Consider the following 72,089-nt stretch of genomic DNA (forward strand, 5'->3'; position numbering starts at 1 on the left):
TCTGCCACTGCTCCTGATTCACTGAGGCCGTTCGGTCTCGTGTTTAATACGTTCAACCACTAGCCACTTCTTCACGCCTCAGGCTCACACGTTACAACAGGAACACAAGCCCTGGGACCAAATATCAGCCTCCAGTTCCAGCTCTACCCTGACTAGCGGTGGACCCTCTCGCCTCGCTGTTCTCATCTGTAAAGTGGGGTGTAATGGTCCTGCCTCCTAGGTGGGTAGTGAGAACTGAGTTGATACAGGAACATCACTTTCAGAGAGGGCCTAACACAAAGCAGGCTCTCAGTTAATGACAGCTATTGCTAGGCAGCCCCCACTCACAAGGAAATGGAATCAGCTTCATTCCTATCTTCTGCGCATGATTTAATATCTCACTGGAAAGAGTGTAGAATGCACAGCAGTTAAAAGTTCCTATATAATTATTACTGGCTGCACGGGGTGGTGCCACATAGTTCTGCAGAAAGCAGAACAGCCCCGAGGATAAAATTGTAACGCGGTCATAGTAATAATAGTGATAGTAATAATAATAATAGTTCACATTTATTGGGCATTTAGGAAAGTAACACGCTAAGTGCCGTCATAACAGCAGCATCTGGACAGCGCTTTTGAGCTGACAATGCATTTTCCCGAGTATCTCACCTGCCCCTGCCATCGACCTGTAAGGGTGGCCCTCACATCCTCTCTAGTTTACAGATGTGGAAACCAAGGTGTCTTACACACATTGCCCTCTAGAAAGTGGCCAGGATGGACTCTAACCCAGGACATCAAGTTTCAGAGCCGGCTCCCTTCTTCCAACCACCACCTGGCACTCTGCCTGGCCCAGGACCGGGCTCCATCCCAGGGTTTCCTTTAAGCCTCTGCCCTTGGCTGCAGAGGCAGCATCTACTAGCATTGCTACTATTAACCCTCAATGCATTTTATCTCTCCCAGAAATAGGTCTGCTTTAAAAGACCATAGGGAGAGTCTTCCCTGGAAGTTCAGTGGTTGACTAGATGCTCTCATTGCAGGGGACATGGGTTCAATCCCTGGCCAGGGAACTAAGATCCTTCAGATGCATGGCACACCAAAAAGGAAAAAACAGACCATCAGGATCATCAACGCTTAACCTAAAAACATGCCCCCAGGATGTATGTCCTCCTGTGTCTGGACCACAGGCTGGGCGCCCCTCTGGATGCTAAAGGACCCTCCCCGAGTCTCCAGTGTTCAGCCAGCCTGCGGCCATCAGCTCCGTAGACTTCCATATGGGGCAAGTGGAATCCAAGTGAGGAACTTTAAAGGGGGAGAAGCTGAGCAACCCCTCCAGGCAACCTCCCCACAGTTCTAGAATGTTCTCATCATGTTGCTGTCTGGGGAAACCCCATTAAGGACAGGAGACAATTCCTGACTCTCTGAGTAGGTCCTCCCTGGGTTGCAGACATCTGTCCTTGTAACATCCCCTCAACTTGCCGAACCAGCCTGCTTTCCACTGCCCCAGGAACAACAGTGGCCATCTCCATCATCTCCGTCTCTGGGCATTTCTGCAGCCCCGAGTCCCTCAGCTGTCTGTCCCTGGTGTGTTTCCAGTGTCCTTCCTGAACCAGCTCAGTCTTCCCCACAGACAGCTGTCAGTCTCTGGGTTTGAAGGATGCAGAGCATCCTTGGCCACTTGCAGTCTCTGAGGGCTGACTCCCTTGCTTATAAAATGGGATTAATGATACACTGTGGCTGTTTCACTTAGAGGCAGCACCTGCAAGTGGTGTATAGACTATGGGGTGTCACTTGTCTAGGAGTGGAAGGTAAGGTTGGTTCAGTCGCAAAGCCGGGACCCATTAGACCAAGTACCAAGGCCAGTGGCCATGTCTTCATCCTGCGTCTGGGGGGCACACCTCATACATTGGGTGATACAGGTTTTGATTCAGTGAAATCACCATGTTGGATTTAGAAGTACAGCAAGCGATCTTTGTGGGAATACCATGACCCTCAGAATTGTGTTCAGTCTCCCGTTCCATCCTGGTCTCAGCTGTCAGGACTGGGCAGAAGTGGGTGCATTCCCACGGGACAGGGGGCACGGGAGATGAATGAGGAGGGCAGTGCCTGATGCTCACAGAGCCTCCTGTGGCCTCCACCCAAGCCAAGCATCCCTGAAACAACCCTCCTTTGGCCTTGCCACTCCCTCAATCTGGAGAACTCTGTCTCTTCCATCTTCGTGCCCCAGAGAAGCAACTATGGCTCTTCTCTGATGCTCTCCCTGGCTCTCCCAAGATCCCTCTGCACAGTTTTTCTACCCCTCCCGTGGTGTTTGGTGAACTGTGTCAGTTCACACTGTCCACTGGATTGTTATAACAATGATCAACAGCTACCATAGGTGAGCATTTAATGCACACCAGACACCTTGCGGGATAATTTCTACTCATCCTCTCCTGTCCTCCCTAAATCTTTGCAAGCTGGCCTTCTGGTCTGATCCGCAAAGAAGGGAACACAGTTTGGTGAATAGGCACAGTTCAGTTCAGTTTTTCAGTCATGTCCGACTCTTTCGGACCCCATGGACTGCAGCATGCCAGGCTTCCCTGTGCATCACCAACTCCCAGAGTCTACTCAAACTCACATCCATCAAGTTGGTGATGCCATCCAACCATCTCATCCTCTGTCATCTCCTTTCTCCTCCTGCCTTCAGTCTTTCCCAGCATCAGGGTCTTTTCCAATGAGTCAGTTCTTCACATCACGTGGCCAAAGTAGAGAAAAGCTGGGTCCCCAGGGACAGAGGGACTCTAGGAAGGCTTCTCAAAGGAGGCGTCCCTGCTCTTTGTCTTAATGGCCTGTAACTTTCTCACAGTTATGCCTAAGTTAGGGCACAGCTGGGCTTAGCTCTGAGGCCCTCAGCTCCATCCATAGTCTCAGTCTCCCCTCCATCCCCAGCCCCTAATGTGTCACCTGATACCCAGCCCAAGCCCAGCTGGCCTTTGTGAATGAACAAGCAGGGGAGGAAGTGAATAAATGAATGAATGAAACTCTCCAAACCTGGGTTTATCCTATCTTGGTATCTATCTATCTATCTATCATCTATCTTGGTAGAGCATGGGCGTGTGCTTCTAACCCAGAGAACCACAGCCATCTCAGGAGGATTGAGATTATCAGCTGTTGTTTCTTAATAACAGGGGCATCCCAGGTCCTTAGTTATTAGCAGGTCAGATGGCAGCTGGAGCCAGCCACTCCTGGTTCACAGCACCAGAGACAGCGCCCTCCACCTCCCCAGGGAAATGGTCTTACCTCCAATTGCATCATCTCTCTGTCCATCAGGGCTGTCCTGGATCTCATGACCGCAGCAAAGAGAGACACTTGGACCAACCCCAGCCTTTGGGTCTTCTCTCCCTCCTCCCTCCATCCATCCCTTCCTCCCATCTTTCCTTCCTTTGTTTCTTTCTTCCCCTTCCCTTTTTGCCTCCTCTCTCCCATCCTGGGACCCTTTCCTCCTCCTTCACCCATTAGCTCTCACCCACCCACCAGGCAGTAGCTGCTCTGCTGTGGGCTTGGTCCAGGGGTACATGATCAGAATTGGGAACCCACCCCTATTCTCAGAGTACAAAAGAGCCAGGTGGGCAGGTGACACCTAGCACATCACATGGGCTGAGAGAGGCTGCAGATACGTGCGCAGGGCTAGAGTAGGCAGAGGGGAGAAGAGCTGGGTCCCCCTGGGGACAGAGGAGCTCCAGGAAGGCTTCTCAGAGGAGATGTCTCTGCTTTTGGTCCTAAGAGCCTGCATTCAGAAGGGCTAACCAGGCAAAAAAAAGACAGAAGCCTGTTCTCACCCCTCCCTGCCCAGAGGTCCTCACACCCCTCCCGACACCCGAGTCCGTGTTGCTGCCACCAGGGCTCATCCTGGCCCTCTTGACTCAGAAAGCCAAGGTCAGCATGGACTCAACCCCCTGCTGTGCCCCCAGTGACCTATCAGGCATCTTCTCCCATTGCATCTCACTTGCTCAGGTCTGTCCCTTGGGCCTCGGCTCCTCTTCTTAAGGGCAGACCCCCATGATGCCCTGCCCAGCACCATCAAGGTCCCCGCCTCTGGCTTCCATGCCCTCCTCATCAAGCCCACCCTCCATGACACACAGTGGTGTGTGTGTCTTCCCAGTACTCCTGGGCTCTGGGCATCCCTAGACCCAGCCAAGGTGGACTCCCTCCCTTGGCCAAGCGGAGCTGTGACCCCCAGACCTGGATGTGATCACACACCCAGATCAGACACACGGGCCTCCATCCCTGTCTCCCCCACTCCTCCTCCGAGTGGCCCTGGGCAGCTCCACCACTGCACCTTTCCTGACACCGTACAGCAGCCTTGGCGGTAACAGCAGCAGCACAGAAGCAGCCGGGCACCTTGCACGGGTCCATCCAGCCAACCCCTAAAACCATCCAGCTGGGAAGCCATCATTAGACCTTTGCTACAGGGAAGGAAACTGAGGCTCAGAGTCACTCACTGGTAAAGGGGAGACTCAAGGCGCAAGTTCAGGGCTCTGTTTCCAAAGCCCAAGCTGGACCATCCACATACCCATTCTCAGCCCTGTGGCCATCTGCCTGACTCTTTCCAATCCTTGAAGAATTAGTCACCTCCTCCTGGAAGCTTTCCCTGACTCCTAGGCTGGAATGTATGGCTCTGCCTTGCACAGGCAGAGGAACTAGCATCCCCAAGAGTCAACCCTCACCAAGTCAGCCCCTCCACACCCTCCAAGACTACACATCCCTGCACTCACCACATCAAGCATGTTCTAGTTGCAGGAAATCCCACAGACCAAAGAAAAGGATAGAAGTGCCAACGGGCCGAGCAGAAGGTGAAGTCTGCTGCAAGAGACACACAAGAGTTTTGTGGAAGCCCCCTTTGAGCAGGGCTTCCTAAGTTTAGAAGGATTCAAACAGGACTTCAACAAGGACACCCAGCAGACAGACCTGCCTGATCAGTGGGGGTACCTGCAGCATGTTCCCTCTCAGCCTGGCTCATTTCCCTCAATCATAAACCCAGAGGTCAGAGACCAAAACCTCAGTTTTATTTGACCAGCACAGTGCTTCCAAAAAAATTTTAATCCATTGCCAACATTTAGTCAGTGTGAATTCTTTCTCAAAAAAATAAAATATTTGGACACACTGGACTCCCTGCCTGGTCACAGTCAGCTGATGCTCTGGACTGTTCAGCCGCAATCCCTGTGGGCCTGATTTCTCCACTTTTTACAGTCCCTGGCCTCTTTAATGGTCACTCGCCAAGGGGACCTTCCTTCACCAAGATCATTGCCTTAGCAACGCCTGTGTTGAATTGGCCAGCTCCATCAGTGGCACCTGTCTGGCCCTGAAAGCATTTGGATTCACCCAGCCCCAAACTTGACCTCTGATGGGAAGCCTCTATCAGCCTCACCCGGACTTTCTGCTGGCATGGAGGGCTTGACCTCAAATATGGCACATCTTTGTACACTCCTACCTCCTTTCTCCCCAGACACAGCCACAAACACCTTCTCTTGGAGGTAGACATTTGAAACTAACATGTATGGGATAAGATGGCTAGATAGCATCACCAACTCAGTGGACATGAGTCTGAGCAAACTCCAGAAGATAGTGAAGGACAGGGAAACCTGGCATACTGCAGTCCATGGGGTTGCAAAGAGTTGGATGAGACTTAGCGACTGAACAACAACAAAAAGCCTGTCTCACAGTTAACACCCCACCTCTGACATGAGTTTGCTGCAGGCAGAGCTTGTGACTCTCTTATCAGATCCACCTAGCAGGGCCACAGCCCTCAGGGGACTTTTTGCCTTTCAGCTCTTAGTCTCTTCTTTCTTCCCCAACCCCACCCACACCCACCCCGCTTTATTTCTCCCTCTCTCCCTCTTTCTCGTTCACTCTCATATGACTCCCAAATTCAGAAATATTTGATTGCATTGAAACTTGGCACCAGAGTCCTAAGCCTTAAGGCAAACATTTGTCCTAGAATTTGCTGGAAATCAACTGGCTTCTCTTAGCTGGACGATGGCAAAAACCAAACGGCAGTTTTCTTCCCTGCACCCTGCCACCTCCCCACGCCCACTGTGCAGTTTGGCTCATTGGAGGCTCTTGGAATTTCCCTGGGCTACACACCGGAGCCTCTCCAGTCACGAAACTCAGCAAACTCCTGGAAAGCTCCAGGGTCAGTGAGTCATTGGCCAGGGCTGTGGCCAGGCCGGCCGCGGACAACGGTGCCCACTCTTGTTATTCATTGCTTGGCTGGGCCACTGCTTGTCTGCAAAGCTTCCTTGAGTTTCCAGTGGATTTTGCCTGCTGTCGTTAGAAAGCTTTTCCATGATCAGTGGGCACTGACCGAGCCTGGTTCCAGAGGACCCTGACATGTGGCTGAGAAACTAATTAAAGAGACAAGTTTTCTATTCACTGGTGCACTCATCAATCCATTCATTTACTTCTTCTATTGCAGCTGAAATTATTTTACTTGTTTTCTCCACTCGCTCATTCACTTCGACTTATTCTGAAAGTGTTAGTCACTCAGTCGTGTCCAACTCTTTGTGAACCCATGGACTGTTGCCCACCAGGCTCTTCTGCCCATAGAATTCTCCAGGCAAGAGGACTGTTTCCTTCTCCAGGGGATCTCCCCGACCCAGGGATTGCACTTAGGTCTCCCGCATTGCAGGCAGACTTTACTGACTAAGCCACCAGGTAAGACCTTATATTATACTAATTTACCTAGAACTCTAGATACAGATGTGGATCTAGACCCCCTTGTTTCCTTATTTATTAATTCATCCACCATCCCTTCATCTGTTCATCTATTTTTCCAATCATTTATCATTTAGTTTCCCCATTTGTTTATATGCTGGCTGTTATTAATGCATTTACTAATTCTTTCATCCACTCATCTATCTATTCACTTAATCACTTCATTTATTCATTAACTCACACACACATTCACTCATAAGCAGCTCCCTTCCTATTGTACAAGGCTTTGTAGGGTAGGCTAAAACTAAGCGTCTTAATAAAAGAAAACAATAAAAATAGAGGTCTCAGTAAGACATGGACCCACCTTCTCATATTCCTGTCTCAAAGGGGAAATGATCCATGAACTCCAGTATGAGGGAGCAAAGGACCCCAGCTCAAGGGAGAAAGGAGAGGTGAGCTTCTCTAGGGCACTGAGCCCGAAGTCAGTTTGTGCCGGGCAACCAGTGCGCTCTCCCTGAATGGCAGTGTCTTGCAGGTGGGGACGACCTCACCTGCAGAGACAGGTTTGGGGAGACAGTCACTCAAAGTGCAGGTGGGCACCTGGGCCAGGGAGCTGAGTCCCCACCTCGGAGGGCAGTTGCCCAATTCACAAATAAAGATGGAAGAGGCTGGCAGTCCTGACTAAGGTCAGGGGATCTGGAGCAACAGGAACCCAGACTCAGCTCTAGACCTGCGTCTCAGGAGCGGTGGGAGCTTGACTTACCTGAAGAGATGAACCTCTCATACACATGGGGACAGGACCCTCTGCAGGGCCATTCAGGGGACTCCCCTGGGTCTTTGCAGAGCTGGGGCATGGAGCTTTGTACGCATCCCAGCCCCACAGGTCAGGAAGTCCCCTTTGAGGGACAGGACACAGAACTGGGCTGACCTGGTACCGGGGCCACCAGAGAAGATGTAGGGCCATATCCCACCTGGCCCTCTGTTTTTAACTGTTTACACTTTGGGCTTGTCTTTCAAAATTGCATTTGACAAGTGGGTTCCCCACCCTCCTCCAAAAAAAATTCTTGAAAAACGATGATTAAATTCTTTTAAAGATTAAAAAAAAAAAAACTAAAACCCAGGGAGAGGAAGTAAGGGCCCAAGATCACCCACCAAGTTGACGATGGGGCGAGAGGAGATCCCAGACCTCGAGACGTCCTGTCCAGGAGGCCCATGCACCATCACATCACAGGGTTCCACCCGAACACCCTCCAGGCCCTCCGGGGCTACCTGCCACCGTGTCCCCTCCTCCAGGACTCTGAGATTCCAAATGCAAGTGGCAAGAACAGTGAAAAGAAAGGAACTGAGCCAAATCCGGGGTGGGGAGGGCTCCCCAGGTATGTAGCGTGTCCTCAGGTGGAGAATCCAGCTGGAAATTCCAAGAGAGAACAGCTAACACCGTACGGCCAGGGTGTTGGGTTTTGAAACCTATCCATTTTTTTAAATCTATAATTATGTGGCACACACCTAATTAAAATGGACTATAATTGTTGAAATATTTTATTGAAGTCTTTTTTTTTTTTTCCAAACGACAGGTTTAACAGATGATAAAACTTGTCTTGTGGTTTACTTGGGCTGCCAAGAACCCCGGGCAGAGTACGGGGTGGGGCTGGCGGACTGCGGACAGTCAACCCCCTCTGAATGCCAGCATTCTTTGCTAAAGGCTCCTCTTGGGCTCCTCGCCAAGTGCTCAGGACGGAGACAAATAGCCTGGGTGGGTGTTTTGTGCACAAAGATGACTGAGGTTTGCTTTAGCTCAGTGGAGAAATCCTTTGAAATCGGGCTCCCGGGGAGTGAGAGCAGGGAAGAGCAGCGGGAACTGCTGATTCCAGGGCACTAGGAGAGGAGATTGATCCTTAAGCAACTCAGAAGCTGCAACCTCCTCCAAAATCCCCAATGACCACAGAGAAACAGACCCGGGCAGTGGAGGAGCCCCAGGGCAGGGCAGGGGGGCTGTGTCCTCGTTTTCTCCTGGAATACAGTAGATGTATCTCTAATTATGCCTCCCACCGCAGCTGCAAGTTACAGTCTCCTAGGCAGTCGGTGTTTTCTATGCTCTATTTCTAACCTTTCCTGACCACTTTAGAGCAAAGGAAACTGAGTCATAAACTAAGTCAGCGGTTCAGGTTTCCCAGCGTGTAAACTGGCCAGGATCTTCACCCCGGTTCTCACTCGGAAAGCAGTGCTTCTCCACTACTGTTCTGACTCAGACCCTGACTCAAAGCGAGCGTCTTCATTATTAAAAGACTGAATCAGTCTGGGGGAGGGAAGGGCAAGAAACCATGCTGCAGGATTTGAGGGTTCCTTCCCTCTTGGTGGTTTGGGGTGTCTCTCTGCCCAGCCACCCCACCCCGCCTGCCACGTGGAGGCCAGGTGTGATCTGAGATGGACCAGAACAAGGGTCAGGCTGGGAGACAGGGAGAAATTCATTTTGTTTCCTGGCCAACAACTGGGGTGGCCATCAGACCCCAGTTCTGATCTCAGAACGGGTGAGCAGAGCCAAGTGGGCCCCAGGGGTGAGCCTGATGTTGCTATTCTCTGGAAATGATCTGCTTTAGCTGGTGTGATTGTCCCAATCCAGCCAGGAGATGGCTCTTGTCACCCCCAGGTTACAGATGGCAAAGAGGTGGGTCTCAGGAGGTTAACTGGGTCTGATGTGACGTAGTTCAAACAAAGCTCCAAAGTCATGGGAGAAGAGTACTTTCTCAGAGTTTCTCCATTTTGTGTGTGTTTATTTTAATGTTTTCCTTCTTATTCCTCTCACAACCTTTGTCTGGTCCCCCGCAATCTCGTGCGTCATCTTTTTGCATCTCATTTTTATTGAGCACCTACTATGTAGGAGCCCCTAAGCCAGGTGAGGCCTTTTCATCCAGAACAGAGGCCGTGGAAGGACCAGGAATGGAGACTTCAAGGCCAGCTCAGCCCCAGGCAGCCATGGGGTTTGAGACATCTCTGCTCCCTGAGTTCAGTTTCTGCCTCTGCCTGCGGGGTTAAAAGCACCCATCTCAGGAGTACAGCCTACAAGCGGGGACCAGGTCTGTGTGGGGCCTGGAAGCCGGCCTCCACCAGCCACCCTCCCGCCTGTCCGTCTCTGGGCGGTTCCTACAGGACTCAGGCTGCCAGCTGTCAGGGAAGGGGGGTTATTTGTACAAAGCAGCCTGACTGTGTCTAAATCCCTCCCTGGGGCACTGGTTCCAAATGAAAATGTGGCAGGCTTGAGCCCTGCCACCCCTCACCCGCCCTGGTCAGCAGGACCCTCCCTCCCCTCCCCTCCCCTCCCCTCCCCCAACTCTGTCCTGCCCACTGGGAGCACCTCCACCTCACCCTCCTCCACCTGCAGCTCCCGCCCTTCCTCCTCCTCCGCATCCTCCCCGCCCCCTCGCTCCCACTCCACCTGTTGGATCCGTCCATTAGGCGTGGGGAGGAGAGGGCGGTGCCCTGAGGCCCTCAAGCCCAGGAGGGCGGCAAGGGGACAATCACGACGAGACAGTCTGATGTCTCGTCTCATCACCCTGAGAGGCTGAGGTCTCGGGGTGCTCATTGAAGAGATGAGGAAATGGAAGATCAGGTCCAGGAGGTTGCTGCTCCAGGTGACACAGGGCCCAGCTAGGGCTGGGACGGAATTCACTCTTGGAGCCTCTCATCTTATTCTCATGGGGAAGAGCTGCCATTTGCAATGTGTCTCCTGGCCTGTGAACACTGGGTACCGAAGTGTCGAGCTCAAAGTGCGTGGTAGGCACCGCTGGCCCACCTTACACACGGGAGCCTGATGTTAGGAGGGGCGAAAACGGGCCGGAGCCCCGGGCGAGGCTCTGGACTGAGAGAGGAGGCTGGGTGGCTCTGCAGCTCCCGCCTGTGACCCCCCAACCTTTGGAGACCAGGTGAGAAGGACAACCAGGCGGCCTTTGCTTTGTCATGATGAGCGGGCCCACGCACTCTCGGGTATTTAGCAGCATCCCCGGCCGATACTCATTAGGTGCAGGAGGTGAACCCTCTACCTCCTGACCAAAACTGTCTGTGTATGTGTCCTGCCGGGGGCAAGATCCCCACCCCCTGTTGAGGACCACTGACTTTCAGTTTTCTGTGTTCCTCAAAGAAAGACTGTGCTCTTTGTCTGCGGGGCATTCAGAAATTGAACATAGATAATGTCCCCAAAGTAAGCAACACAGAGGAGGTACAACAAACACAGGTCAGCTAAGATGGCATTATTGTCATTCTACTGCTGCTGTTGCCAGCGCCTTGCCTGTCACAGGAGCGATAAACCCCCGCGAGCTGCTGATGGAGCCCTAGACGGTGGGCACAGAGAGCTCACAGCCGAGTCCTGTGGCTGACTCACAGGACACTTTGAACACGTCTGACTGCCCTTGGGACCTCGGTGTTGCCATCTCTATGATGGGAAGTCTGAAGGGTGTCACCTTCAAGGTCCGTTTTAAATCTCGTGTTTCCGGATTTTCCAGATTCTGCCTCCGGTTCCGGAGCCAGTGTTGTCACAGACCTTGCATCTTGGAACCAGTACTGTCACACGGTACTGAAGTGCATGAGCTCTGGGCTCTAGTCATCTGGATTCAGGCCGCAGTCTGAGCGCGTAGCGGCTGGGTGACCTTAAGCAGGACCCTGAATCTTGCCCTATGTCTATCTCTTCGTCGGTAGAATTCTGGGGCCACATCTACCCCTTATGATGGTCACAGCATGAAATGAGATGATCCAAATAGTAGAACAGTGAAGACACTGATAACAGTCCCATAAGAATTAATTATTATCATAGGAAACACTCTGGCTATATTTAAAAACATACGATTCTCATTTCTGATCTCAGGCCCACTGAATCAGATCTTCTAAGGTGAAACTATGTAAGTGTATCTTTTTAAATCTCTCCCAAATGATGCAGAAGTAGTGAGCCCTTGACCTGGCATAAGTTGTGAGAAATTCTCTGACATTAGAAATATTTCTTTAATGTTGAAAGTGTTGCTGTGTGGGGCGCCCTGTGGGGCATGATGTTTCAAAAGATACTCTGGCCTCAAGAAGCCACCATCCCACTGGACAAGGCCAACTTATACGCCAACTACATAGTTCCAAGTGGGCCTCTGTGGCCAGGAACACAAAAAGTTTGGAACATGTGCTCAGACATGACAGAGGAGAGAAGGTGATCTTCAGGGTTGCCAAGTAAGGTTGTGCAGGTTGTTGACTGAACTAAAGAGTCCAAGAAAGGTGATTTTTTTTCTAATTCACCTAAAAGCATTGTAGGGCAAGTGAAGGCCTGGAGGTTGTTGTTCATCCAGGATGGCCTGGAAGTTGAAATTTATCCAACAGTGAGAGCTCTGCTGCTCTCTTCTCTGGGAAGCTTTCTCCAAGACGCCACAAAAGGAATCAACCATTGCACCATGTTCTATTAGTTTTGCCTTTCCCAGGTTTGGACTGCATGTTTGGCTCAATACCTCCTCCAAGAGTCTATGAGCCCTTTGAAGACACAAACTAGGTCTTTTTGTTGTTCAGTCATTCAGCCGTGTCTGACTCTTTGCCACCCCATGGACTGCAGCACGTCAGGCTTCCCTAACCTTCACCATCTCCTGGAGATTCTCAAACTCATGTCCATTGAGTCAGTACTGCTATCCAACCATCTCATCCTCTGTTGTCCTTTCCTCCTCCTACCATCAGTCTTTCCCAGCATCAGGGTCTTTTCTAACAAATCGGCTCTTCATATCAGGTAGCCAAAGTATTGGAACTTCAGCTTCAACATCAGTCCTCTAATGAATATTCAGGATTGATTTCTTTTAGGATTGACTGGTTTGATCTCCTTGCAGTCCAAGGGACTCTCCAACACCATAGCTCAAAAGCATCAAAATTAGGTCTTAATCATATTTTTTTTTTTATTCTTCTTTAATTGGATGTTTCTAGCATCAAATACAAGATCTGGTACAGCGTAGATGCTGAGCAGATACTCATTGGATGAATGACTGATTCGATTTTTTTTTAAAAAATGAATTCCAGCTAACTAAAAGGGTAGTGACCATCATTGGAAAGAAACTATTTCTCCCATCAAGAGATGGGGTGCCCGCTGCAATGGCTTCTTGGGGGAGGAAGAAATGAGCTTTGGAGGTTGGACATGATTTTGTTGGGCGGAGATGCAGTGCAGAGGAAGTGAAGGCAATCTCACGCACAGAAAATGAGATTTAAAAAGTGGAAGACACAAGGCCTCGTTAGTGAGGGCTTCAAGGAAAGCATGGTTTGATGGTTCCCGTGGCAGCATGCTCTTCAGTTGGTATGGAATCACAAAGCAAATATTTTCATAGACTCGACAGGAAAATAAGAAGTCACATATCACTGCATCTGGGGGAAGTCTGCACTCTGGGGGACCCCCATCATTGTGCCCACAGCTCCTCCTCAGAGTTGGGCAGATACCAGAGAGACAAATGCCTGAGAGACAGCAGAGCCTGGGTGCCAAAGGAACCCCAAAATGTACTGTCAGTGTGAGACACTGATGGTGTCCCTCCCCAGACTGACAGACCTGGACTCAGCCCACTCCTGGCTGTGCAGCGCGGCAAATGTTGGATTTGCCTCTGGGCCTCAGTTTCCTCATCCATATAATGGGAATACATAGGCCTACCTCTCAGGGCTAACAGTCAAACTAAATGCACTACAACACACCGATTTTATGGGCACTTAACCTGTGCTGGTTCTCTTTTCTCAAAAGATTTGGCTCGGCTGAATTGGAATCAGTCCCCTGACCTCAGAGATGACTATGTATCTTTAAAACTGATGGAATTTCCTTTGAACTAGTAAGTCCATCAAGGGGCACTGTCTTTTGATGATCCCAAAGGTGAAGATTTATGCCCCATGATTTCCACTGCGGTGCTGTTTCTTAGGGAAATATAAACTGTGTCAGCCATGGTGGGGTGCTCAAGAACACAGAGAAATCTCCATCATATAGACTATTCCTCAGAATGGAAACCTCTGAGGAGGCAAAGCGGTTTTTACTAAACAGGGAAATGATACTGTAGATGTATCTGGGAAGCTTCAAACACAATTCATAATCAGTTTTGCCTTTGGGGTTATTTTCTTTACTATGAAGATTTTTGTTTTGTTCTGTCTTGAGAGCATCAAAATAGAACCCCTTGGGACAAATTGCTCCATCAACCCCAGAGCAGATCCAGCTTCCAAGTGCCCTTTGACCACACTGCCAAGATAGCAGTCTTGGGAGGAGCCCCTAAAATGACATATGCTGCCCCTGACTGCAGCGGGCTACGGTGCACAAGGGCCAGTGCCGGGTCCATGGACCTGACAACCCGGAACAATTTCACACCCAGGCTCATGCAAGGAATAGCAGGGAAGCAGAGCCCACAGCTTTGCAGGAGCTCCCACTGCAGTGAGAAAACAGGGCATAATACAGAGAAGCCACCCGCTCTCACGAGGACCCCATCTCTGCGTCTTGCACCTCCCCTGCCTGTTTCTCAGTCTCATCCTATATTCTCAGGCTGAAGGTAGCTAAACGGTTAAAAGCACGGACGCTGCAACCAGGCCCCCTAAGAGGGAAGCCTCGCTCTGCCAGGGCCGGCTGTGTGAGCCTGGGCACGTGACACAACCTCTCTTTGCCTCGGTTTCCCCACAAGGAAAGGTCACAAGGTGACACCTCATAGGAGGTGTGGTGTTGCTGGGTGGGCAAAGCTCTTAGATCAGGCCATGACCCTTGGCAGTGCTCTGTGAGGACTTTCTATTAACACAAGTTAAGACAAAGCTGAGATAAATACTCTAGGGCTGCAAATTACACAGTCTTTGCACTCAACCCCACTTCCAGATGTCCACAAATAACCTAGAAATGAGACCCTCGGAAGGGTTGAAATAGAGAGTTGATCAGGACACAGAGATGCCTGGTCCCTGGTTGGGGCAGTGGGGAGACAAGGGAGAGGCGGGGTGCTAGAATTTGACCGCTGTGGGTTCAAATTCCACCTCCACCGCCCACTGACGATCTACCCCCCTGTTCAATTCCTCTGCAGCTTTGCACCTCGGTCTTTGCCTAAAAGATGGAGCTAGCACCCATCCGTTCCAGGAGAAGTTTCCATCAACAACAAGCATGCACCCGATGAAGCTCAGGAATTGTGTTCTTACCCCAGCACCGAGCCACCGGGAGGGGTGGAGGGGAAGGTCACATAAGAAAATACCCGTGTGGCTCCTGCCTTGCCCAGTGGGCACAGGCTGAGTCTCTCGCCTGTGAAGGACTCCAGGAGGAACAGGTTAAGACAGATCCCAGGGGGCGGGGGGCAGCAGGGGGTTTAGAGGGCATTGGGAGAGGACAGGGCTTCAGACAGGCGGGGGTGGGGGGCATGGAGTCCTTCCAAGCAGAAGGAGCAGCTTGGGCAATGACCCAGCATCTCAGAGCATCATCAAACGGGCAAGCACAACCGGAACACCTCGGACAGGTCTGGGGTGTAGCAGGTGGTAGAAGGAAAAAAAAAAGAGAGAGAGGGAGGGAGAGGGGAAGGAAAAGGGGAAGGAAGGAGTGATGGAGAAAGGGAAGGAGGAAAGGAGGGAGCAAGGTGGGGAGGATGAGTATGGGAAATACTTGAGCCCAGCTTTTGCCCCAAAGCCCCATCTGTGACCAGCCAGGGAGAGGCCGACACCACCCACCCCCCACGCCCCCCAGTGCCTGACCCCACACAGAAGGCCCTTGTTCTGCAGCCGGCCCGCACGGTCTCTGGGGAGTGTGATTACAAACCTCGACACTCCCATTCTGCCCTCTCGAAGCACACTCTACCCACTCAGGCGTCTGCCTCCCTGCTCCCCCACCCCGAGACATAATGGACCCTGCTTGCCCCTGGGAGATTTAGTGTCCTAGCCCCCCACCCCGAAAAGAAAAATGTAGCTTGAGATTTTGATTCCTATTCATGTCAGTTTACAATAGCTTCATTCATTCCTACTGGCTGTATGACTTTTTTTTTTCTTTTCTAATTTATGGAGTACATGTGTGATGTATGAATTAGAGAAAGGAAATGTTATTAGAAAGGTCCCAGGGAGCAAGCGGTTTCTTGGCGGAGGGCTGAAAAGTAAGGGAAAAGGAAAGAAGGGTGAAGCGTGGGGCGGACAGAGCTGCCTTCTGGCCAGAACTGGCCTCGGCAGGACTGTGTGACTTTGGACGAGGAACTCAACGTCTCTGAGCCATGTCATCTCTGTCTCGGGGTGGCGTCCCACTCTCATCAAATAGTGTCTCCATTAGCCATTATAGCAGCCCCCTCAGCTAGGGGTGGTCATTGTTGTGAGTCGTATGGAGAAGCCCCCTTTAGGGGCCCTGAGCGCAAGCCCCAGCCCATCTCATGGGCTCCAGCTGGGACCAGAATAAATCTGAGCCGCCCCCCACCCCACCCCCACCAGCCTGTGGTCCAGCGTCAGCTGCCAGGGTCTCTCACGGCCAGAAGCAGAAGCAAAGAAATCCTGTAAGCCTGGGGAGGCCAACGTGCTGGCCTCGTAAAGCCCTTTTCCTAAACAGCTGGTCACAGCTGCCCAGGACGAAGACTTGCGGTAAACTGGCCCAGAGCCCTGAAAGCTGAGGGGCCAGGGCACCGGGTGGGGTGGGGGGTGCGTGGGAAGGAACAAGAGATGCTTCTGGGAGGCTGAGAAGAGCCGGCTCATCCCGCCGCCCACTGGCTGTGCGTGCAAAACGTCCTCCCCCACACCACAGAGTGACGGCACTGTGCTTGTCAACCAAGGTCAAGGTCCTGTAGCGGGTCCCCTCCACAGGCCCTCCCCGAGTGCCCTTCCCAGCCTCTGCCGTGACCCCATGCCCCACCTCCCCGGCGCCAGGCCCCTAGAACGTGCACGCCTTTCCCGTCCTCCCAGGACCAAGGACCAAGGACCAAGTCCCGGTGCCTCCGCACGGGCTGTGTCTGACCGAAAGCCAGGCTACCAGCAGCTCAGTCCCCTGAGATGGCCACTCAGGGAGGGTAGGCAGGGCCGCTTTTCCTGATTTGCTGCAGGTGCGTTTTCTTTTTATGTCATTTACCAAAACCCCCCCCCAAGAGGTTGCAGCAGCAGAACAAGAACCAGGTGGCCGGTCTCCATGTGCTCCGAGGGCCAAGTCCCGGAGCAGAGACTGAGCATCCTTCCTGCCGACCGCAGAAAACTGTCCATTCCTGATGACTCAGGGCCGTCTGATCTACACTGGCTCCTTTGGAGAAGTCCCCAGTCTGATCAGAGATTTCCCCCTTTCCTTCTCTCCAGGAAAAGTGTGAAGAGTTAAGAGGTAGAGGAGCAGATCTTTCTGGCTCCAGGGAAGAAAGGACTCCGTCTACAACCATCCCCGGCACCCCTGACCTCAGGTTCCGTCTCTGCTCTTGCCACCAGGTTTCTGAGAGTGATGGCTGCCTTGGTCCCGGGCTCTCATTTACAAGGTCCTCCTGTCCTAAGTCCAGGCTCTCCTGGGTCCCAAGGCCCTCTGTCAGCAGCCCCCCACCTGTCAGGATCACTGGTCCTACCAGAAGCTTCCTGGACAGATGCCAGTGTGCAGGCGTGAGGGGCAGTGAGGCAAGGAGACCCCTGGCTCAGCTGCCCTCGCTGCCCTCAGCAGGACCTCATGCTCACCCTTCCCATTGTCCCAGGATTGCTCTAGCTGCTCCCACATTAAGCTGATGAGGGAGGCCCGGAGGGATCCTCTGGGTAGGCATCTACCCCGCTAAAAACCGGTTTCATAACACTAAACAAGAAGGAAGAAAATTGTGTCTGTCTTGGTGGCATCAGAAAGGAGAGGGTCTCTATTGGCTCCATTTCTCTAGAAGACAATCGAGACCCTGTGTGGGGGGACAACTGATCCAGGCTCACATCATCAGGAAATGGGGGAGTCAGTGAAAGTGAAAGTTGTTCAGTAGCATCCCACTCTTTGTAATCCCATGGACTATAGCCCACCAGGCTCCCCGGTCCCTGGGATTCTCCAGGCAAGAACACTGGAGTAGTGGGTTGCCATTCCCTTCTCCAGGGGATCTTCCCAACCAAGGGATCAAACCCTCATCTCTCATGTCTCCTGCATTGGCAGGTGGGTTCTTTACCATCTGAGCCACTAGGGAAGCCAGGCATCCCCTCAAATCCTGTACTTCCTGTGATGGCACAGGTCATTGCACCCCCATCCTGATGTCCCCAACACACCCCAAACCATCCCTATGTACTGGGTGGTCCCCCTCCACTACCAGGGCTTCCCAGGTGGTTCAAAGATAAAGAATCCACCTGTCAGGGCAGGAGATGCAGATTGGATCCCTGGGTCCGGAAGATTCCCTGGAAGAGGAAATAGCAACCCTCCCCAGTATTCTGACCTGGAGAATTCCATGGACCAAGGAGCCTGGCGGGCTACAGTCCGCAAAGAGTCAGACTCAGCTGAGCACAGAGCAGACTGACAGGCCTCCTCTGCCAACACAGGCCCCTGTGAACCCCCTATTACATCAGAGTTGGGGGAAAGTGACCCCCACATGGAACCGCAAACACCCTATGGGCAGAAAATCAGATGTAAAATCCTCTCAGTCCTTCTGACAGTTAAAGTAAAATTTTATGTGAGCAATATACTCTTGCTCTGATTACCATGCAGTATAATTTTATTCTGGTTTTTCTGGGCCTGCTGAACCCCCGGCTCTTTTAAGTGTTCAAATGCTCTGCTTGCCAAGATAAATGATTATAATTGACAGGGCATTGTCAATCTATTGCAAAGCTGATTTCATTAAGCATGCCAAGGGCCAGCTCTGGGGGCAGGTAGCCGAGCGGAGAGGGGTTTTGATCTCACTCTCTCCCTCTGGTACAGTCCACACTGGCACCAAAGGCTGGAGGGCAAGAGAACAAAGGGAGCGTTATGTCTCTGAATTCAAATCTTTCCCTTTGAAATGAGGCGTCCGGAATGGCCAATAAAACTGTGGAAATGGATTTCTGGCTGCATTTGATGTTAAGCCTTTAGTGTCAAGCGCCAGGTCTATCGGTTCTATGTTCATGCCCCCATCCTTTCTTTCTTCCCTTTGCTCCCCTTGTTTCTGCCCCCCTTCTCTGGATGGCCTTGTGGGGAATTTGTCCTTTCATTAATAATTTCTGAAAGTTGCCGGATAGGCCGTTGCATCCCCTTGCTGCTTTGACATGAGAAGAGCAAATTAAGTCCTAACAGCATGGCGACTTGCTCTGTGTGAGTAACAGAATCGGTCTCCTATAGATTGATTAAGACCCGAATTCTGCCTTGGTCTGAAATTCTCCGTGTATTAAGGCATCTCTGTGTACACAGTTGCCATCCTTTTGCACTGAGTCATCATAATCCCCGGGAACATCCCTTTTCACCTAGAGAAGACAGTTGGAGAGACAGCCCCAGGTCTAAAGCCTCCTTCTACTGATCTGTAACTGGATATCTGTGACAAGGAGCCGAGCTTTCGTCTCAAGTGGTGAGCCATGAGCCCAGACCTTGATTGAGAGGGAAAGATGTAGCCCATCCGTGGCGCCATGCCCGCCATCATCCTGAGCTGTTCGCAGACTGGGGGAGGTGATGCAAAACAGAACTTTGAGTATTCAAACCAGGGTCAGTTTCTGGAATCCCAGAGCATGGCCTGACCCATCCCACTTACATCCTTCAGTGGGATCAAACTAATTGACCCCGTTGACATAGCGGTTTGTGGTTTCTGGTGAGGAAGGACCTGGTAAGAGTGAAAAGAAAAGCAAACGGGATTCAAAAAACCAGGTTCCAACTCCAATGCTGTGCTTAACTGGGAGATCTTGGGTTACTTACTTCTCCTCCTATGACTCAGACATCTGGCTGTAAAAATGAGGACAGTAATTCTTCCCCTATCCTGAGTTCTAAATGACACTGAATATAAAGGAGTTGTTTAAACTCCAAACCATCATATAAGTGTGTGTGTGCTCAGTCGTGTCTGACTTTTCGGGACCCCATGGACTGTAGCCCACCGCTACACCACGACACCACTGTCCGTGGGATTCTCCAGGCACGAATACTGGAGTGGATTGCCATTCCCTTCCCCAGGGGATCTTCCTGACCCAGAGCTGGCATTATTACCAGAATATCATCTCTGTTAGCATCGTTCAATCTTCATGATAGGTTAGAATGGGCAGAACACCTTGCAGGAGTGAGAGAATCAGCCAATGGGAGAGCTCCATGCCCGTAATAGAGCCAGCCGGGTATGCTGGAAACCGTGAAGAACTCTAGGTCAAAAGTACACAACGTCTTAAATGGCTTAAACATCCAGTGAGATAATAGGAAATTAGGTCAAACTTTAAGTAGGAGTTAGAGAAAGAAGACCTGTTGCCTTGAGGACATCTGGTATACCTGCGGAAAAAAAAATAAAACTGGATCTTGGCTTTTCAGAGCCTTGGAAGATACAGAGGGCATGAAAAAAAAAAAAAATCCAGAGCCTATTCAGGATATGGAATCCAAGAGAAGATTTTCCTTATTAAAAAAAAAAGTCAGAGTCTCAAGGGGAGCAAGCGTGAACTAGATGGAGACATACACATATACAACATAGCTTCTTCCCCCACCACCAACACACACAGAACATAGCCCTGGTGCTGAGCAGAGAAGCCTTTAGATTGTCAACGGGAGACTTTTACACAGCCCCAACCTCCTTCTCAAGCCTCACTTTCCTTTACTATCTGCTTAATCGTCATCCCCAAGCTACTATGACACACTTCCTCATCTCTGCTGGCCTTTTCCTATACTTCCCCTGCTACGCCTTCCATAGGCTTAATGTTCTCTGCCTAAAAGTTCCACTGGACAACCCCCTCTGGGATTGCTAAAAATGAAGGTAACGTTCTTTTTAAAAAATACCCACAAGGATTGGGAGTAGAGCATCAGCAGAGAGGAAGCCAAAAACTTCTATAAGATGGAAGGAGAAAGAGGAGTGACGAAAGACTCAGAAGAGAAGAAATCACACTTCAGGACACTCATGGAAGGGCCTTTGGCAAAGGAGAGAGAAGATGAACTTAGGAGCTTCAGATGGGCTCAGGATCAGAAACATGTAAGAAAAAGCAGGAGTGAGAAGTGGAGTTGAAAACAGAAGATGAATTAAACTCTGCATTTGCCTATCCGCACACACAGAGAAACAAATGGTTGACAATCACTCTCCTTTTCTTAAACCAGATAAGCTTTCTTTAAAGAAATTAAGCGGGAAGAACTAGGACTGGTGGTGTAAGCACCAATGCTAAAGAGCAAAGACCTCTAGATTGGGGAATGGCAACCCCCTCCATTAATATTCAGCACTCTGACCTGTCAGATGAAAACCTGTCAGCCAGTTTTGTCCAAATACATTGAGTCCCCAGTTGGTTTTCTAGTATCTCTTTTTTAAAACTTATATGATTAATCAAGGGTCATGAGACATTTTAGGGAAATCAAACAAAAAAGAGAGACTGAAATTTTATTTAAAAGGAAAAGCTGATTTCGGAGGAAACAAAGATAATTTAGAAAAAATAAACTTGTCTTCTCTGAGATATGCAAGAATATATTCCATCCACAAGAAAAGAACAATATGCTATGAAGAAGAACAATCATAGAGCAAGAAAGTGCTGGGAAATTAAATATGTGATGTCAAAAAAAAAGAAAATTGAACAAAAATGTTGGGAGGTAACATTAAGGAAATCTAGAATGCAGAACAGAAAAAGCAATGAAATGGAAATATGAGAGCAAAGTGGAGAAGAGTCATGTGTGCTATGCGCTAAGTCGCTTCGATTGTTGAAATTCCTCAAAAGTGTTAGTTGCTAGTCACGGCTGACTCTTTCTGGCCACATGGATGGTAGCCCATTGACTATTCATGGAATTTTCCAAGCAAGTATACTGTAGTGGGTTACCACTTGCCTCTTCCAAGGGATCTTCCTGACTCAGGGAATCAAACCTGGGTCTCCAGTCTTGCAAGCAAATTCTCTACAACGCAAGAAAACAAAGGAACCCATTAGAAACTTAAAAAAAAAGAAAATAAGCAGCAATCACAGTAATAATCCTAGTACTCTCAGCTGTGAGGTGAACAATATTTACAGTCCCAATAAAGTAAACATGATTTGCTTCATGGATGTTCCATTTCTGGAATCAACCTACAGATAAAGCTTGATAGACTGTAAAACAAAACAAAAAATAAATGTTATCCATCTTAACATTTAAAAGTGAAAGTACGGTTACTAAGAATGAGAAGCAGAAGAGGGGAAGTGGGAGAGGAGGTGATAAGAAGGGTTGGAATGTCATACACTCATCTCATAAGACTTGAGTCAAAGGTTACTGTTCACCACTGATGGAATACAAAATGTGTATATGTATGATTTAAACTAATAAAGAAACTAAAAGGTTGTGTGTGTGTTTGTGTGTATGTGTGTGTGTTTGTGTGTATGTGTGTGTGTTTGTGTGTATGTATGTGTGTGCAAAATGAACTGGGGGCAGAGACGTGGGTAATGGTCCAAATGAACCAATTCATTTGTTGTGGGAAGGCCCTGATATACAAATATCTAAACTTGATCAATCAAAAATAACATTATCAACATGTTTAGCACATGTGTATATATTATATAGATACCAGGAAACAAGCAGAAATAGTTAACAGAATTAAAAGTGATTTACTCAGGAGAAAAGCATTACAGTGACAAAACAGTAGGACTTTTCATTAGAAATTTATCTCTAGAGACTTCCCTGGTGGTCCAATAGTTAAGATTCCTTGATGCCAATGCAGAGGGCATGGGTTCCATCCCTGATCAGGGAATTAAGATCCCACATGCTGCATGATACAGCCAAAAGATAAAAGAGTAAAATAAAGGTCTATGAGGTTTTTTAAAAAATGTTAAAAAGGAAATATATCTCTACTGTATTATTTTAAGTAGCTATTTGATAAATATTTTCAGATTTTTAATCTAATTTTGACTTTAATGTGAGACGGGGATATACCAATTACTTGCATGGTTCTTGAGATGCTATAAGCTTGTTGTTGCTGCTAATGGCTCTATCCCTTTCACCTGGAAATTATTTTAAACTAAAATCTATACTGTTTTATTTATTCACAGATCAAACCTAGAAAGCAAGTTTTAAGTGAATGAAGCCACTAAGGATTCATTCATCTATCATTTATTGGTTTATTGAGTGCCTATGAGTACAATGTTATTTTCAATTCTGCAAAGGCTGCCAAGCTCCATTTATATCCTTAAGGTAACATATGGGATATTTTTCCCCAAAAAAATGGCCACAAAGGAAAGTTTCAGAGTCCAGGTGGCTTTCCACGTACCTCACCCATTTCCACACACCCTCACCCAAACCACAAATAGTGGTTTTAACCCACTCTTTAAAAGGAATGGACTGAAGTCAGGATGTTGAGAATTTTAGACCCAGATATTTCATCTTCCCTACTTGTATCACTGAAGCAAGTCACCTCTCCAAGTGGGACCTCTTTCAAATATGAAATAACAAGGTTTGGAATGACTGGACTCTGAAACATCAGACCTTGTTGCCCTGAGATCACTGGTCAACTCCAAAAGCAGGGGACTAGGGAGGGGAAGGGCTGTCTGACTCTGGCATCATTAAAATGGACTGTTTAGGCACCAAAGCACAGCCCGCAGGATGCACCTGAGGAATCAGATGGCAGCCTGTGAAGCAATTCCATTTGGTGGAAAGATGGAAGGCCTGGGGTCTAGAGACCCAGGCTTTTGTTCCAGCTCTGCCAAAACGCTGCTATATGATACTGAACAAGTCACCACAGCTCTGTAGCCCTGAATGTCCTCACCTGGAAGATGAAAGGGTTCATGGAGACAATCCCTGAAGTCCCTTCCAGCTCTGACATGCTCATTCCATGATTGCGTGACCATCAAATTAAATTAAAACCAGACCTTTTGCATCACCCCGTGTGTTGGCGAAGACAGGTAACACGCCCATGTGTACATGAAAAAGCCTCCGACAGTGGGTCGCTCAGCTTCTTGTTGTTGTTGGGATTTTTTTTTTTTTTAATCCTTTCCTGAGCTTATCAGCCCATGATCAAGGGCTCCTTCTCCAATGCAGGTGCTTATCTGCCCGCTGAGGCCAAGGGCACATCTTAGTAACTTGCAGCTTGTGAAGCAACGCGGGCGTTTCTGCCACTGTTAAGCCACCACCTCTGGCTACAATAAGGCGTTGCCTGATAAACAGACTTGCTCCATACTCGTCTGCCTGGGAAGGAGAGAAATAGCCTGCCAGTCCACTCCTGCCAAGGTCTGCACCCAGCCGTGTGCAGGTAGAGCCTGATATTGGGGTCATCTTAAGATGCTATTCAGCTTGGGGGAAAGATGGATGAGAGATACGGATCTGGTGTGGTAGGCTTCCTAGGCACCTGGACCCAGGGACTGAAGGGTCCTTGGAGGAATGCCAGAGGTCAGAATAGAGACCTGCTAGCTGGGAGGGGGCAGGGGGGGTCTCCTGGAAAACCAAGGCTGGGCTTGGTATCGATGTGCCATAGAGAAATGGCCTCCAGATCTGGCTATTTCTAAAACCAGGGATGACTCATCCTTTCAAGGAAAATTTCCTAAGATCTGATATCCACTGGCCAAGGAAGAAACACACAGATGAATGAACACATAGGTCCTTCCCATCAAAGAGTTCCCAGTCTGATTATGAGAGGAAATAGGCAAATAATTGTAGTGCCTTTAACACCTAATGTGCCTAGTCACCACTCTTGGTACCAGAGAAATTTAAGTGAAATATGTCTGATCTCACAAAGCTTCAATCACCAACTTCCTTCTGAAAATCTTCCTGGGGTAAAGACGATAGTTTGCAGAATGCTTCCTGAGGACTTGGCTTCCTTGATAGCTCAGACAGTAAAGAATCTGCCTGCAATGCAGGAGACCCAGGTTCAATCCCTGGATCAGGAAGATCCCCTGGAGAAAGTAATGGCTACCCACTCCAGTATTCTTGCCTAGAGAATTCCACGGACAGAGGAGCCTGGTGGGCTAATCTGTGGGGTTGCAAAGAGTCAGACAAAACTGAGTGACTAACACTTTCAACTTGCCTGGGGACTAGGCTTCACGCTGGGCGCTCTGCATGTTTTAGCTGGAGTCATTCTAATGAGGTGGTGATCACAACTCCTATTTCACATATGAGGAAACCAAGATCAGAAATGCTGGGAGACTTTGCCTGCAACCTCTCAGTTGGCAGGTCCCTGGGGTGACATTGGACCCACATCTGTGCGTCCCCAAAGCCCGACTTCCTTTTAATGTTCTGCCATAGCTCAGTCCTTCCCAAATCCAGAAGTGTCATGTTTCCGACCCTTGCTCTCAGCCTGCTTCTTTACTCAAGGACAGGAATCACCTTATCAGTTAGTATAGGATAGGTTGTGCTGCAGTAACAACTCTAAATATCCATGACGTCAAGCAAGGATTCACTCCCCACTTATGCTCCATGGCAACGTAAGTAGGCAGGTAGCTCTGCCCGTTATCATCACTCAGGTCTCCAAATTAATGGAGTTTGCACTCAAGGTGTTTCCCAGGTCACCAGTGCAGAAGTGTCGAGCTGGAGAGTGTCCCGCTAATAATTTAAATACTCCAGCCCAGGAGTGACATATGTCAGATTCGCTCGCAACTCGTTGGCCAGAACTAGTCACATGGCCACAATTAACCACAGGAAAGAAGACTGGATATTGATAAGCAGTGGGGGTATCTGCCAATATCGTTGTTCATCCAGGTCCCCTGGTATGAAACCCCAGTCTTCAGGACTGCTGAATTGTTTCCCCCCTTAACCATAAACTAAAGGAAACAGATCTTACTCTGGAATCCCTCAGACTTTCAGAACTTCTGGAAACTTGGCACTTACTTGTGTAGTCTCTGTTGTCTTATCTGTAAAACAGGGGCAATAATGCCTTATCACAGGACTATGATGAAAATTTACAAGCTAATCCATGTAAAACAAGCTCAATAGCCTTTAGGTCTCCCTTCCTACCCAACCTTTCCATCGTGTTCCCATTTAAATGTTCCAGCCTCTTTTCTCAGGCCCCCGTGACTGGCATCTTTCACCAGCACCATTGCAACATTCACTGGTCCCTCTGCCTTGAACTGCATTCCATCTGACCCCTGTGGCTTTCTGGTGACCTTCCTGAGCCAAAAATAAAAAATAAAAATCTTACTTTGTACTTTCTCTGCTCCTGATTCTGTTATGGTTCCCTGCAGCTTTCAGGACATAGTCACTCCCCAAGCCATCTTTCTAGTCTCCCCCCCGTATCCTTCCCATCTTTCATACACACTGGACCATTTTCCATCCCTTGGCGGTGCAATGCATGTGTTCTCGGTTGTGTGCAAGTCTTTGTGATCCCATGGACTGTAGCCCGTCAGGCTCCTCTGTCCACGGAATTTTCCAGGCAATTCCATGGAATGGGAGTGGGCTGCCATTTCCTTCTCCAGTGAATCTTCTTGACCCAGGGATGGAACCCACATCTGCTGCATTGATAGGTGGATTCTTTACCACTCGGCCACCTGGGAAGCTCTCCCATGCCCTGAGCCTTCCCCAGTTGACCATAGACTCCTGCCTGGAATGGCTTTTGCCCTCCCTCATCTGGCAAACTCCTATTCACACTTCAAAACTCGGTTCACATGTCACCACCCAGATGAGGGTTTTCACAGGTACTCCCACAGAGCTCATTTGCTTTCACCTGCTGTTAGCCTGAAATTGCACCATCAGCATGCCGCTGAGTCAAGTCTCCAGCCAGAGTTTCTTCACTCGGTTCTCTTTCATAAGGGCTCAGACAGCAGACCAAGCCCTGACTTTGACTTCAGGGCTTTTCCCAAGCTTCCTTTGTAATCTTAGAAAAGTCAGCTCTCACTTGCAACTTTCCCCTTGTGGAGGGATTCACTGTTTGGTGAGCTGCTATAGAAATATCTCAACCTCCTTATGGTCACTATCTGCCTTGGGCCCTTTCCATATGAGGATCCACCTGTTCCCAAGGAAACAGACACTGGGAATGACCTCATCCTTCAGGGGGATCCCCCCCTCACCACCCCTCCTTGGGTAACTTTCCCATTATAGATCCACTGTGTCCTGAGATGTGTCCTATACAGTCCATGGAATTCTTCAGGCCAGAATACTGGAGTGGGTAGCCATTCCCTTCTCCAGGAGATCTTCCCAACCCAGTTCTCCCACATTGCAGGTGGATTCTTTACCAGCTGAGCCATCAGGGAAATCCAAGAACACTAGAGTGGGTAGCCTATCCCTTCTCCAGCGGATCTTCCCGACCCAGGAATCAAAGCTGAGTCTCCTGCAGTGCAGGCAGATTCTTTTACCAACTGAACTACCAGGGAAGCCCCTCCTGAGATGTTACAGAAAGCATTCCTGCGACAACACTTATACACACAAAGATAGAGCAGTACAAGAAGAGATGGAGGGGAAGTATTCCATCCCAAGCAAGCCTCACGATGGACACAGGAGCTTTCATCCTTATACCCTTAGGTGTGTGGACAGTGAAGACTATGGCTGGACTTCACATTTACCCACACAATTCTTTGGCAAGTTGTCTCCAACAGATGAGATATGTGAGGTATAGAATGGTAACTTGACTCACGTAAGGTCCTCCTGTATTTTCAAGACCTGGGCAGAAACAAGCCATAGGAACCCTTCTGGTTTTTAGTTCATTGCTCAGAAATTCATGGAAAAGCAAGTCATTGACCTTGATCACAACCCATGAGTATGTAGGCAACTAAGAAGTGACAGGAGAGTGTGAAGTAGTCTGCTCATCCAGGAGCAAAATGCACCTGATCTACGTCAATCAAGATGAACAGATCCCCCAAAACACATCAGGAGGGAAAATGAAAATGGGTTCCTGATGGTCTTGTACCATATGATACAATGAAAAGTGAAAGTGAAAGTGAAGTCATGTCTCTTTGCGACCCCATGGACTGTAGCCCGCCAGGCTCCTCTGTCCATGGGATTCTCCAGGTGAGAATACGGGAGTGAGTTGCCATTTCCTTCTCCAGGGGATCTTCCCGACCCAGGGATCAAACTTCTTGCATTGCAGGCAGATTTTTTACCATTTGAGCTACCAGGGAAGCCCATGATACATGATACTATTATGTAAATATGTAAAGGCTTGATCACAAAAACAATTTGAAATATTGTGTGTGTGTGTATATGTGTGTGTATAATTTTTGTGGCTTGGAAGGAAGGGCATCAAACTTGTAACAATAGCTGCTTTTGTGGAAAAGGAAATGGACCTGAGTAGGAATCGTAGTCATGGGAGACAGCTGGAGATTTATCTAATCAGTTCTAAAGGTTTATAAAGTGCTCTAGTGCACTCATCCATTACTGGCAGACTCATCCAGCTATACACATAGAAAAATAAATAAACATGGGAAAAAAAGCAAACGGTTAATTTTGGGTGTAGGAAAATAAAGGACATCCCCGGTGGCTCAGTGGTAAAGATCCACCTGCAATGCAGGGGCCACAGGAGGCACAGTTTCGATCTATGCATCCAGAAGATCCCCTGGAGGAGGGCGTGGCACCCCACTCCAGTACTCTTGCCTGGAGAATCCCATGGACAGAGGAGCCTGGCGGGCTATGGTCCATAGGGTCACAAAGGGTTGGACACAACTGAAGTGACTTAGAACACAGGTATATAAAGTGAGTGGAATTTAGAAGAAAAAAAAAACTCTGAACGAATTCTGAGTTCAGATCCCATCTCTGGTGCCAACAAGCCGTGAGACTGCCAGTGGTCTCCTTATCGTCTGTGTGCCTCAGTTTCCACACTGATGCCCACAGGGGATGGGACCAGTCACAAAGGTGTCTCCCAGGTCTTAGCCCTCTGAGCTCTGCATACAGATGGGTCGTGTCCCGGCCTAGCCAGGTGCCCTTTTGCAGCCAGATTGAAACTAAACCAAGTTTTAGTTCAGTTTTTGGTGATGTTTCATGTGGGAAAGGTATAAATTATGCACAGGCTAAAGGTGAGAAAGGAAGAAAGGAAAGAGATGACGAAGAAATACCAGTTCCGTAGGGTCCTGCCAACACAAGACTGGACTCCACCTCTCTTCTGCTTGTGTGAGCATTTGCACACACACACCCCACACGGCAGGGCTATAGAAGTGACCGCCAGGGAGTTCTGTGTTATCTCCACCCAGAAACCAGTTCAGCTCATCCACCTCCCACCAGAGCCCATACATCCCCAGGACCTCCAGCTCCTCTCTTCCAGGGTCTAGTGCAGAAAGGGTCGCACTGTATTCTACTGAAGTCCCCACAGTGTAGTCACTCCAATCTACCTATTCCAACACCACCGCTCAGCATGGTTGGACTAAACACCCTCACTTGCATAAAACGCTCTGAGACAGATATGGTCTGATTGGATCCCAGGGGCCACCAGCCAGGGAGGAAGGAGCAAGGCTGGACTCCTACTCCTGGTGCTAATGAAAAGCAGAACTCTGCCCTGCGTGGCTGGCGTGGGGCTGAGCACACCACGTGTCTTTGCTCACTAGTCTCCCATCAGCCCAACATCACAGGCAGAAAAACCACAGCTCAGCGCGGTCTGCCCAATGCACACCCTGCCAGGCCAGCAACCCGGCTCAAGTTCAAAGCCCTTTGCCCTGGACAATGTTCCCACACATCTGTAGGGCAACAAGTTTGGAAGCCACGTGAAGCTGGGCTCCAAGTCCTTTTTGTTGCATTCACACCATTTAAATTTAGAACGGTCTCAGCTCTCCAAGGCAATGGGCAGCTACCATTCAGCCATCAGGACGTTTGTAGCAGGAAGAAAGGCCACCTTGGAGTCATCAGCAGAGCTTTGCAACTCTTGTCTTCTTTGTCAGTTGGCACAAGAATGCCTACCTGGAGGTGCTCCAGGCAGGCTCAGGCAAGAGGACAAGTAGGAAGATGCTCAGTAAATTCCTCCCCGCTTTGGGTCAGCCTGGTAACAGTCACAGCAGCCCTGACCTGTCCTCTCCTGGCGGCTAAGACAGACCGTGTGTTCCAGTGAGAAGCAACTTGACGACCTGCCCCCGGCTGCCTCGGGTCTAGCTGTGCCTGCAAAGCTGCAGGATGTGGTCAGCTCGACAGCGAGGCACGCAGAAAAGAGTTTCCCAGAGGCCTTTGCAGCAAAGCCGCAAGTTGGAGAAATAATTTGTTGCCTTTGCTGTCTTTTCATAAGGCAGCCTCTTAAAGCTACCAAAAAGAAAAAAAAAAAAGTCATTTTCTTCCAAAATGGAATTCCTTCTCATGAAAGGGTAAGCATGGAAATTATTAAGCCTAAGAGACAATCTCCTTTGCCAACTACGAAATCTCACCAGGACATTGGACAGTCTATGCAGAGAAGAATCTGAACTCCTTTATGAGAGCACCAGGCAGTCCTTTCATTATTAGTAAAACATACCTCATCTGGTCGAGGAGCAAAACCAAGACAGCTTAGAAGGGCTGCTTGGACATCAAACCCATCTAACAAAATGGTGCTTTGATGAGTTCCATGTAAATGAATCCAAAACATGTGATTTAAAGGTCCTCAAAACAGAGGAGGCTTGGAAAAAGGGCAGCAGCAGACTGTCCTTTAGAAAACCACACTCGGGGCTGAACCAAACCCAAATGCTTAAAAGATTTTTGACTGTGGTCTGGTGGCCCAGCCATTAATTCTGAAGCTCAAAGTGGACTCTGGGTGCCTATAGAAGACAATGATACCCATGGACGAAGCCCTCCTGGCGTGACCCACCCACCAACCCAGGTGTCTGGAAAGGGAAGTGAACCGACACCAACTCTCACACATTTCTTCTGCTTTCTTGTCATTCCCAAGGCAGTGTGGCTTTGGAGCAAAGGATTCCTGAGTGACAGGAAGGGCAGTCTGCATGATGTCTTCACCAAGCCTCTTCCTTGCATCACCAAGGTCATGTCTCTTCTTGTCTCCTGTCCTTCCTGCAAGTTGTTGCTCAGTCACCCAATCCTGTCCAACTCTCTGCAACTCCATGGACTGCAGCACACCAGGTCTCCCTGTCCTTCATTATCTCCTGGAGCTTGCTCAAACTCATGTCCATTGAGTTGGTGATGACATCCAACCACCTCATCCTCTGTCATCCCCTTTTCCTCCCGCCTTCAGTCTTTCCCAGCATCAGGATCTTTTCCAATGAGTCAGCTCTTCTCATCAGGTGGCCAAACTATTGAAGTTTCAGCTTCAGCATCAGTCCTTCCAATGAATAGTCAGGGTTGATTTCCTTTAGGATTGACCGGTTTGATCTCCTTGCTGTCTAAGTGACTCTCAGGAGTCTTCTCCAGCACCACGTTAGAAAGCATCGATTCCTACAAGACCAGGACTCATTCTGCAACTGCTCAGGAAGGAGAGGCTGGAGCCTTGGTATTTTGAAACGTAGCCAAGATAGGTGGTGGGAATGGGCCCAGAGAGGGAGGTGACAGGACACAGGCCCAGAGTCACAGTGCCATTCTCAAGGAGTCAGGATGGCGAGCAGTGCCCTTTTGGGGAGCAGAGGCCTTGTATCTGGAGACTAAGCTGGAAGAGAAGGAGGGGACATAAGCCCAGATCTTGATGTACACACGGCCAGGGTCCCTGGAGAACAGATGTTGAGAGTCGCATCCAGGGGTGCTCTTGGGAACACCAGGTCTGGAGGGGTAGCAAAGAAGTTCAGGAAAGCAAGACTGGACAGAGGGAAAATTGAACTACAAGGCAGAGTTATAAGGAAAGCAGCTGTTGACACCACAGGAAGCTCTGGAGCTAAGATGGACCTTCAGAGATGGTCCAAATGCAGGTGAAGGGGCTGGACTTTTATGCCTTGGCATTATCCAGACATCTACCAGGTTGAGGGTGTTTAAGCTTGGCCAAGGAAGCTTCCTGAGGCTGACGGTAACGTCCAGAATGGAATGACATAGCCAACACTCCAAGTGTCTGAGAAGTTGAGAGCCCCTGTCCTGAAGCAGAATCTCGGCAGCTCACAACAGCATCCACTACAGAGCCCTGGACCCACTTGTTTCACAAACTAAGTTCACATTATCCGGGAACAGCTGGTTGCTCTCCCTTTCCTGAGAAAAATGACAAGAGGAAGGAAGGTTAATAGGACAAACCGCAGCCACTGCTGCTGCCCTGGTGTCTTGGCACATCTCACATCCCTCACTCCATCCGCTGCAACGTGTCCTGTACGCTGTTCTTACTGACCGGTGTCTCTCTGGGTCCAGGTGACTGGCCTAAGATGAACCACTTCACTTCACCAGCAGTAAAAACTAATCTAAGGAAGCAAGGGAGGTAGGACTGGACAGAGGGAGATGCTGAACTCTGAGGAGTCCTGTGTGTGAGTACTCTTTGCGACCCCGTGAACTGTAGCCCACCAGGCTCCTCTGTCCATGGGATTCTCCAGGCAAGAACACTGGAGTCGGTTGCCATTTCTTCCTCCAAGGGATCTTCCCAACCCAGGGACCGAACCCAGCATCTCCAGCATCTCTTGCATTGGCAGGTGCATGCTTTGCCACTGCACCACCTGTGTTGCCCTGAGGAGTCCCATCCGACCTAATTAGGGATCTGACCCTGGCATAGTGGGTGTGAAGGTTTTGAGGAATCAACTTCTTCTGGAACACTCTGCTGCTCTTATAATGAAGACCTGGGCCTGATCCTCAACTTGTCTACCCTCCAGGAGGAAAGTCTCTTTATAGGTTGCCCTCTGGCCTTCACACCTAGCCTTTAATTGATGCTTAGTCACCCTCAGCCATGCATTGTCTCTCTGTAATGTATTGGCTGCTCCCAGGGACAAGCATCCCATTCCATAATACTTTTAACCACTACCCCTCCCTCCTCACCTGAGAAATTACAGCTGCCTGTGCTTCTTTTTCTCCAATACTCCATCCCATTTCAGCAGCAGCAAAAGGTTTGATCCTCAGAGCCTGTGAATCTATTCCTTTGAGTGGCAGAAGTGACTTTGCTGATGTGATTAGGGACACTGAGATGGGGAGGTGATCCTGGGTGACTGGGGTCCAGTGTCATCACAGAGGTGCTCATGAGACAGGCAGGAAGGTCAGAACTGGAGATTCAAAGATGCGGTGCTCCCCAGCTGGGGAGGTTCCGTGAGCCCAGAACCGGGAGCTCCCAGAAAGTGGAAAAGTCAAGGAGATGGTTTCTCCCCTGGAGCCTCCAAAAGGCGTGAGGCCCTGTGACTCCCTGTTTCGATTCAGTGGGACCCGTTTCAGGCCTGTGACTGCTGAGGAGAGATGAGGGACTGCTGCGGAAAGGGAGCAGGAGATTTGAGAGGCAGCCATGGACTTGGGGGCACCAGTGACCATGGCGGGTGAGAAGGGACAGTAACGTCACCCGCAGGTGTCTGCTGGTCGACACTCATGCAGAAACGCGACGAAAGAAGGAAGAAACAGGAACTGGAGGAGAGGGTGATGTCTGAGGTCGGTGACACTTCTTTTGAGGTCGGTGATCCTTAGATCACCTTTGGGATGCTCTGGAGGTCAAATGAGGAAGGGGCGGGGGGGAAAGGGAGGCCACATGCTATGATTCAGCCTCGTGAAGGTACCAGCATTGGAAAGGCTGGGAGGCAAGGAGACCGGTTTAAGCCTGTGTCACCAGCCCTCTGCCCAGTGTCTGCTTGGACGGGGGTCTCCTGTCTGAGCATCTGCAGAATCAGGGAACCAACTCCCTCAAACAAGGGTGGGTGAGTTGGCTCAGCTGCTTTCAAAGCTGCTCTTTAAGAGGGCAGCGTGAATGGAGAGAGTAACGTGGAAACTTACATTACCATATGTAAACTTACATTACCATATGTAAAGTAGATCACCAACCAGCGGGGATTTGTTGTATGTCTCAGGGAACTCAAACAGGGGCTCTGTATAAACCTAGAGGAGTGGGATGGGGAGGGAGATGGGAGCGAGGTTTCAAGAGGGAGGGGACATATATATATATGTTGGGTAATATATATATATTACCCATGGCTGATTCATGTTGCTACATGGCAGAAAACAACAAAATTATGTAAAGCAGTTATCCTTTAATTAAAAAATAAATAAACAAAATCAGATTTAAAATCAGACCTTAGTGTCTGCCAAAGTCAGCTTCCTATTGGTGTGTGCCCTGTTTTTGCTCTCCCAAGCCCCTCCAATGGCCTCTTTTCTCAGGCAGCGCCCCCTCCCCCGCCTCGGGAAACTGTGGTCATGATCCTGCACTGCTCCCACTGAAATGTGCACACCCCCCTTCATTCAGTCTTTCCATCCTTCCCCTTTTGTACAGGTGACACGATGTCAGCTTCCCCCTCTGAGACTTCCCACTGATGGCTTTACTATAACCATCCTCCAATTTGCTTTTTTTTTTTTTAACTACACCCACCCCCCACTCGGAAGTGATCTAACACCCGAGGCATAAGGGAACGAAGCAGAAAAGCTTGGAGCTCCCATTTCCCTCACTCAAAACTCTGAAGCCCTTGTATCGCAGTCTCAGATTCCATTAGTTTTTATGAACTGGCATGTTGTTCCGCAGACCTGTATTGAATAAGGTCCCCAAGGCACTTCCCTCACGTGTTTCTACAAAGCCGAGTGGCCCCATCCTGACCTTGCGCTTTGGTTGTTTGAGCTGATGCGTGAGAGGTCGCATTTATCAAGGTTCCAAGGCACAGAGGGTTATGTGATCGTGGTTCTGTCTTCCCCACTGGGTCCAGGTTCCTGCAAAGCCTCGGCCCTGTCCCTTGCACTTGGGAAACGCTAGGACCTGCCACAAAAGTCACAGCCAATGGGAAGGGGGCTGGGGGAGCGACGGAAGGAATGCGGGAAGGGCAGCAAAAGCAAAAAAGGCAGGAGGGTTATGGGAAGAGCAGAGGGGGAACCGAGGGGACGTGCCGTACCTGGGGGAGTCAGGTGGGCCTGAGGCATGATGGGAAGTGGCTGAGAGCGGTAGGCAGGCTCAGGAGCTCGGGAGCCCAGGGTGGGTCAGGGAGGCGATCACTCAGAGGTTCTGGATGGCAGAACCTAGGCAGGGGAGGGGCAGAGACCAGATGACGTGGAGGTGGGCAGCATGCAGTCCAAGGCCGTGCTGGCTGGTCTGTTCAGCCTCCTGGGAAGAAGATACCCTGCCTGCTCTCTGAAGCAGTGGACATCGGGTCTCTGGGCTGCAAAAATCTAAGTCCAGCCCCATCAGAAAGTGAGGTCAAGATCAGGATTGTCACGGGGCCTGGAGTGAGGCTGGGCTGAATCCTCCCATGGGAGCCATGCAACAGGCTGTAGGGAGCGCAGGAACTGGGAAAGCTGAGGCAGCATGCGGACGAGAAGAAAAAGGACGGGAATTAAATGAAATGATCTAGGAAAAGCCTTCCACACTGTGCTCAGCACTTAGTAAATATTCATTTCATGGTGGCAGTGATGGTGGCAGGGTTGAAATGAGGGAAATCAGGAAGAAAAAGAGTGAACGAAGGAGAGAGGAGCAGAAAGGCAATAACCTGATATTTACCAAGGGTCTGTGCTCTCGGCACCCGCTAGCTGCCTTCACCTTTTCTAGTTCCATTAAGCCTGCTCAGCAGTTTGATGAGATGGGTGGACTTACTCCATTTTACTAATGGGGAAACCAAAGCTCAAAGGCTGAAGGCAACTGCCCAGCTGAAAATTGCCATGGCAGGATTCAAGGTCTGTGCAATTGGAAAGCTCTTGCCTTCTGGTGAGGAGGAGATACAGAAGCTGCTGATGACCAGCTCCAGAGAACCAGCTGGCTAGACACAGAAAATTCAAATATGGGTTCTGACCCTGGGGATCTCCAAGAGGTCAGGAAAGAGGCTCTACACAATGGAGGCGGCCTGAACAATGATCCCATCAAATTCAGACCATGCAGCAATAGAGGTACACAGCATCCTGGGAGCCCAGAGGAGGCAGGGAAAGAAGACTTCCTGGAGGAGGTGACATTTGAACTGAGCTGTGTGATGACTGTCCATTTTCCCAGAAGATGGAGGCACATTTGGTTTAAGGCAGTGTGTGGAAATGGGCAGCTCTCTAACAATCTGTCCTGCCTTCTGCTCCATCCCTAATTCACCCACCTTCCACAGCAGTCCAGATCAATGATGTGTATGTGTGCTCAGTCGCTCAGTCATGTCCAACTCTTTGCAGCCCCATGGACTGTAGCCCGTGAGGCTCCTCTGTCCATGGGATTTCCCAGGCCAGAATACTGGAGTGGGTAGCCATTCCCTTCTCCAGGGGATCTTCCCAACCCAGGGATTGAACCCAAGTCACTTTCATCTCCTGCATCATCAGGCAGATTCTTTACCACCTGAGAAGCCCGAATCAACGATGACTGCTCCAAATGTTACTAGTAATGTCTTCCCAGTCTTTGTTCCTCTTTCTCTCCAAGAAACGTTCAGACTCCATCATTCCTCCCACAGTATATCCAGCCTCTGGCTAGAAAAAGAGCTTTTTGTGGCTGAGCCAGCTACTGCAATGGGTCTCCATCAGAGGAGAAAGAAGATTCCTACGTTTGGGGCAAGGGTATAAATCAATTCACAGAGCACAAGAGGAATAGAATAAATAGTATCTCACCCAAATCAGTTATGTAATATTTAAAAGACAGCTCTCAAATAGGAAGAACATTTATCTATTATGAACATTTTCCATTTTTAGTGGTAATTGAAGTTTTTCATCCACAGCTCAAGCTAAAAGCACCAACATATTGTGATGGTCGCCGCCCATTCGAATGCAATTAGAGAATTTAATCAAACTCCACTGCAAGTGCAGTGCCAGCCAGGCTATTTTTGAATTTTTCAATCTAGCATCATTTAGGGACTTTTTAATTGTTAGTTGGGTTTATTTATTGAACTCAGGCTTAAAAGAAAAATAAACAGCAAGGAGGCAAGAAGTGGCTGGAAAGGCAAGAAGAATCCAATCCGTGAGATTTAATAAAGTCTGTCCTTGTTAGTGCCAGCGGTGGAGAAATTCCAATGAATTCAAATTTCAACTGGGTCTCTAAACATCACATTATTTACATCTTTCATCTATTATGATATTTCAAATAAGATTGTTATAAAATTGCCCCAACTTTGGGCAACCGTAGATCATAAAATAGGACCATTATTGCATTAAAAGAGAGGAACTGTATCTCATTTAAAACACATAAGCACATAATTTCATAGATGTATATCTGTAGCTGGATATCTATCTATGAACAATGAAATTGCCCCAAAATTAAAAGCCTTCTGGCTATATATTTGTAAACACAATCAGATCACAATCCAATAAAGGGGCCCTTTTGAATTAATGTGCATCACATGACCTTCCTATCATTACATTTATAACTTTCCTTTTGAACAGCTTACTGCCTCCTCTTTGTCTCCGTAAAAATGCAGGGGATTCTGTGTGTATTTTCTTGTTTCCTTTGGCTAAAGGTATATAGAACCATGCTTGTTTCTAAGGCAAGAAAATTGGATCATAATTGTGGGAAATACCAAAAGAAAGAAAGAAAGTCACTCTTTTATACCTGCATATATGGAGAGTCTCCATCTAATTTCTCATCCCCTCTGACATAAAACACTTTGCATTTTAAAAAGAACCTGTCACCTCACTCATTTTTATGATTCTGATAATGAGAATGGGACTTACATTGTTAACCAGGAAAGCGCAGTGATTTTATATGCACATTAAAAGGGAAAGACCGTTCCTTTAATTTAGATCATTTAAAACAAAACTTTCCAAGTGCAACCTTTTTGTTGTAATTCATTCATCTCTAGTTGTTCAGTGCTCATGGGAAAGACTTTCCTGAGACACAGGATTCAAATAAGTGAATAAGGCATCCTCTTCCACCAAGTCACATCCTGAGGAGGCTGAAATACTATGTGAGCTTCCTGCAGGAAATCCCAGAGTCCAGGGGAAGGAGTCCTCACTGGGAGTCAAGAGAGCTAGTTACCACTTGTGCTCTGCCTCGCATGAGGTTTCCAAATACACAAGAGCCACTCAGCCCCAAGTGACCAAAAACCAATTCAGTAAAGCAAAAAGTGAACTCATTGTTCTATGTGTCTCCAAAGTATATGGTGGATAGATTCAGGAATGGTTGGATCCAGGAGCTTCCACAATGCACTGGGAATCTAGTCTAGCCCCACTTCTTGGCTCTGTTTTCCTTCATGTTGGCTTTATTCTTGGGATCTGTGTGGTTGCCCTTAGTAGGCAGAGGCTTGCATTTTCCTTGCTGCTATTTTGCTCTCAGAAAATAGGATTCCTACTCACTGGTCACACCAGTAAAAATCCTAGTGTTCCCTCCCATCGATCATCTGGAGTCATTGCCACCTCTGAACTTATCATGGTGCCCAGGGCAAAGAAATGCCCTGTGAGCCCTTGTCCAGGGCTATCACAAATCCTTAGGTGTATTGGGATTTCATAAGGTGATGAACTACTGGCTTAGGAAATAAATTCTAAAGTCCAATTGCTAATGAGCTGCTTCCCACGCATTCATCTACAATCAAGATCTTGGTTCTGACTTGGAAGTTAGACTCCTGTGGGAGTTATTCAAACCTCTGTTTTCTAGTCTGTAAATTGGTTATGATACTGCCTCTCCCATAGATTGTAAGTGAGATTACCTATGTGAAAGTGTTTAGCAGAGTGCAAATAAGGAGCATTATATAATACTAGACCTTAACTGCACATCGTTGTTATGAGATCTTATGCAAAGTGAATCAACAGATGACAACTATCAGTATCCAAATGAGTCACAACAGGTAACCTCAGTCATACCTGCCCCCACGTCTGACAATTCTCAAGGAAAGAAGCACTGGGGTCTGTAATACCATCTCATCATAGTTAAATAAAATGTTTTTTATAATCAGCTTCAATGTGTACAACCTTGTCCTTGATCCCACTGTTTGGCTCCATTTCTTTTAGACTTGACCTGAGTTATAAAGCATTTCAGCTATTCTTGGGAAAGATGTTAGGAACAGGAAAGGTCAGCTTATAGTCATTACTAGAATTCCAGTCTGGAGAACGGGCAGCTCAGATGGGCAACTCTCATCTTAAAATGGGGATGAAAAAAAATTAGCTTTGCCTTTTTTACCCATTGTGATTGCTTCTTTATTTTAGAATTTTGACTTAATTTATTTAGTAAGTATAATACGTAATCATTGTGAAAATTTTCCAGCAATACAAAAGAAGTGCAAAGGGGCTAGTAAAAAAATTATCTAAAATTCCACCTTTCAGAAACAATGGTCATCAATATTTGGTAAACACTACTCCAGCCTTTATTCTATGTTTAAAGATAGATAAAAGGACAGAGACATGATAAAGTGAAAGAAAGATATGGGGACAAAAACAGGAATACATCATGTACATTATTTTTAATATTTAAAAGTACTAAATTCTCTTTAAGTTTTAGCTGAATGGAGGAAAAAAGAAGCCAAAGTAAAATTGAAAAACTTATTTCAAGTCCATTTTCTTCACTACAAGGAATATGATTTCTTTCCTAAAATCTTCCTCTAAACTAAGAAAGGAGATTATAACACACATTGAAATCATCTTTAAATTCCATTTTAGTTTTACACTATATTTCTCACTCCCTACCTTTCAACATACATCAGTTGTGTTACTAGTATTCAGCTTTACACTATTTATGGCTTGTTCCTTGAAGAAAATTTCATTTGGTCAGTCTTAGCCTTATATTTAATGACTATGATGTTTACCATCTAACCATGATGTCACGATCCCTAGATTGTTTATTTTAGTTCATCTTTTAGTTGTCTAGATTTAAACTTCAAGATAAATTAGGATGTTTAATTGGAGAAATAAACTGTGTTTATTTTCCCTGAAAGATTCCTAAGTTGATACAATTGACAAGTTTGTGCATGCTTGTCAATATTTCTAAAACTTTTATATCTGAATTTTAAAACAGTGCAATTTGGCTTAAAAATTGCTTTATTCTGGGACTTCCCTGATGGTCCAGTAGTTAAGGCTCTGCCCTTCCATTACAGAGGGTATGGGTGGGCTCAAGCCCTGGTTAGGGACCCAAGATCCTGTTTGATGCAAGATGCAGCCAAAAAATTAAATTAAATTAAATTTCAAAATTCTGCCTTCTTCTGATTGAAATAAAGAGGTTTTTGTTTCAGGTTGGTTCAGTTCAGGTCAGTCACTCAGTCATGTCCAACTCTTTGTGACCCCATGGACTGCAGCAAGCCAGGCCTCCCTGTCCACCACCAACTCCCGGAGCTTGCTCAAACTCACTTCCATCAGGTCAGTGATGCCATCCAACCATCTCATCCTTTGTTATCCCCTTCTCCTGCTGCCTTAAATCTTTCCCAGCATCAGGGCCTTTTCCAATGAGCCCATTCTTCGCATCAGGTGGCCAAAGAATTGGAACTTCAGCATCAGTCCTTCCAGTGAGTATTCAGGACTGATCTCCTTTAGGGTTGACTGTTTCGAACTCCTTGCAGTCCAAGGGACTCTCAAGAGTCTTCTCCAACATCACAGTTCAAAAGCATCAATTCTTCAACGCTCAGCTTTTTTATGGTCCAACTCACACATCCATACATGACTACTAGAAAAACCATAGCTTTGACTAGACGGACCTTTGTTGGCAAAGTAATATCTCTGCTTTTTAATATGTTGTCTAGATTGGTCATAGCTTTTCTTCCAAGGAGCAAGTGCCTTTTAATTTCATGGCTTCAATCATTATCTGCAGTGATTTTGGAGCCCAAGAAAATAAAGCCTGTCACTGTTTCCATTGTTTCCCCATCTATTTGCCATGAAGTGATGGGACTGGATGCCATGATCTTCATTTTTTCAATGTTGAGTTTTAAGGCAGCTTTTTCACTCTCCTCTTTCACTTTCATCAAGAGTCTCTTCAGTTCCTCTTCTCTTTCTGCCATAAGGGTGGTGTCATCTGCCTATCTGAGATTATTGATATTTCTCCCGGCAATCTTGATTCCAGCCTGTGCTTCATCCAGCCTGGCATTTCACATGATGTACTCTGCAGATAAGTTAAATAAGCAGGGTGACAATATACAGCCTTGACGTACTCCTTTCCTAATGTGGAACCAGTCCATTGTCCCATGTCCAGTTCTAACTGCTGCCTCTTGACCCGCATACAGATTTCTCAGGAGGCAGATCAGGTGGTCTGGTATTCCCATCTCTTGAAGCATTTTCCAGTTTGTTGTGATCCACACAGTCAAAGGTTTTGGCATAGTCAATAAAGCAGAAGTAGATGTTAGAACTGGCTTAAAATTCTTGAAGCCCACCTTTTATTCCTATCTTTACCATTTGGTAGACACTAGACTTCTGGCTTGGAATATAGTTGTGGAAAATTCTAAGATAACCCTCTTTTTCTCCTTTACATCTTAAAACTTGCATTTTCTCATAGAAGACAATAGAATTCTAGCCTTCTTGAAATTCAGTTTTTTCGTGGTGGTATACATTATTGTCACTCACTCATTCTATATCATGCTTTCCTGGGACATTGTGTGCTTTCTGATCAGCCCTTTATTTATCTAAGTAAAGTTTTCTTCTGTTATATCATTTAATATGCTTCTGTGTAATTTGTTCTGGTCTCTTCCTAAAAATACACAAATCTGTACATTTGTCATACTTCTCTTATCTACATATCAATTATAAAGATACATCATCTTTTATATCATTTTCATATCCTTATACTTTGAAAGTGGGAAGGTATTTTTGGTCAACGTAGTAACTAGGGCAAAGCTGGGTATAACTGGCATTTGGGGGATGAGGGCTGAGGATCCTAAACATCCTTAAACAACAGGAATCTAGCCCTATGATGCAAGTCCTGTTCAAAATGCCAACAGGAAATAAATAAATAAAAATTTTTTTAAAAATGCCAACAGGACCTGCAGAGCTAGCCAGGCCATCATATCTTTGATGATGCTTTCTGTCATATTAACTCTAATTTTTAAAGACTCTATAGGGCTTTAATTTATGTAACGTTTGTCTTTTGCACATCAGGTTTTTTTTTCCTGAGTTCTGCCAGTTCACTTTATGTTGTTTTATAATTTCTTCTTGTACTCTATCTTAAAAGGATTATACTTTCAATAATATTTTCAACATTATAGAGAAGCATTTGTCTAAACTTTTTCACTACTTTCTTGGGCAATTTATGTTATATATTCCTTTGACTCCCCCTTTGATGGACAACTTTTTCCCTCCATGTTTAGTTATTCCATTTTTATCATATAGTAGGTCCCAGCCTAGTTCCTCTGTGTAACCACCCATGTGTTGACTTGGAGCAAAGGGTAAAGATAATTAACTGTAGACATCACCTGTGGTCTGGAGTCTCTTGGTTACTACATATGATTTTTTTTTTTTTTGCCCTGAGTGATGTCTCTATCCTGCTTGACTTTCGAGAGGGAACTTCTCTTCGTCACTGGAGGTCTCTGCATTTGGTCCAGCATCTCTCACTTTTCTGCCCGCCTCTAAGTTGCTTTATATCCAGCACTTTTCTCAAACCAGGAACCTTAGACCAGAGTGTCACAAATGGGTTAGAGTATCCTGTTCCTCCACCATCCCATCACTGCGTGATGTCAAACTGAGTCCACCTGTGCCCTAGATGATGTTGTCATAATCAGTGGGTCATTGGATGTGCTTTTTAACCCTGGGTCACTTATTCTTGGGGAAATGAGTGTCCTCCTGCTCAGGGTTCAAGGAGATGGGTTCCAGCTCTGGGCACTCTCCAACAATTAACATTTCACAGGTTTTGGAAGGCATGCTTTACATTTTATGGTTTGGGACTCTGCCTTATTCTGGTTTTTAGGGAAGTAAAAAGTTATTTTCTTTTCTTTGTTGGCTAGGAAACATTTGAAAAATAGTAATACAGAAAAACATCCTAACCCAAATTTGTTTAATCAGAAGCTTGACTTGAGTCTTATATAGGAAAAAAGAATTTCCAATTTCAAAGGGTCTTCCTGCAACTCAGATCAAGCTGCATAACCTCAATCCTCAGTTTTTTAACTCTGTCTCAACTTCCTCATCTGTAAAATGGGCATAATAATCAGCCCCATCTCCATAGATTTGTCTTGAGAATCAAACAACAGATGCATGAAAAAACCTCAACACAGCCCATGGCACCAAAGAAGTACTCAATAAATACCTCCTATTATTATTATTATTATTCTTATAACACTTCCATGAAGGAGATATCACTGTCCTCATGTTACAGAGGCTAAATGGCTTTCCCAAGCTTTCACAGTAAATCAGTGTAAAACAAGCTTTCACATCCCAAACCAACGCTCTACCCAATGCTGGAAACATAACCTGTAAAGAGCTTCTCATCAAACACTTTCAGATTCAGTAGAACTTTGAATCAAAATGTATCCATTTTACAGATGAGAGACACCAAAAGCTGAGTCCAGTAAGGCCAAACAGCTAATGAGTCACAGAGTCAGGACTGGAACATGGACCTCTAGCAATCCAGGGCATCTGGAAAGATGTGAATGGACCGGTGAATTTATGTCCCAACGGTATCTGTACCTGAAGATAGGTATGGAGAAAGAGAAGGCAGGGAGGTGACAGGAAGGCAGGAGGATCCTACATTTATCCTAATAAGTGTAGACTAGTTATTTCACTTCCCCAAGCTTCCCATGGAAAGTCGGTGTCAGAAGCTCATCGTCAATGTTAAGTGAACAAAAAACCCTGAAAAACAGAATCTGCTCTCTTCCCTCAGTTTCAGTTTTTAAAAATGTCTATCCATCCGTGTGTGCCTCGGTAAGGTCGTCTCTCTTTCTCAGATCTAACTGCTTATCTGTCTAAACATCGGGAGGGTGTAAATAAAACGTACTTGTGTGTCTTTTTCTGGGTGGCAAGGATGCAGGTGATTTTAATTTTCTTGGTACATTTCTCCACTTTCAAACTTTCCTGCAAAGAAAAGAACATGTGTTATTTATATTACCAAAGGAAAACATGGGTCTTACAAAAATATTGACCTTGCGGGGTTGTTGCAGGATACCTGAGACAGTGAGGGGGCTGCAGGCTCTTGAGCTCACTTCCCCGTCCCCTGGCCTCTGATCGCCCGTACGTTTCCTGCCATCTCCGGACCCCCACCTCCTCCTAAGCTGAGGGGGGACGGGGGACAACACTGATTCCTGGGTCAGCAGGAGGGCTTAAGGAGATTACCTACTTAAATGTCTCCAGAACTGAACTGAAGGAGGCCGGGCACACAGTAGTCACTCCCCCAGGTCAGTTCCTTCGCCTTTGCTGAAAATTCCAGCTGGATCGTCTGCAAGCCTTTGAGACGTACCGGCCAGAACTGCAGCCAAGGAGAAGTCCTGAACAACACTGTTTATTTATACAGCGGGAAGATTGAAATCATTACGCTTTGACTGGCAGGAGCTATTTATAGGCCTTGTTCCCAGCGAGCTGTTGGGAGCAGGGCTCTCCCCAGCGAATTTACCACCTCCCTCTCAAGCTTGGCCGTAAACCCCGTGGATGTCTGTGTGGGCCTCTGCTTCCCAACCACATGAAAAGCGGAATCCCTTCCCCGTTCTATTAAGAGTAAATCGTTGCCTGCACTCAACAAGGCGGGAGAGGGAAGGGGCCAGAGAAAACCCTCCCAAAACGATGAAGGGGAGCTTAGCGGCCAGAGCCAACGTCAGCATCCCTTTGCGCAGCTCAGCGTGCTGAGTCTGAAAACGGCCAGTTATGGGTTTCATCACAGGTCCTGGCTCTGCCACAGCCTCATCTCACTGTGAGTCCTTGGACATCCCTCCAAGTGTTGATGGAGCACAGATTCTGGTCTGTGTATTGTAGGCGCGAACGGACAAGATTGGGATAAAGCCTGGGACAGGAGCATGCCAGGTAGGAAGCAGCGCAGGCAAAGGCGGAGAGGCGGGGACACGGAGGGACTCCGCTGCACGGAGCAGGGGGTAAGAAAGAACTGGCACAATGAGTTCAGATAAAACCTACAGAGAACGCTGGCACCTAGGAGACGCCCCCTGCAGGCTCACTGGCCGGATATGTATATGCCTCAGGCAAAATCAGGATGGAAGGGAGGATGCTGAAGCTCTATTTTTTCCCCCAAACCTTCAGCCTTTCCCCAAGCTCAGAGCTGCAGAAAACCAACCTGGATTCAGTGCTCGGAGGGACTTGGGCGCCCACACAAGTCCCTTCTGCCTCCTGGCCAACTGGATACATTTCCAGAGGGCCCACGTACTCTGCAAATACCTCAAGCCAAGTTTTCAAAGTCAGGGCACTGAGTAAAACCCAGACTGTTTCTCTGCATTTCTTTTCCTAAACTTTCCTTTAAGTTCAACGTGCATTTGAATTCAAGGGAAACACGGACCACATGTTTCTAATCCATCGACACTTAAATCATCAAAATGCTGGAGGCTGATGCTTTGGAAGCCAACAGGAACACCAGAGCCTTTTAAAGACTTTCTCCTCCTTCTCCAGCAATCAGGAAGTAGGCTTTTTCCAAGGGGAAACCAAATTTTGACTCCAAGGGGGCTGCTGCATTCAGTGCCAAACTTGGCACGCTCTGAGGCCGAGGTGGATCCAGACCTACTACAGTGGCAGGGGAGAAGGGGTTTGCAGGCTAAGAGGCCCCCTCTCCTCGCCCATCCCATGCCACCAAAGATGGAGAAAGGGCAGGGGGAAGGAGAGAGAGAGAGCAGCCATGGGCTTGAAGGGAAAGGCCCAGAGAGTGGTGGAACCCAAGCCAACAGAGAGGCAACTGTGGATCCTGGCTCCACACACGTCTTTCATGGACCACAGGACGCTTCATCTCAGCTTCTGCTTGGGAGAACAGAAATCAAGCCTCACTGCTGGGGGCTGTTCCAGAAGATGACAAGAAAGTGAAATAAGATGAAATGACGTGCGTGCTAAGTAACTTCAGTCATGTCCAACTCTTTGCGACCCTGTGGACTATAGTCCGCCAGGCTCCTCTGTCCGTGGGATTCTCCACTCCACTCCATGGAGTGGGTTGCCATGCCCTCCTCCAAGGGAATCTTCCCAACCCAGGGATCAAACCCAAGTCTCCTGTGGCTCCTGCATTACGGGTGGATTCTTTACCACTGAGCCGCCTGATGAAATGGAGTATATGCAGGTAAACAACAGGAAACCAGCCTGGCCAGACAGAACTCTATCCGCTTTGTCTACACTCGGGGACAAACTCTGCCTCTCATCATCATGACGTCTCCCATCCCATGAGCTGTCCCATCCCCTCCCTGGCTAGCTGGCTGGAACACCGTCAGCAAGGATCACCAAAGGGTGAATCGATACAGGTCGGAAGCCTCCCTGTGGAGCCAGGACCACACAGAGACTACTGCGTAGTGACCAGAACTACCTTCTGATCTCAACCATGTGAGAACCTCACTAAGAAATGGTCCAGCAGCAGCAGCTGTAACTGACAACTGTCTGTCCCTGTCCACCTAAGACTTATTCCGTGGCCCTCTTCCTGTGTGCCCCAGGCTGTCACTTCCCCAGGACAAGGGTCTGCTTGTGTGTGTTGGTGACACAGCCACCCACGACCATCCCTGGCCCGAGGAGAGCATTCCAGCTCATGCTCTGGCACATGGAACCGTGCTCGGGAGAATTGTGTTCATACTGGCGTTAGAGCTGCGGTCTAGATGTGCAGCCCTCCCCAGGCCCTGTCCCCAGTCAACATCTCTGTCCCCAGTACCTACCACAGTCTGGGGGAACCTCTCCCTATTAAGTAATCTGCAGTCTGATGAAATGGATAATAGCATGGACCCTGGAGTCAGAGTATTAAATTTTGATTTCTGGCTCCATCACCTCTGAGTTGTGTGACCCTAATCAAGTTATTGAACATCTCTGTGCTCCAAAACCCTCTCCTGTAAAATCAAATAATAAGAGGTCCCACTTAAGAAGACTGCTGTGAAAATTAAATTAGTAAGTACATGCAAGTTCAGTTCAGTTGCTCAGTCATGTCCAGCTCTTTGCGACCCCATGGACTGTAGCACACCAGGCTTCCCTGTCCATCACCAACTCCCAGAGTTTACTCAGACTCATGTCCATTGAGTCAGTGATGCCATCCAACCATCTCATCCTCTGTTATCCCCTTCCCCTCCTGCCTTCAGTCCTTCCTAGCATCAGGGTCTTTTCAAACGAGTCAGTTCTTCACATCAGGTGGCCAAAGTTTTGGAGTTTCAGCTTCAACATCAGTCCCTCCAATGAACACCCAGGACTGATCTCCTTTAGGATGGACTGGTTGGATCTCCTTGCAGTTCAAGGGACTCTCAAGAGTCTTCTCCAACACCACAGTTCAAAAGCGTCAATTCTTCGGCGCTCGGCTTTCTTTATAGTCCAACTCTTACATCCATACATGACCACTGGGAAAAGCATAGCTTTGACTAGACGGACATTTATTGGTCCATGCAAAGCACTGGGAATAATTTCCAGTACACAGCACCCCTGCATGTGCTTGCTGCCCGCATCATTGTTATTATTGGCCCAGAGTGACAAAATCTGTGGGCCCGAATAAAGCACATGGCACTGAGGAAGTTCTCAGCAAACATCAGTTGTCTTCCTTCCTCTCTGCTGTGTTGCTCCAACCCACCAAGAGCAAACCCTGATGATCTGAGAAGACCAAGGTCATGGGGTCTGGATGCTGCAGAGTGAGGTCAGATCATCTTGTCCACGTACTGCCTTCGGGATATTTTGTCTCTCTCTCTCTTTTTTTTTTTTTTTTCTTTTAATTTACCATCAGCAGTTGAGTCTCTGATGGTGTGAACTCTCCTGGGAAGATGTTCCCACTTATGTCAGCAGCCCATCTCCCCAGAGCTGGAGATGCAGAGAGCAAATGCTCTCAACCGTCTAGACCACCCACAACAGAGCCCTTGACCAAGCTCCCCACCCATCTGCTAATTGAGGCTTGGAGAGCAGGCCAGGGGAAGGTGGGCGGGGTAGGTAAGGAAGAAAGGGAAGGAGATGAGCAGATAAAAGGGGAGTTGGTCCAGGAGGAACTGCAAATCTTAATCTTTTCATTCTGCTGTCCCATCCAGAAATGAATCATCGCTATTTGGTTAAAAGTTGTTTTTAGAACCTCAGAGAAAGGTTATGTTAAAAAAAACAACAGGTCTGGTAGCCAGAGGAGAGGATGAGCACACCCCTGTCTTGGGGAGGAGAATTAAACATCAGAGTCAACCAAAGACATCTCAGAGAAACTGAGCATTTCTTGGCATTCAAAATCTTAAAAAAAAAAAAAAATTAAAAAGTGTTGCAATGGCCATTGTGTCAGGGAGCAATATGTCACTCTGGCAGTCGGGAACAGCTCTGACCCGCGAACAAGACGTGAAGCCAATTACAGAGGATCCCGTCTTTCCTGTTGCCACGGGAGAGGGTAGGGATGGATGCAAGTGTGGACTGGCCAGCTCGCTCGTATGGCGATGAACCGTCACCCTGGGCCTCCTCCTCTCATCCCCGCCTCATGCAACCATGGCGGGCAGGTCTCAACCTCAGGCCGAAGAGCTGACGCTGAGGGAGGGGCAGCCAGATGCCAGCGGTCAGCCAGAAGCAGTAGATGCAACCCCAGCCAAACTTGGGTCCAGCCTGCCGCGTCTAAAGTGACCAGGGTCATGGGAGGGAGGAGCAGGGAGGAGGCGGAACCCCAGGCGCAGGCACACACCAACAGCCTTGGGAGCATGGGCACCACTGTTGACCCGGAGCTTTGGGAGTGCCCGAGTGCTCCCGGGGCAGACGAGCAGCCCCCGTGCTGGCTGTCGGCAGCACTGGTGGGGCGTCCCCACACCAGGCGCCGGAACGAGCATCCCTTCAGACGCAGTCTGAGCTGCGTCCTGCTCAGCATCGCAAGGCCCTGTTTCCCCAAGAGTCGGTGGTCCCTGGTGATTTGGAAGAGAGAGCGGGACAGACAGACCCAGACGTCCAGAGGGAGATGGAGAGAGGAGAGAGGAAAAGGAAAAGGGAAGATGGGGGAGGGAAGAGAAAAGGAAACAGAGCAAAAAGACAAGAGGAGACTTTGCATGGTCAGAAACTTGGGGAACTGGAGAGGCCGATAAAATTAACTCCAAAACAGACGGAGGATCTTTTCCACGTCCTTAAAGTGCTGCTGCGCCTTGTAAATCCCCAAGGAGGCGGCATCTGCCTCACCACCCCTGCTCCCCTGACCCTCTCCCCCACACGCCATCCTTCAGGGAACACACACAGTAGATGAGACCCGCCCCGGGGGGCGGGGGGAAGCTGCGGGGAGCCTGCTCCTGGAGGGGTGTCGGTCAAGCTGGATCACATCAAGCTGGACTGCACTGAACATCTGGGCTTCATCACTGTGAACGAGATGCCTCACTTCTCTCTGTGCCTCAGTTTACTGATCTGAAAAGATGGAATAAGAAAACCAAGCCCCTTGGTTGCCTGGGTTCGATCCCTGGATCGGGAATATCCCTTGGAGAAGGGAATGGCAACCCACTGCAGTATTCTTGCCTGGAGAATCCCATGGACAGAGGAGCCTGGCAGGCAACAGTCCATGGGGTTGCAAAGAGTCGGACATGACTGAGCAACTCACACACACACATGTGAAGAGCTAAGCGTGGACTCGCCTCCTGGAGGGTAGCTTATTCTTGTCACACTCAGGCCGTCATGCGCTCTGACCACCCACGGAAGGGCACTGGCAGGTGATTAACAGGAGCCAATTCACTAGGACCCTCACCTCATTCTTTCCAGAAAGACCAAAGCAGGTCTGGATCAACCAGAACCTGGTCTCTCATCCTGGTATGAAAAAGCCACTTTGCTACTTTGAATCTGGGTTTCCTCATCTGTTGAATGGGTCTATGAGTCCCACCTCCAGAACTGGAGCTGATAAAGGACGAGGAATGAGATATGGTTTGTCAGCCTCAGAGAACCAACTGGCCCGGAGGGAAATGGATGCTTTCTGGGGGCAGGGGGTGGGGGAAGGAGGTGCGGCGTGGGGTCTGGGGAGCCTTGCAGGCATCTCACATCACACCTGTGTGCAGGGCGCCCAGAAACCTTCCAAGCGGTCATTCTGAGGTCAGGCCTGTGAGGCGACTCAAGAACAGAGTCGGTCACAGGTGAGAAGATAAATGAGAAGGGAAGCTGTTTGTCTCACAGACGGGAACACATGATCAGTCAATCCATCCAGAAGCAAGGCCAGGATTTATGACCAAATCCTTTCTCCCCACCCAGAAAGTCCTTCAGATTTTATAACCTGGCATGTCCTTGAAGGCCTTCAGACAGAACCAGAAACAAGTTCAATCCTGAGCAGAATGGCCATGAAATAAGATCCACCTTCCTGAGACCATTTCACTCCTGGGACAGCCCCCACACCCCACACCCCCAGCCCCCCGAGCTCAGTAGGTGACGTGAGCGAGGCCCCCAAAGGGCACTAGAAAAGAAGAGTAAGTTCAAAGTCAAAAAGAGCTGGCTTCAGCTCCTAGCCCCACTGCTTACAACAGACTGTCCTTTGCTCACCTTTCCAAAGCGGTCTTCGGGTTGACGTGTGGTCAACGTGGGAGCACAGAGCCGGGGTCACTTCCGTGCCCTCCACCGCCAGCGGGGAAGCTAGGGGCTCATATCTGGGTGCTGAGCCTCCCAGGAGCTCCACGGGCCTGGTCGAAGGGCTTGGCAAACAACTTAGGCGTTTCCAGGAAAAAACAGAGCCCAGCTTGGGGCCATGGAAAGCACGGTCCCCAAAGTTGAGTCAGCCTTGAGTCATGAGCTAAAAGCATGCTTTTGCCAATTACAGCTCTCGGCAGCTGTAATTAATGCAGGGCTGATGAAAACTGCGTTTTTCACTCAACAGAGGAGGGTATTTCAGGTAATTAGACATAACCTCATGTACCGGTAACTCGCCTTTACACATGAGCTCTGGCCGCCTTGTCCAGGCCCTACCTCCAAAAATAACTTACACCAACATTAACCAACAAGTTGGGTCTGATTTCAAAAGATTACCCTTTCTCCCTAAGTATTTTGAATGCAAAACGCTAAACACACAAAGGCCCTTAATGGGTTTGTTCTAATCCACCGACCTGAGCCTCTAAGAGATCGCCTCTGCACCTGGGCCAGGTGGCCACCCTGTCTTTAAAGATGACCCTCCTCTGAGCTGACCCCCGTGCCAAGCATTCTGTGGGCTGCAAAGAAGCGGGGGAGGTGTGCTTTGATCCACAGGCCCTTAATCATTCATTCATTGGCTCACATCACAGCTACTGGGGGCCCACCGTGCACCGTCCTCTGGGCTGAATAAGGAACCAAGAGCCCAATGTGGTGGTACTGGTTGAGTCAACAAGTCGTGCCCAACTCTTGCAACCCTATGGACTATAGCCTGGCTGGCTCCTCTGTCCATGGATTTCTCCAGATAAGAATACTGGAGTGTTGCCATTTCCTTCTCCAAAGAGCCCAATATAGAGGAATTTAAGCTTGATGTGGGTATTAGAGGATGAGATGCGTTGCCTCCCTTATAGTCGGGAACCCTGAGGTCCAGACTTGCCCAGGTTCATCCAGCAAGTGGATGGTGGAGAGAGGAGGAGGAGCTGGGTGTCCACCTCCTGGCAAGCCCGGAGGCCTCAGGAGTCCCACCTGTGGCTGCCCCACTCCTGCCAGGCGTGGGTGGCCCCTCCAGCCTCTCCTGGGCACACAGAGATCTCCAGGTGTGTCCCCAAGGAGGCCAGGAACGCTCCTGCCAGGTGATTACTTGCAGAGCAAGGTCCTTCCCGCCAGGCCTCTGACTAAGCCCCGATCTCACCGTCCAGGCCCGGCCCACCTGCAGGACACTCCCGGAGAGCTTCCCGAGTTCCCATGACTCAGGTGGCCCTCCCAGGACCGCGTTCTCCTTCACTCGGGGCCGAGGTCGCCACGCCCGGCCAGATGAAGCAACAGGGACTCTTGGTGTCGGCCAGCACTTCCAGAAAAGCCCAGGGGAAACTGCCGAAAGCTGGAATCCCTCGGGGCTGACCCCCAGCTTCCCTGGACCCCACCTGACTATCTTCAGCATCCAAACCCCCTTTCCTGTTCTATTAACTCTCACAGCCTCTACAGAGAAACAGAAATTAAAACAGTACTTCAGGCTGGCTGAGCGGGACACATTTTGGCCCCGAGGATCAGAGACAGAAGGGATTTCCAAGGTCACCCAAGGAGTGCCGACAGATCCTGGTCTGCAAACAAAGGTCTGTCGAATCATGACGATAATAATACCAGCTAACGATGGGAGCTGACTGTTTAGCCCTTGGTGGGTGTTACTCCCTTGACCCTCATGGGCCCTGAGGGAATCACACCCAGGCCCTGAATGTCTCCAGCACACTCGCCTGCCTGCTGAGCGGCTCCACTTGCAAGTCCGGGGTCCCTGTGTGCCTGCTGGCGGGTCACTTGCCCTCCCTGGGCTTCAAGTTTCCTTCTGTGAAATGGGACCAGGATGCCTCCCTCACTATAAAGGAGACAAGAGAACTCAGTAAGCACTCTGTCCTCTTCTCTTTTTATCCCCACTTCCCAGCCCATATCTTGCCCAAAGCCCATGTGTTTTTGAAGCCAGGATGTCCTGGAGACCCCATGAAGAGCAGCTGTTTTGTGAAAGTACAGTTTGAAAGCAGCTGGGACGAGCCCAGGTTTGGGCACTGGCTGGTAGGTGCCCTCGGCACGTCCCTTGCCCAGGCTGGATCCACTGTTCTTATCTGTGATATGAGGGCCCTGAAGCAGAAGAATCACCCATGTCCCTTCCAACCTTACCATGTGATGGCTCTAGAATTCAGAAGTTATTTTCAAGTTACTTAGGTCCCAATTCAATTGACCAGGGGTCTGTGTTCATTTCCTTCTCTCAACAGAAAGCAGCAGAAAATCTTTTCTGGAGCACCTCTGATACCCTGAAGAATGCTCAATAATTCTTGAGTGAGTAAATGCTTTCATTCACTTAGCTGATTTGTGCATTCCCACACAAATAAGTGAATAGATGGATGGATGGATAGATGGATGAAAGGATGAATGGATAAATAAAAGGATGAGGATGAATGGAAGGATGAATGGGTGGATGGATAAATGGATGAATGGATGGATAAATGGATGAATGGATGGATGGATGAATGGATGGATGGATGGATGGATGGATGGATGGAGTATGGATGCCCTTTCTAAGCCCAGAGCTGTTCTCTAGCAGATACGGGCACTGAGTCAGCCACACGGATGCTTTGTGGTGACCCACAATTAAGGAGGCACCACCCCCAACTAGATCACCCTTGAGCAAATCTATGAAAAGCTATGAACCTTCATCTTCTTCTTTATAAAGTGGAGCTGGAGCTGTTGGTGTCTATTTTAACCAGGTAGCTGTATGGATTCAGTGAGATGCCTTGGCTGTTGGTAAGAGTGCCTGATGCCTGATGCACCTGCCACGCAGTAACGACCACCATTGTTCTTTATTTTACCATAAATTGCTAGAATTTAAGGCAGAGAAGTGAGCACTTGTTAGAGAGGTCAGCATTCCCTTTCTTTCAGGGACACATGGCGTTGACCAGAGCTGCCTTCGGGAGGGACTTAGGTGTGGCACAGGCGTGGGTATTCTGGGTGGGGGGTGGCAGGGGGCGCAGAGTGAGGAACCGTGGGTCAGGACAGCAGCACTGTGTCACCCACTAATGCCATGGGGGGGGGTGGGGGGGTGGTCCAGCGGGATCGTGGAAGGCCCAGGCCACCTTCTGCAACTAGGGGGAAGTCAAGTTGAAGAGGGAGAGGTTCACACTTTGGGAAGGAGGTTGACAGCTCAATCGTAGAGAACCGTGACTCCCACAATAAGGAATTGACATTCTCTTGTTATCAAAGGAAGCCACGAAGGATTTTTGGTCAGAAAACTCTACTAAGAAAAACCAACTTTAGAAAGATACACTTCACAGTGGTTTGAGCAAAAGATTTGACCCAGGAGAGACCTGGAGAGACGAGATGGAGAGAGTGTGGGGTTCCAGGTAAGAGATGAAAACAGCACAGAAGTCATGCATGGAAAAGTGACTGTGGACATGAATCCGATAGGACAGAGTGTGGGGCCAAGGGGAAGCTGCCAAGGAGGCCAGGCCAGGGCACAAGCGCCAACAGGGTCCACGGAAGAGTCACCAGCTGGGGAGCCCAGGTCAGGGCATTGGGAGCCATGTCTGGGACACCCCGGAGCAGGGTTCTCACCAGCAGTGGAAGTTCAGGACAATGGTCCCCAACGGAGATCAGGGCTGGAGGTAGTGGTGTGCCACCTATGACCCAGAGTGGGGAGGTGCCATCATCAGTTCCCCCAGGGGAAGAGTCAGGACAGCCCAGGGCTGACAGGGAGAGAGCCTACAGGGAGCTGCCAGGCCACACTTAATCCCAAGTTCTTTCAGCCTCGAAAAAAAAGATCTTTGTTAAGTCTCTAAGTCCTATCTGACTCTTTGCAACACTGTGGACTACAGCATGCCATGCTTCTCTGGCCTCCACTATCTCCTTGAGTTTGCTCAAATCCATGTCCATTGAGTCAGTGGACATGACCATCTCATCCTTTATCTTACTCAAATATGGCTTGTGTGTGTGTCGGAGGCAGGGGGGTGTTTTATTTCTGAGACCCACTATAGCTCCATTAATTCAGCCACCTGATGTGCAGAGCTGACTCATTGGAAAAGACCCTGATGCTGGGAAAGATTGAAGGCAGGAGGAGAAGGGGACGACAGAGGGTGAGATGGTTGGATGGCATCACTGACTCAATGGACGTGAGTTTGAGTGAACTCTGGGAGATGGTGAAGGACAGGGAAAACGGACATTCTGCAGTCCATGGGGTCGCAAAGAGTTAGATATAGCTTAGCAACTGAACAGCTAGAGACCTTGTGGTCTGATTAGAAACAGAAAGGGAAATCTTTGGTTTCCCTCCTATCAGAGCTTCTCAACCTCGGCAGTATTGATGGTTTGAACCAGATCTTTGTTTGGGGGTTGGGAGTATGCTTATAGGATGTTAAGCAGCCTCCTTGCCTCTACCTACTAGACGCCAGGAAGGCCCACTCCCCACGATAGTGACAAAAAAAAATGCCTCCAGACAGTGCCAAATGTCCCCTGGGGGTGGGGAGGGGCAACTCCACCCCCAGCTGAAAATGACTGTCCTCTGTAAAGGGAAGCTTTCAAATTCAAGCCCTCAAGTTTCTCGTCTAATACTCATACGATTCTTAAGAAGTATTAGTAACAACAGGGAGGAGGGCTTTGCCATCAGGCCCCAGGACAAAAGCTGCCCCCTGCCTCTCTGGCCATGAGGCCATAGGTAAGTGGCTACAACTGTGGCCAGCCTCGGAGTGTTCGTGTCTGTAGAATGGAAGGGGGAGTGAGCAGAAGACCCCTGAGACCAGGCTCCCATGCACAGCTAGCCAGGAAGCTACAAGACCTTCCCCAAGGGAGCCAGGACCACTACACCACTACTGCTTACTGGCCAGAGTCCCTGTGATTCAGCTGGAAGGGTTGCTGCCGCTTACAAAGGAGGGTGGACCCAGTGAAGCAAGAGCTAGGATCTGCCCAAGATGCTGAGAGCTGCCCTGAGCTCTGGCTGATGGAGCTCTCACTTTCTAGAAATCCTTGCCTCCCCAGCAATGACTGCATCAGGAGGCTTCAGAGGACTTAGAGCCCTTGGTATTTTCTGGTTCTACTTGGCTAGAGGCAACGGGCATGGAGTGAGCTTCCAGGCCATTCCATGGAGCTCAGCTGGCTCATGAGACCTCAGGAGAGTGGACACTCCAGTCCTTCCTGCGAAACTGCTTGCCTGAGACCCTCTCATCCACCACGGGCAGATACTTATCGGCTGGGCGGGAGTGGGTGTGGGCAGGAAGGATCCAGCCCATCATAGGATTACGACACTGGGAGGCGCCTAAGAAATCACCGTCCACTGTGCCCAGGTCCCAGCCCAGCCAAGATCAGGAGCCATGTGGACAGATCGTGTCCTGCCGGGGACAAGAGACCAAGAGCAAGCAGAGCCTGGAGAGGCAGCGTCGGTCCCCTGAGAGCGCTGCCAGTAAGAGGTTGCACTGAGCTCCTCCTGACTTCAAAGCTGGTTCCAGAAGTCGGCACACCCTTCCAGCTGACTTTACCAGGGGCTTGGTTGGGAGCCATCCCCCTGAGCTCTCGTGGAGCCCTTGGTGAAAGCCTTTTTAACTAAGAGCCCAACCATGTAATCCCACCTGGCATCCGAACCTACGTCCACTGGGCAACGCACGTGAGAAACAGGCCGTCATGTAGCCCAGCCAATGGGTCCATCAGGACTGGAGAATGCTTTACAGTCATTCAAAATCATCAGGGCTCCGAGGTCAGATCAGCAGGATAAACACACCCGGAGGAGCTGGTTCTGCCCTTCCTTGCAGCTGCTCTCACTCATCCAACTACAGCACCCAGACTCCCAGCACTCCCCCAAGAACCTGCCGCAGGGCTCCCAGGGGCTGCCCGCTCTGCCACGGCGCTTTCTTAAAAAGCACGTCAAGAATTCGGTTAGTTTTCAGAGATCTTTTGCAAATGGGCAAGGTGAAAAGACTCCCTCCAAAGAAAATAAAATAAAGTGTTATTTTCTTGGGCTCCAAAATCACTGCAGATGGTAATTACAGCCACGAAATTAAAAGACATTAGCTCCTTGGAAGAAAAGTTATGACAAACCTAGTCAGCGTATTCAAAAGCAGAGACATTACTTTGCCAACAAAGGTGCTTGTAGTCAAAGCTATGGATTTTCTAGTAGTCATGTAGGGATGTGAGAGTTGGACCATAAAGAAGGCTGAGTGCCAAAGAAATGATGCTTTCAAACTGTGGTGCAAGAGAAAACTCTTGAGAGTCCCTTGGACTGCAAGGAGATCAAACCAGTCAATCCTAAAGGAAATCAACCCTGAATATTCATTGGAAGGACTGATGCTGAAAGTGAAGCTCCCATACTTTGGCTACCTGATGTGAAGAGCTGACTCCCTGGAAAAGATCCTGATGCTGGGAGAGATTGAAGTCAGGAGAAGGGGACGACAGAGGATGGTGATAGAGCACATCACTGACTCAGTGAACATGAATTTGAGCAAACTCTGGGAGACAGTGAAAGACAGGGAAGCATGGTGTGCTGCAGTTCATGGGGTCACAAAGAGTCAGACACGACTTAGCAACTGAACAACAACCCCCAAAGAAATTTCCTTGGATCAGTTTCCTCTGTCCCACCCATCCCTTTTGGCTCAGCTGATAAAAAAATCTGCCTGCAGTGCGGGAGACCTGGGTTCGATCCCTGGGTTGGGAAGATCCCCTGGAGAAGGGAAAGGCTACCCACTCCTGTATTCTGGCCTGGAGAATTCCATGGACTGTATAGTCCATGGGATCACAAAGAGTCAGACACAACTGAGAGATCTTCACTTCACTTCACCCGTTACACCCAGAGGCAGAAAGAGAGATGCATTTTTACACAGGATAAATCATTCTGGACTGTATCTTCTGGTCCACTGTCCCCGCAAGAGACCAGCAGTCTCTATAGGGCAGGGACCATATCTTAGTACTAAATGAAAGTCACTCAGTCGTGTCTGCCAGTGGTTCCATGCACCAGGTATTTTACACGCATTATCTGTGATCCTCACAAACAACCCTGCAAGGGAAACATTATTACCCTGATTATCCAGATGAGGACACCGAGGGTTACAGAGTTGAAATGTCTCACCTGAGGTCACGGTTGGTAAATTGCAGGGACCTAACATATTGGAGTTCGCCCTTTCCCTCAGCCCCACCCCCTCCCCACTCTTTTCAGCATCCCTGGGGAGCAGCACCAACCTCAGGCATAGTAGGTATTGGCCACTTATTTGCAGAAGAAGTGAATGAGTGAGTAAACAAAATAAATTTGAAAACTTCGATTACTTAATTTGCATTTTCCAAGCTGAGTACACCAGTGTGGCTGCGAGGAAGAAAACAGACTGTTGATTAAATAGTCTCCTGGACTTTTGAACTCAGTGAAAACAATCTCTAAATAATTTTGTGACTTTTGGCCTCTTCTTAGCACAACAAAAACATTTTAATTGAAGTTTATTCCTAAGCCAACGTTTCTTTCTTAAGAGATGGGGAACTAACGTTCCCAGAGCATCTACTGTGGGCACACACACCACGGTCAGCACACTCACTCTTCCCAACAACCCTGCAAATGGGCATCACGACCAGGTTCCAGAGGAAGAGACTGAGGTTCAGAGTGGTTACGAGACTTAGCTGGGGACACACAGCCGGGTGAAGACAGGACGGTGCAAGGCCAAGATTGTATGAGTCCACACACTGCCTCCAAACACCTTTTGGCCCCAATCAACCCTCCTCTTTTCACATAGCAATCCGCAAGCTGGCCTTTTTTCCCAGAATCATCATTTATCCAATAAGCCTTCTAAATATGAGCTCCTCAAATGGCAACCCACTCCAGTGTTCTTGCCTGGAGAATCCCATGGACAGAGGAGCCTGGCAGACTATAGTTCACGGGGTTGCAAGAGTCAGACATGACTTAGCAACTAAACCACTACCACCAGGAATCAGAGACACCCAAACCAAATAAATAAAGAGGGAGAACCCAGATACTTCCCTAGCAGTCCAGTGACAGACACTTGGCCTTTCAACAGTGGCTGCAGGTTTGATCCCTGATCAGGGAGCTAAGATGCCATGTGCCTGATGGCCAAAAGTTCAAAACGTGAAACAGAAGCAATATTGTAATAAATTCAGAAAAGACTTTTAAAATGGTCCACATGAAAAAAAAAAAAAAAAACTTTAAAAGAGAAAAAGAACCCAAAAGTCAAAAAAGAAGCTGCTTATTTCCAGCATTCGTTAACGCTTAGTGTTTTCAAAAAGAGAAAGATTGTCTTTTGTGGTTTGAGTATTGACTCTTGAACGGCAGGTGGGGGGTGGAGAGGAGACCTCAACTTTTTCAGTTTGAGGGCCACAATATCCAGCCTTGTCTCTCCCAGCAGATGAGTCTTCACCCAGGAGATGTTTCAAGTGGAGGGAGGGGCACCAACCAGTCAGTTCTGGAAGAAGGGTCTGTGCACAGAAGCTCGACCCTCCCCCACGCCCCCCGCCCAGGTGGGCCCTACCACACCCCACACTCATTCCTGCCCCAGGACCTGCAAAGACAGGCAGGGGAGTCTGGGCACCACAGAGCCCCACGGCCGGCCCGGGGCCTGTCGGGGCGCCCTTGGCAAGCGGCCATCCCAACAGCGCCTGGAACCTGGCTCCTCTCCTTGTGGGCACTAAGTCGCTGAGCGAGCCCCCACCCTGGAGCCAGGCAGACAATCCCCTGTGTCTTGCCACCTTCCCACCCTGGCTGCCAAGAGCCGGCCCTGTCTTGGAGATGCTGAATAGGCCATTTGTTGTGAGATCAAAGGGCCACCTGCGGGAAGCGCCCCACCGCCTGGAACAGGCCCAGGCCACGTCCTGCCCCAGGACGAGCTTTCCCCAAACGGCCCACCTTGGCCAGGCAGCTCTCCGCCCCCAGCTCCTACTCACGGTTCCGTTCCTAAGGACACCTCCCCACCCTCCCCAAATGTCAGGCTCTCACAGGTCTCCATGCCTGCCCGCGTGCCGTTTTCTGCAGCCAGAGGGGCTCAAGTCAGGCAGAATTCCTTCCCCTGCTCTTCAAGGGGCTCAGGGCTCCCAGAGGGCGAGGGAGCTCCCTTGTCACTGCCAAAGCTCCCCACCAGGCTGCCCGAGGCACTGGGGATCCCCGAGGGCCTGCCCTGGCTGCAGGGGCGTGCAAAGACCCACAGTCCCGGGCACAGCCCTCTTACCATTTCATCAAACTCTGGTGGACTGAACGAGGAGCCAGAAGAACTTCTACTTGGTTCTTGTAAACACTTGTCCTTGTAGACACTTTTACTTGGACCCAGTAAAGAATGGATGAATGGCCAATACAGTATGTTAACGCACATATATGGAATTTAGAAACAGGAGGATGATGACCCTATACTTGAGACAGCAAAAGAGACACAGTTATAAAGAAGAGACTTTTGGTCTCTGTGGGAGGAGGCGAGGGTGGGATGATTTGAGAGAATAGCATTGAAACATGTACGTTACCATATGTGAAATAGATCACCAGTCCAAGTCTGATGCATGAAACGGCACTCAAAGCCGATGCTCTGGGACAGCCCAGAGGGATGGGCTGGGGAGGGAGGGGGGAGGGGGGTTCGGGATGGGGGACACTTGTACACCCATGGCTGATTCATGTCAATGTATGGCAAAAACCACCACAGTATTGTAAAGTAATTAGCCTCCAATTAAAGTAAATAAACTAGTTTTTAAAAATTTTAAAACATAAAGACGGGATGAGTGGGCACTGCTCTGAAACAGGTCTGGAAACGAGCTAAGATGAAGCACTTCCCGTTGAGCCCCATGCGGACCAGCCCTGTTGCAGCCCTGTCTTAACCCCAGCATCTCTCACTAGGACCAAGACCCACAGACTGTTTCTGCTCCTATGCCTCCAGTCAATCCACACCAAACCCACGTCATCTTTCCAAAGTGCCAGTCAGATCACATCCCACATCTCCACCAAAAACACACTTGTTGCCCTCATCAGTGCTTTTGAAGGTACAGACAGAACTTTCACCTCGGCTCACAAGCCTTGAGCCAGGCTTTAAGGCTTTTACCTTTTGGGCATGGAGGTATTCAGCTTTTCCTTCCTTTTTATTATTTTCTTCTTTCTCACTTTTCCCCAGAGACCCCCAGGATGTCATTGAGCCTCTGCTAAAGCCAAAAGGTCATTTTCACCTGCTTCCCCAGCTCTTACTGCCGATGCTCTGATAAATGCCTGCTTCCCTCACTGGAATGTAAGCTCCAGGACTTTGTCTTGTCCACAACGCTAGGTGCACACACCTGTTCAATTAGTACAGGTGCGTGAACGGCCACCCCACCTAGTAGATGGTCTCTGCAGAGTCGACTCTGGGAGGTTTGACAAGGCTTCCGTGCCCTCGGTCAGCCCCTCATCTGTTGGGGCTTTCCTTCACCTCTAATCCATCCCCTGGGGCAGAGAGAACAATTTGTTCACCTGCCCCACCCTCAGCCCTGAGCAGGGAGCCCTGCCCGTTGGAGGCTTGATTTTTGAACAAATGAAGGAGCAGTGGCTACTGTATCAGAGGAGCCCACAAACCCTGATGCTCCATTCCTGTGTGCTGCCTGGAACCCCCGATGAGTGGAGCCAGCCTGAGCCCTGGGGACCCGCCCTGTCTGCCCCATTTCATTTTCCATCATCCCTACCTCAGTCCACCTGTCCCACCTTTGCTGAACTCTCTGAGTCAAAAGTGAACTGTGGCCAGCTGGGCAGTGGAGGAACATGGACCTACTCTCCTACTTGGAAAAAGGTGTGTTTGCCTGTTGGCAGAGAGGGTGCTCTGGTTGGTCCTTGTTTGCCCCACCCTCTCTCTGGTGGCACCTCCAGCCTCAGCCTCCATCCTGCAAGATGGAGAAGAAGGGCTTTAGGAGTCAGATACCAGCTTTCAAATCCCATCTCCAAGGCCACCTGCTCCCGGAGTCCAGCCCAGACTTTCTGGGTCCCCTGGGGAAAGCCAGGCAGGCCTCTGGGCTCCCCCAGGACATCACTCACTCCTGCCCTTGTCGTGTGTGACTCTGTTTTTAAAGCCTGATAGCCCTGCATCCAAGCTTGTTCCTTCAGTTGGGACTGTGACTGCCATCTTTTTACATCCATCTATTCACTTAACCAATACTTTGGCCACCTAATGCGAAGAAAAGAAAAGACCCTGATGCTGGGAAAGGTTGAAGGCAGGAGGAGAAGGGGACGACAGAGGATGAGATGGTTGGATGGCATCACCGACTCAATGGACATGAGTTTGAGTAAACTCCGGGAGTTGGTGATGGACAGGGAGGCCTGGCGTGCTGCAGTCCATGGGGTCACAAAGAGTCGGACACGACTGAGCGACTGAACTGAACTGATTCACTTAACCAACCTGGCCTTTATTCCCCACCCGGTCCTGGCACTGGGGACACAGAATTGAGTTAAATGTGCATCCTCCATTGGCTGAAGCTCTAGTGGGAGGTCAATCAGCCCTCTTCATGTAGCATGATCCGAGCGCTAAGGGTGCCGGCACCAGCCTATTACAGCAGAGTAACTACTGAGCAGCCCAGGAGGACAGGCAAGTCAAAAAGAATTCTTAGAAGAAGTAACATCTGAGAGGGGTTTTCAAGGATGTGTAGGAGTCTGTGGAGCAATCAAGGAGGGAAACTGCAGACCAAGGTCAGAAAAAGTTGCCCAAGGGGTCAGTAGTTGGGCTGACCACAAGCAGCTGGGGGCACAAGCATCATGTGAGGAGGCCCATAAAGCATGCTGAGAAATTTCTTCTTTTTCTTGGTAACCTTTCCGAGGCGAGAAAGAAGGGTCAGGCCAATGTGCGAGACGCAGAGGGTGTTGAGGAAGCGGACGTGTGGTGTCCATTCAGTTGGTTTTCTCCCTGCTGCCCCTGATCCTCCATGAGATCTGAAGCTTCTGGTTGCTTGCCAAGGCCCAGATACTGCTGTGTATTACTGTGGGTCCCCACAGCAATGGACACACTCGTGACACTTAATAGACCAAGACACGGGTTCGATCCCTGGGTGGGGAAGATCCCCTGGAGAAGGAAGTGGCAACCCACTCTGGTATTCTTGCCTGGGAAACCCCATGGACAGAGAGGAGCCTGGCAGGCTACAGCCCTTGGGGTCACAAAAGAGTCAGACACAACTTAGCGACTAAACAATAACAACATCTGCTTTAAGCAACAATTGCACGATGCACTGGGCTTGGCTAAGTACCCGTGACCCTGGGTAGCCTCCACCTGCCCCAAGTCTGGTGATGTGCTACTCACCTGATGTCATCTGTCAAAGGTAACAACACTGTGAGGTCAAGAGGCCACCTCTGTTTTTCGGGTGAATAAACTAACGGTCAGGGGCAACTTGCAGGCTTGTCTGACTGTGTGATTCCAAACTTTCACATCGGTTCCCATTTCACAGGTTAGACAAACTGAGTTCACCTCCCTTGCCCTGGTAGAGAATAGTGAATTCAGAAGAAAATGCATGAAGCATGGCTTTTTTGGCTTGGCAGAGTTCCCAGCTCGAGAGAGATGGGTACCCATGCATTTCATCACTCGTGGACCTTTCACATCGCATCCTGCAGGGACCCAGTGGCCAACCAACTCCTCCTCCACCCCCACACCCCAGCCCAGCTCCAGCCACTCGGGCTTGCTGAGGCCGAGCAGCCTCTGCCAGCCTCTGTCTGCGAGGCCCTGGCCACCAGGGAGGGCCTGGCATCCACTCGCCCACCCCTTGTGTGGCCCTGCCTTGGGAAAGATGACCTCCCACCAAGCTGCGCGAAGCCCGCGAGGTGAGAATAAAGGCATCCAAGCCGGCCCCCACCCCACCCTTCCATCCCTGCCATGGATTTAAGAGGCCTCGGGGCTGCGGCTTGGCCCTGACACAGGCCTGTCCCCTGGCCTCAGTTTCCAGTCTAGGGAAAGGGAGAAACCACACGAAGCTTCCTGGACATTGAGAGGATGAAGGGAAATGAGAGCAGCATGGACCAGCCCGGCTGCAGCGGAGATTCCTGCTGTTGTTCAGCCACTAACTCATGTCCAGCTCTTTGGGACTCCAAGGGTTGCAGCACACCAGGCTTCCCTGTCCTCCACTATCTCCCGGAGTTTGCTCAAACTCATGTCCATTGAGTCAGTGATGCCATCTAACATCTCATCCTCTGCCACCCCCTTCTCTTGCCCTCAGTCTTTCCCACCATCAGGGTCTCTTGCAATGAGTCACCTCTTCACATCAGGTGGACAAAGTATTGGAGTTTCAGCATCAGCATCAATCCTTCCAATGATCATTCAGGGTCAGTTTCTTTTAGGATTGACTGGTTTGATCTCCTTACTGTCCAAGTGACTCTTTAGAGTTTTCTCCAGCACCACAGTTTGAAAGCATCAATTCTTCAACACTCTGCCTTCTTTATGGCCCTTACATTTGTTCATGACTACTGGAAAAACTATAGCTTTGATTATACAGACCTTGGTCAGCAAAGTGATGTTTGCTTTCTCTAAAGATCTTAGAGACTCCTGGGGGCACCTTAAAATGCATACTCCTTGGCTGACCCTGCTCACCTGAGCCTGGGGCCCAGGGAGCTGTATTTCCAACAGATTTTGCAGGTGATTCTGGTGAGGAAATCAGGCAGGGAAGGTGGTGAGATCATGGGCATAGGAGATCCCAACACCCCAAATGTTGTTAGTCCCGGGAAGTGTCGTTAGTCCCCCAAACTCCGGGCAGCCTTCAGCCTGTCTGTGATGGTGTCACCAGGCCAGGGGCCAGAGCAGGCCCCCCCCCTCCCTTCTACACCACCAGTTCTCTCTCTAGCAGGAACCTTGAACCTCCTTCCTCCGCCCCCCTCCCCTCCATCCCTGCAGTGGCCACTGGGCCCAGACCCCATTCACTCTTCGCTTGACCAGCACTGCAACCCTTGCAGCCTCCCCAGCCCCCAGCCTCTCCCCAGTGCGTCCATCTGTCCTGCTGTATTCCTCCTCCCCAAACATGGTCCTGCTCCCGTCACCCCCTTCAGGAGACACTAACCTCCTGTAGAATCAGATTCTTTTGCAAAAGAGGAATCGAGCCAGACCTCTCCAACTCACCTCTGCCTTCTGGGCGCTCATCAAAGCTACATGCCTGCTCCTCTTCCCTCACCCCCTACTTCCAACCTGCACACTTTCTCCTCTCCAGCCTCCCTCCTCTTCCTGGGCCTCCCCCCACCGCCATCAGCTCCTCCAGTCCCAATTCTTCCCTCGCATCAAGGCCATCTCAAAGGTCACACTCTCTACGGGATTGGCCCTGGGTCACTTAGGAGCACTCAGGTGCCAGAGCCGCCCCAGTCTCCTCTCAGAGCCACGCTCCAGCCCCGAGCTCCTCCTCCTCCTCTCTCCCTCCGCCCTCCAGCCTCCTCCTCTGGGTCCAGGACGCTGGTCTGAGAACCAACAGCCCTCACTCCCCAGCTTCCTCAAGCTGCTGACCCCCAGGGCCTCCCTCCTTCCATCTCCACCTCTGCCCAGGGCACCGGGCCCTGCAGTGTCTCTTAGACTCTCCCTGCTCCCCGCTCACCCTTTGCAGATGGCACGTCTATTCAGTTCACCCAAGTGACCCAGTTTGAGGGTGCGTTTCCTGCCAGGGCCTTACCAATGAGCATCCTGTACCCAAACAGCCAGGCACAAGTGGCTGCATCAAACGGGCCCTCCCAAGCCACCTGCTTCCTCGGGCAGATCATGCCATTTCTTCATCCAGCCCCAGGGACACCTCTGTCCCCTTAGAAAAATAACTTTCTAGATCCCCAGGATGTCCAGTGGTGAGCTCAGCATCTGGGGAGGCATGAAGCCCCGTTGTCTGGAAACAGGAAGGCAGGGATGGTCTGGGGCTGTTGGTGACATTGGAACCCACACCCTAGAGAGGGCAGGAATATGTCAGTTCCCCAACTAGGGGACACTTTCTCAGACCCCTGAGTGGGAGGAAGTTTGGGTATATGGAAGACTGGAGGGAGGAGATAAAATGCCCCTGATATTTCCCCAGACTCCCAGGGGCAAACCCCACTGGGCCCACCCTACCCACCCACTCAGCGTCTCAGGGAGAGAGTGGGTCAATAAATGACTTGAAATTCCCACCAACTCAGTGCATGCAGGTCTATGACCTAATAACCAGATTCTAGAAGGGTTCCAAGTTTGATTTCACTCTGATCCTTGGAATGGCCCAGAAGGAATTTGACAGGAGCATGTCATAACCACCCCAAACCTCCTCCTTGGTTTCCCAGCCACCATGCACTCTGAAGATGCATACCTCAAACTTAGAGCCCATAAAGATCAAAATATCCCTGAATGCAGGTTCCAAAGGGACACAGATGTTATTGTGACATCCTGACCCATCTTGGGCATAAATTCCATTAATGTTCGCAAAACAATAAGCACATCTTTGAATTAATACCAATATTTGTCGGTTTTTAACAAGAATCCACACCGGTATTTATCTCTGAGTTTTATCTACACGTCCCTTACAAAGTTATTAAAACCCCAAAATATTATTTTAACCATCAGCAGGATTTTAATTAACACACAATAATGATTCACATTCAATTGAACTCCTCAGATTCAGAAAGTAATTACTCACTCACAACACTAAATTTGACGTGTTACCACAGATTTGTATCTCTTGAAGCCACATGAAGTTAGATCATAGTATTTCTTGTTAGAACTCATAGAGCATACTCACTTCAGAGGGAAGATGGCAACCAGGCCCAAGGGAGGCAGGAAGAGATGTAAAGAACTGGGAGCCAGTTGGGTGGTCCCCGAGGGAAAACATCTCCCTGCGCTCAGTAGCTCGTCAGCTTTCTGATGGTCCTAGCACGGTCCTCTGCACCACGCCTGGGGGTCCCCAAGGTTGAGTCCTTCTCGCAATAGAGAGCTTATTACCACAGAAAGAAAGGTGCCCTGTGTAATTTTGGAAAGTCACTTCTCACCTCACCGCCTCAATAAGAGACCGCTGTGGTTGTTCAGTCACTAAATCTGAACAATGCCCAAGTCTTTGAGAACCTATGGACTGCTGCACGCCAGGCTTCCCTGTCCATCACAAACTCCCGGAGTCCATTGAGTCAATGATACCATCCAACCGTCTCATTCTCTGTCATCTACTTCTCCTGCCCTCAATCTTTCCCAGCATCAGGGTCTTTCCCAATGAGTCGGCTCTTTGCATCAGGTGGCCAAAGGCTTGGAGCTTCAATATCAGTCCTTCCAATGAATATTCAGGGTTGATTTCCTTTAGGATTGACTGGTTTGATCTTCTTGCTCTCCAAGGAACTCTCAAGAGTCTTCTCCAGAACCACAGTTCAAAAGCGTCAATTCTGCGGTGCTCAGCCTTCTTCATGGTCCAACTCTCACATCTGTACATGACTACTGGAAAAACCATAGCTTTGACTATACAGACTAACTTCTTAATTTAAATATGCCATGTCCATTGACAGGGAGATGAGTACTTTAAATAGGTGTTATTCCACCAAATCACTATCTCCATTCTACAGATGAGGAAACCGAGGCCTCTGATGGTTAAATAACTTGTCTGCAGTCACATGAAAAGGTGCAGAGCTGAGCTGATCCATGAGCCATCTGCCTCCCAGGATCTTTGTAAGACACCATATCTCATCCCACGGCAGGATGCCAAACGTTTTCTGGAGTTTATTCTGAATGCTTCAAAGCCTAAAAATAGTAAATTGCCTCTGCTCTAGAAATCTGCTGCTAGATATTTATCTTAAGGAAATCACCAGAGATATACACAAAGACTCCACTCTAGGAAGATGAGGGGCCTCCCTGGTGGCTCAGTGAGAAAGAATCCACCTGCCAATGCAGGAGACACAGGTCAGTCCCTGGTCTGGGAAGACCCCACACGCCAAGGAGCAGCTAAGCCCAGGTGCCATGACCATTGGGTCTGTGCTCTAGTGCCCAGGAGCCACAACTGCTGAGCCCGGGCACCCTAGAGCCTGTGCCCCACAATGAGAGAAGCACCGCAATGATAAGCCTGTGCACCACAACCTGAAAGGAGTCCCCCCCACTGCACCGAGAGAAAAAGCCCACACAGCGACAATGTCCTAGCACAGCTATAAATGAATAAATAAACTTATTTTTTAAAAAGGAAGTTCAACTGAGAATTGTTCAAAATGTCCAAAAACCAAAGATGATTAGATAAATCATGGCACGTCTGAAAAGGAAAACTTGGTAGGCGCTAAAAACGACATAATGCAAGAATATTCAGTTATGTAGAAAGCTGATGACAGAATAATGTTAAGTGAAAATTTACAAGTAAATCAATTTATTCTTCATAATGCCTTTTTATTTTTAAAAAAAATACGCAGAACATGAGTACAGAGAAGGAGGACTGGAAGGATGTGTAACCAAAGACTGAAAATAGTGGTCATCTCTAGGGAGTGTCAATTTTTTTTAATGATAATATTTTCTTCTTTTGCAAATCTGCATCTTCTAAATTTTCTGTAACTAACTTGCTAATTTTTATAATATAAAAATCATTATGAAAAATAAAATTTCTCTTTTTTTTACAAAAATGAGGTGATCTGATTAAGAAAATACAGGACTAAATTTGCGATATGCTGGACACAGACAAGCTATCCAATGTGGACTCATACAAGGGAAAGAATTAATAAAGTCCAGGTGGCAGATTTATTAATAATGTTAGAGCTAGAAGGGAAACTCCTGAAGCTCCATTTACATCTGGAGCTTGAGCCCCAGAGAAAAGGAGGAGGGTGGGCCTTGACCCTGAGGCAGCCTGACCCTAAAGACTTCCGATGACCCATATCTGACTGGTTGTGTTTTGAGTGGCTTCTTCCCCTAAGTTCTGTCTTTGAGAAATTGGGCTCAAGCGTGACTACCAGAGATTCACCATAAGGAGAAAAAAAAATGATCAGAAAGCCTGAGGGTCATTTGTCTAGTTTCCTTGTGCTGCCCAAATTACGTATGCAAGCATAGATCTTGGAACTTCAGCTGAGCCAAGGAGATGATGTTGTCATCTTCCCCTGAAGGACAAGGACAAGGTTACCTGTGAGGGAAGCAGGCATGAGCACCACAGCCAAGAGGGCATCACAGAAATCTCCAGGATGGTTTCTGCAAATCCAGTTCCTTCTACACAATGTGGAAGGTAGACTTGACTTCAGTGCAACACGGAATCCCAAAACTTTGTCATTGAAGCCTAAGAGATTAACTTTGGTAGCAAAAGGCACTTATTCATCATCACTCTTTCAACAGAGGGCTGTTTTCTCAGGTTAAAAAGTATACATTCTCTCCTCCTCAGTCATGTGATTCCTGCTAGGGATAAATTACCATCCTTCATATACTGTCCTTTGATTCCTCACCATCAACCCTGCTTCTGGGATGGAGAACCAGCTCCTTGGCTCCTGCCTCAGTGAATGGTTAGGCATAGGACAGATTCCTCTAAGTTCTTGTAAAATATTCCACACAAAAGAAATCATTCTAAATTCTGCCACACCCACCCACATCCCCTTAAGAGCCTTCGGGAGAGTGGAAAGGGAATTGTTGGCAGATTTGTGAAGACTTTTGAGACTGTCCTTCAGTGAGTGGAGGCACAGTAATGTCTTTTCAGACACACAAAAGCAGAAAGAATACCTCACCAGTAGACCTGCACTAGAAGAACTGTTGGAAGTTCTTTGCAGAGAAGGAAAATGATACTCAGTGAAAACCTGGATTTACATGAAGAAATGAACAACAGAAATGGTAATTCCATGGGTAAATATAAACACATCCTTCTTATTATTCAAAATTCTCTGAAAGATAACCAACTACTTAAAGGAAAAGTAAAGAAAATGTATTGTGGAGTTTACGGCATATGTAGAAGTAAAATGCGTGACAACAGGTCAAGAGATAGGAAACAGAAGGGACTGTTGTCAGGTTCTTATCCTAGACATTAAATTAAAGACACATATTAAAAACCCTAAAGCCACCACTAAAATAACTCAACAAAAAAGTAAGGCTAACAAACCAATCAAGGAGTCAAAATACAATCATAATAAAAATATTCAATCCAAAGGAAGTCAGAAAAGGGCGGGAAGTTCACAAAACAGAAGAGACAAACAGGAAACCAAGAGCAAGATGGTAGATTTAAATCACAGCAATAATGGCATAAAAATCAACTCTCTAAACACCACAATTAGAAGGCAGAGTTTGTCAGATTGGATTAAAAAAACAACAAAATAAGCCCCAATGCTATGCTGCCCACAAAAAGAAAACTCACTTTAAATATAAAAAGCCTAATACCAAACAAAAGAAAGTGGATGTGGCTACATGAATATCAGACTGAGTAAATTTCAGAGCAAAGAATCACAAAAAGATAACAAAGGGCATTTCATAATGAAAAGGGTTTAATTCATAAAAAAGACATTCTACTCTTAATTGTTTATACACTTAGTAACAAAACTTCAAATTACATGAAGTAAAGCAGAACTGGATGGAGAAATAGACAAATTCACAAGTTTAGTTGGAGATTTCAGTATCCCCTTTTCAATAACTGACAGAACAAGTAAATAGAAAATCTAATAATATCCAAATACTATCAATCAACTTGACTTAATTGCTATTTGGAAAGTACTTCACCAAACAACAGTGGAATATACATTCTTTATAAATGCCTATTAAATAGTCCCCAAAATAGAACATATTCTGGACCACAAAACAGGTCTCAATAATTTTGAGTCATACAAAGTATGTTCACTGACCACAACGGAATTAAATTGAACATCAATAACACAAAGATACCTAGAGAATCTATAAGAATTTTGGAACTAAATAGCATACCTCTAATAATACATGGGTCAAAGGAGAAATTAAAAGGAAAATTAGAAAGTAGTAAAAAATGAAAATAATCAAAATTTATAAGATATTACTAATGTATCACAGTAAAAAGTATAGCATTAAATGCCTATATTAGAAAAGATGAAATAAAGATCTCAAATCAATGATCTCTGCACTTTAAAAACACATAATCCCAAAATTTAGCAGGCAAAAAGGAAATAAAAATAATCAAAAGAGAAATCAAAGAAAGAGAAAATCAATAAAAGCCAATAGAAAAAAAATTTTTTTTAACCAAAAACTGGTTCTTTGACAAGATCAGTAATTGTTGACAGTCTAGCTAGACTAATTAGAGAAAATAGAAGAACCAAATTACCAACATCAGAAATAAGAGAGTTGATATCACCATAAATTCTGCAGATATTAAGAGAATAATCAGGGAACATTATTAAAAATTTTATGATAAAAAGTCAACAATTTATGTTAAATGGACAAACTACCAATGATTACTGGAACCTTTCATTCCCAGGTGGCTCAGTGTTAAAGAACCCACCTGCCAATGCAGGAGACACAGGTTTGACCCCTGGGTTTGGAAAATCTCCTGGAGTAGGAAATGGCAACCCACTCCATTATTCTTGCCCGGACAATTCCACAGACAGGGGAGCCTGGTGAGCTGCAGTCCTTGGGGTCACACAAAGAGTCAGACACAGCCGAGCACACACGCAACACACTTAAGCAAGAAATAAACGACACAAACAGTGCTCTAATTGTTAAAGACATTTAAACTTTAGTTAAAACTTTCTCAACAATAAAGACCAGGCCAGATGGCTTCCTTCGTAAGTTCTACTCAAACATTTCAGGAGATGATATCAAATTCTTCCAGAAAACAAAAGAAGGAACATTTCTCACTGCATTCGATAAAGCCAGCACAACCCTGATACAAAAAAAAAATTAAGATATTAAAGAAGACTATACAGCAGGGACCCACATGAAAATAAATGAAAAATTCTCCAAAAGAAATTTTACACATGTAAAAAGAACATCACAACCTGGGAATACGAGATTGTTTTAATTTTTGAAAATCAACAGTATATTAATAATTCATCATAGTAATAGGCCAAAAAATGAAAAACCATATGATCATTTTAATGAATATAAAAAAGCATTGGCTAAATTAAGCATCCAGTCTTCAGCAAACTGGGAATAGAAAGGAACTGCCTCAATCTAATAAGGAGAAATCTTCAAAAAATATATGTTAGCATCATATTTAATGGTGAAAGACTAACATCTTTCATCCTTAAGATCAGGAGGAAATCACAGAAGTTCACTGTCACTAGTTCTATTCACCACTATACTGGAAGTTCTAAACATTGCAATAAGACAAGAAAAAGAAATAAAAGGAATCCAGATTTTTAAAAAAGGCAAAATTGTTTTTTATTCATGGTGAGCTGAATATGTATGTATTCAGGCTTGTATGTAGGCTTGATAGTCTACATAGGAAATTCTATGTAATATACAAAAAAGTGACTAGAACAAATAAGTGAGTATAACAGAGTTGTTAGGCATAAGACTGATATTAAAGAATCAATTCTATTTCTCTATACTAGAAACAACCAGATTGAAATGAAAAAGAAAAGTTGCAATAGTATTAAAAAATAAGAAACACTGGGAGATATAGAAAGATATATAAGGCTCAAGCACAGAAAACTACAAAATATTACTGAGAAAAATTAAGATCTAAGTGAATGAAGATTTTTATTATTATCATGAACCAGACTCACTCTTGTAAAGCTATAAGCTCTCCCCGAATTGATCTATAGCTTCAACACAATCTCAAGTAAAATTCCAGCAAGCTTTCTTATAGAAACTGACAAACTCACTCTAAAATTCTTTTGGAAGTGAAAAGGGCCTAGAATGAAAAAAAAAAAAAAAAACTATAAAAAAAAAAAAGAAGACTATAACTGGAAGATTAACACACTCTGACTTTAAGATTTATGAAGCTACTATAATAAACACAGTGTGGTATTGGTGTCAAGATAGGCAAACAAATCAGATTCTAGAAATAAGCTCACATAATTGAAACTGATTTTCAACAAAGATGCAAAAGTAATTCAGTGGAGAAAAGTTGGTCTTTTCAACAAGAAGTGCTAGAATAATGAAAGAATCATATGAAACAAAAAAAAATGAGCTTCAATCCATTCACCATATTTGAAATTTCACTCAAAACAAATGATAAACCCAAATATAAAACATTTAGAAGAAAACTTAGAATAAAACCTTTGTAACATTCAATTAGGCAATGGTTT

General features: G+C 48.1%; 1 long non-coding RNA gene across 1 annotated transcript; it reads right to left on the reverse strand.

The window, feature by feature from the left end:
* Positions 1–21,529: 21,529 nt before the first annotated feature.
* On the reverse strand, positions 21,530–50,093 carry LOC122706955. The gene is made up of 3 exons (XR_006344512.1): positions 49,952–50,093; positions 43,335–43,411; positions 21,530–21,577 (listed from the first exon to the last, which is right to left on the reverse strand). It is a non-coding gene; the product is annotated as an uncharacterized LOC122706955 (long non-coding RNA).
* Positions 50,094–72,089: the final 21,996 nt, after the last annotated feature.

The sequence above is a fragment of the Cervus elaphus genome, chromosome 13 (genome assembly GCF_910594005.1).
Source record: "Cervus elaphus chromosome 13, mCerEla1.1, whole genome shotgun sequence".
NCBI classification, from domain to species: domain Eukaryota; kingdom Metazoa; phylum Chordata; class Mammalia; order Artiodactyla; family Cervidae; genus Cervus; species Cervus elaphus.